This window comes from Miniopterus schreibersii, assembly GCF_964146895.1.
Source record: "Miniopterus schreibersii genome assembly, chromosome: 1".
NCBI classification, from domain to species: Eukaryota; Metazoa; Chordata; class Mammalia; order Chiroptera; family Miniopteridae; genus Miniopterus; species Miniopterus schreibersii.
Window position 1 is genome coordinate 60,138,279 of NC_138101.1, and position 72,089 is coordinate 60,210,367.

Genomic DNA, 72,089 nt, shown 5'->3' on the forward strand with positions numbered 1-72,089 from the left:
CAGAAAATAAGAAAGGCAAAATTCAGATAAATGTATATAACGTGAGCCTATTTTCTAAAACAGTGACTAACCCTCCACTCTACACATCTGTGCATATGTAAGAAGAGTGCAAGGTGAGGTAACAGATTTTTAATACTGTAATAGTTATGTGGGGTGTGGGTATGGTTAAGGAAAAAACAAATTATTTTGAAAATGTCCACATAAAACCCACACAAGACATGCCCCCCTTATGTACAAATATACATGTGACAGACACTGTACGTTGTCTAACAGCCATTCCCTATCATTCTTTATTGCTATCAAAGTCTACCTCTCAATATAGAAGCCAAAAATGCCAGAAGCACTCTTTGTCATCTTCCCTTGCAGTTGAGATGTGACCATGTAACCTGACCAATGTAAAAGTTTGCTGGGGTCTCCCAGGGAAGATTCATTTTCTCCTTGGAAAGAGAGACACAAAGAGTGCCAGTTTTTCCTTTGCTCCTGCTTTTGAACATAGTTATCTTGAGGAAGTTATGGCTGGAATTGTGAGAGCCACCTTGTAACTATAATAGGAAGGCTAAGAAAATCAAGGGAAGCCAGTCCAAAGCCCTGACCTCGCTAAGCTGCTATAAATCCTCTGTCAACATCTAGCCTTATTATACGCTATCTATTTAACTAATAAACCTCTGTTGTTGACATTACTTTTAGTCAAATATTTGGGTTCAACTGAGGCCCAACATATTGACTAGCCCTGTTTATGTGGATATTAGGAATGTATGAAAATGTGACTATCAAAATATTAACAGTAGTCCTCATACTTGTATAAATTAAATGTTTAATAACCAAGTATCATTTATATAGTCAGATCAAAATAATACAGCCGCTTTCATTATTAAAAAAAAAAAAAAAAAAAGACTTCAGGGTCAGGCAGTAAAAAGACGAGAGATAAATTAAAATGCTCTAAATGTGATTATAAAACAGTGAAAACTGTCAAAATTTCTACTCAATGAGAAAACAGGTATTGTAAAAAAAAAAAAAAAACTATTAAAAATAATCTAGCCTTTAAAAAAAGACAGAATTTTAAGAGTTGAAGCATTTTCTTAAACAGGAGGGGCTAAAAATATTACATGTCATGGAATGCTCAATACTGACAAAGAACAAAGAACACAAGTTTATGGATGTTTGAAAACTCAAGATACCCACTACAAGAATCAAAAATAAAATACACATTCTCTCCCGGCTGGTGTGGCTCAGTTGGTCGAGCTTCGTCCCATGCACCGAGAGACTGCAGGTTCGATTCCCAGTCAGGGCACATGCCCAGCTGTGGGCTTGATCTCCAGTAGGGGGCATGCAGGAGGCAGTCGGTCTATGTTTCTCTCTCCCTCTCCCTCTCTCTTTAAAATCAATAAAAACATATTTAAAAATAAAATACACATTCTAGAAAGACAAAAGCAAAGAGTTTAAAACAAAACACTGAAAAAGGTAGCAAGCAAACATTTAAACAAAACTAAAAAATGACTGTTACCAAAGATATAAACTATAATAAATTAATCTGCTGTATTCAAGATGAACAATCTCAGAAAGGATTAAAAATTACCAAAATCTGGTTTCCAATAGAAAATAATAGGATAAATTTACCTCCCTTTCTTCCCATAATCATAATGAAATAACAATGGCGAGGAATAAGGGCTTCTGATGTGAAATAGCTGCACTAATCAGCCTCTTTCCTTTTCTCCTCCTGGAAACTAGACAAAAGAAACAATATAGGTAGGAAAATTTTGTGACCCTTCTCACTGAAACATAGAAAAGGTAGAATCCATAGACACCAAAACATGATAAATTCTGCACCTGAGACCATACAGAAGAAATCAATAGAGGTCACCCAGTGGTGGCAGACCTGAGAGAGCACTAGACAAAATATACCTGCACCTTAAAATGCAGGTCCTTCTTTACAATAACCAGTGCAAGAACTGAAGTGAGGGCTGTCACAGGCAAAGGGAGCTTAGCAACAGAAAATGTGAGAAACACAAGAAAAATTCACTTATAATTCACTAAATAACTTTTTTAATGGGTACATCTAAGATACTATCAGTAATAAAATGAAGAAAAAAGACGAAAACACCCAGCAAAACTGACCAACAGATGAAGAATATTCCTTCAGAGAATATGAAAATTACAATAAAACAAGAAAAAAATAGTTATTTTGTTCAGGCTATTCTGCTAGCCATTGAAATAGAGCTAACTTAAGTAAAAGGGGAGGGAGGTGTTACTTGCTCACAGAAAGCAAAAATTATCAAATGAAAAGTAGGAAGAATGAAAATATGGGCTTCGGGAACAACTGCAAACGGGAAACCAAAAACACCAGGTTTCACATTCTCCTTGACTTGGAGGTGTGTGTGTGTGGCGCGCATAAGCAAGCGCACCACACACACACACACCTTAGGAAAGGACTATAAATGTGGCTGAAGTGGAGGTTTTATATAAATAGAGCAGCAATTTTCAATCCTTGCTGCACATTTGATTACTTGGTGACGACCTGAGGAGCTGTCAAAAATACAAGAATGAACTTTTATAATAAAATGAGTAAAAGACAAAATTTTTAAACACACATGTGCACACACATGTAGACACATCTAGACCTTAAAATATATTCACCACCACTCAAAATAAGAGAACACTAAAATAGCATTTCTCCTCTTTCCACTGGCAATTAAAAGTATTAACAACATACTCTGTTGATGAGGCCATGGGGAAACTAGACCTCTTACAGATTGCATGCAACAATGCACATCGGTGCAAAACTACATACTTACCTTTTAACCAAACGATCCCATTTCCAGTTAACCTGAAGATACATGAAAATTTAACTGTGCGAGATTATTCATGGCAGCAGTGTTTGTAATTGCACATATTGCAATGCATACGGTCACAGAAGAGGGGTTGAATAAACCACGGGACAGACAATGGAGTACTCTGTAGCTGTAAGATGTTAAGATCTCTGTGAACTGATGGAACAATTTCCAGGGTACACTGTCAGGTGAAATAAAGTGCCAAAGATATCTGTAGTATGTTATCCTTTGTATAAGAAAGAAAATAAAACATACATGTGTCTATTCCTTTGTACAAAAAGAAATAAAGATGCACAAGTTTGGTTCTTACAGAAAGTGGGTAGAAACAGGGTAAAAAGGACAGAAGGAATTAGGGGAGAGTAGAATGTCATTTTTCTTGGTATAATTTTATAAACCATACTGACTTTTGCAACCATGTTGTTTTACACATGCAAGGAAGAAGAAGGGGAAGAAGTGGGAGGAAAGAGAGAAGGGAAAGGGGGAAGGAGGGAGAAAAGGAAAAGAAAAAGGAGAGCAGGGGAGACAAGAGAGAAATGAAAAGAGGGAAAAAAGGGGGGAGGGAGAAGAGAAACAAGAAATGATGGAGGCAGGGGGACCTATTGGAAAAAAGGAAACAAATGAATGAAATGCTATCTCAAGTGATAGCAGCTACACCAAAGGAAGGGATGGGTGGAATGGAAAACTTAAGTTTTGAACAGAGTATCCAAACTAAATGCCCTACATCTAAAGATAAAAAGGAACTCTAAACATACCTTGAATTCTTAGGTTTCTAATTTGCAAAGGCATAGGCTGGCAATTATGGACTACTTTCTGTTTATTCTAGGATTGAGCAAGTAAATATGTTGGGGATATCCTGCTTTCACAACATACACACAAAAGAATTATACATACGGAGAACAGAAAGACCCGTGTTAATTGGCTGGAATTAGAGATATTAGTGTCAACTCATGGATTTAAGATATATACGTATAAAGAATTATAGAAAAATATTAACCTATAAACCTTAAAAATTTATAGAAATAGAGATGTGTGTAGGTATGTATACATGCATCTACTTCCCAGTTGTCTGCGGTGAGAACTTAAAAGCAATGACACCCTGGTAGCAATACCAACTGTCCAGATCTTGATTACTGAATTCCATTTTCCACTAAAGAAATCAGTGCTCCATGAAGAAATCACAAATTTCAGTGCTGAAGCAGAGAAGGATCAACATGTCAAGATATGCCTGGGACTTACTTTTGTACCCAAAAGTAAATTACATCAAAAAATCACGTGGACCTGTTCCTGATTAAACAAAAAGGACTGAGGACCTGTGTTCCAGATTAAAGAAGACTAATGGGATATGACAACTGAATGTGACACACAAACAGGTTTTCATTTGCTATCAAGGGAACTCCTGGGGCAGCTGATAAAATCTGAGTAAGATCCATAAATTACACTATTGTACTCATGCCAATTTCCTGATTTTGATCGTTGTATTAGTGTTATGTAAGAGAATATCCTTGCTTTTAGAAAGTATACACTAAATATTTTACAAAACACACACTGAAATATTTAGAGCAAAGGAGAATGCCAGCTTATTCTCAAATGGTTCAGAAAAATAATTTAGACAGAATAAAGATGGTAAAATGCTAACATTTGATGAATCTGGGTGAAGGGTATATAGAAATTCTTTGTATTATTCTTACTTTTCTATAACTTTGAAGTTGTGTCAAAGCAAAAGGTGAAAAAGAAAAAGCTTACCCAGAGTTCACACAAAGGTAACTCTAATTACTGGTCTGGAGTGAAATCTACCTACTTAAGATTCTAACCTACACTAAAGCCACACACACTTCAGGGAACAGGAAAAAACAATAGTTCCTGGAGGGAAGGGATTCAGGGCAGGTATTATCAGTGATGTCTACTGCAGTGAGAAATATCAGCAATTTCTCTGTATGATAAAGCATGCAATTAACATTGAAAATTGTCATCTTTTAGCATCAACTATGTGGAACTGCATAAGGCAAAAACTATTAGAAATACAAAGGGAAAGATAGACATATCCACACTGTATTAGAATAAGAGTTTCATTTGGTTAGATTTTTCTGCTTTGTCATTAGTATTAACTACCCTGGCATTATATAGTAACCATTAATAAATGTATTTTCACATTTACATTATATAAATTTACAGATTATAATCGTCCGGAGGGTGCAACCATGTCTATTTTGTTCTACACTTAGCAATGGCTAGCACATAACAGGTGCTCAATAAATATTTGTTAGAGGACTATTTACAAGTCTGCTCTTTAATACTTGTGGGAGATTGAGTAATAAGAAGTATCTTTAATACTGCAGAATTCCAGTGGAATGAAAATATTAATGTACATAATCCCTCTACCTTTTTAATTTGTAACTTAGTAAGTTGACACCACACTTGGATAAGATGAATATGGACTCACTATAAAGATAAGCATTCATATTATTACAGGTGATATGGGTTTACTGTCTTGAATTGTGTGGCCTTAAGTAGGCAACTAGTCTTGCATTGCCCCGCCCTGCAAGACATTGCAGAGCACCGATCTAAAACCAGCATTACTACTTTTAGCAATGTCCTAACTATTTAACTGGTTAAGAGTTAACAGTACCTTGTGGCAAGATAACTCATTCAATTATCTAGGAATATATTTAATATTTATATTAGAAGGTAATTAAAAGTTAAAATAATTACATATAAAAAAGCAATGGAGACTTTAAGAAGACTTTATGGACAACTGGTATAAACTGCTTTATAATTTTAATAGGCTCACATTACCAGGGCTACATTTTATATTATTTTTTCAAAATGAAGATGTGATTAGTCAACTAGATGAAGAAGATGGAGACCAGAATGAAAAAAATAGGCTAGCATAGTAAAATCTCAGAATGCACGTGGTATGATAAAGTTGAGTACACCTTCGTGAAACTTGTTTTGGTATATACATAAACTGAGCCACAATTTAAAGAGTATTTCTTATTGTAGGCTGTAGTAAGAGTATTTTGAAAAATGCTTTTTTATGCTTTAGAACTCATTCAGTAGAACCTACACCCATCCCTGCAGATTTGGTGACATTCCATTCAAGTACTTGTCTTTAACAAGCTCAACTTTCACCAAAAAAAGGCCAATCTTACTCTACACTCTGCTCCTAATGCATATGATTACATACAGAAGTAAAACTCAATCTAAAAATTAATCTGAACTCAAAAGTAAAAACCAACCTAAAGGACTGGTTCTTAATGGGCACAATACCATGGCATTATTAGGGATGAGCAACACACAGAACAGATGTACACTCCTAAGAGCTGGCATCCCAAATGACATTCAAATATCCTGACATTCATGTAAATTTTTAAAAATCTGTTTATAATGTTGAAATTTTAAAATCTAACTGTATTATCTAACATTACCTAAACCAAGTAACTTTTTGGAAAAATTTAGTATACTCTGAATTTTCCAGAAATACATGAAAATTGAGAAAATACTTTTTGTGCAGAACTTCACTAAATATTTTCACCATCTTAGAGTAACTTAATAGCTTTTATTTCAGAGTAACTTAATGGCTTCAACTTAATAGTTGTTACATTCACACTATACTACATGTAGATTCATTATACTTCATTATGTAGTTACACTTGGGCTACAGTAATTTTACTAAAAACTACTTCCTTCTAATTTCCGCTCTTATTATCCTATTATCATCTCTATTATTCACTAGTTAGGGAATTAATTTTTTTAAAAGTGGATAAGCAAGTTATATTATCCATGAATTGCACTTCAGGATAACAGTGTACAACGATACATTTGCTTTTACACATGGGGTGCTGTGCCTGAGAGATTGAAGAACCACTGCTTTAAGGATTTATGCACCCATTACCATCCCCCTAGGTCAGAGGCACTTGTTTTGGGAGCACAAGGACACTCAGCCTAAGGAACCCATGGAGTGGCTTCAGAGCAACAGAATTCCCAAAAAGTACATACAATTTGATATACATAGCCACCTGAGGGGATAACACCTAACTTTATTCCATAGAAAACTTGAAAATTAAGAACCATTACATTACGCCAAGGCTGTATATATTGGGCTGGATTATAAACTTAGATCTCGAAGTGGTTGGGCGCCCCACCCAATAACATTTACAGAATTGTAATTTGCATCACTTCATCAGCATACAATAACTTTAACTTGACTCAGTTTACACATCCAGTAGGTGGCAGAACTAGAACTTGAACTCAGCTTGTCTAACTCAAAATCATGTTTGTGCTTTTCTGGAGCAGGTGGCTGTTTTTTTGTGTGTTCCCCCCCCCCCTTTAATTTTACTGTGGAATATCACTGGATACTGTCTTCCTTTGGCCTTTAGGTTATACCAAAAACTGTGTCCCACAAATGGCAGTTGCCCAAGCATGACTGGCATCATACTTGCTTTCCCCTTTCATTTGGTCACTAGAAAGGGCTTTATGAAATGCATTATGCATACTACCCTTACTTTTGGCTTAATCTTTTCTCACATTTTCTTCCCTGTCTTCATATTTTTGCTTTCTGTAATCAAACTAGGAACAAATACATACCACATGCTAATTAGGTAACACAGGAAATATATTAGTAAGACAGGCCTACAAAGAAACAAGCTTTGTTGGATGATTCAGAAATCATTTTGCAATCATTTTTATAATCTAAAACACCATCACTTTGATAATAAGTATGTAAGGTCCAGTATTTCCCAGTTTGAGAGAACCCTGGTTATCTTGGCTGCTTTCTAAAGAGCAGTAAAAGATAACTTAGATAAACAATGAGCATTTGAGAACATGGGCAAAAACTAGGGAGGGTTCAGCATAAGAACTCAGACAGTAACAGGGACAATCAGGAAAAATTGCAGTGGTCTAAGTGGAAGGTAAGAGGAAGTAAATAATAATGCAAATCACATTTAGTTCACTGTACCAATAAAGCCATGAGGTGGAAATGGGGTTTCCTGGAAGTGAAAAGGAAATGGAAAAAGGGTAAGATATTTGGTTTTTGTCAATACCACCACTACAAAACATTTAGAGTAAGGGTCAGCAAACTTTTTCTACAAAGGGCCAGGTAGTAAATATCTTGGGCTCTGTAGGCCAGTCTCTGTCACAATTAGCCAACTCTGCTATTGCAGCACAAAAACAGCCATTCACATATGTAAACAAATGGGTGAGAATGTATTTTTTTTCAATACATATAGTTTTTAATCCCCACCCAACAATGTGTTTATTGATTTTAGAGAGGGAGAGGGAGACAGATATATCAATCAATTACCTCCCCTATGCACCCGGACGGGGGATTGAACCTGCAACCTGGGTATGTGCCCTGACAGGGAATTGAACCTGAGACCCTTTGGTGCACAGGATGATACTTCAACCAACTGAGTCATACCAGGCAAGGCATGAGGCCATAAACAAAACGCAGGCCAAATATGGCCCATGAGCTAGTTTGCTGACCCCTGACACAGAGGTCCAATAGGCAGGGAGAAACATGGATCTCCCTGCATAAGAGGAAGGTCATGACTAAGGACAGATATTTGGAAGTCACTGTCACAAATAAAGTGACAGGATAACCTAAAAGTGGTAGAGATGAAAGATACGAATATTTAAAGAAAGAACTCTTATAAATAGCAGCACTTTAAAAAATGCATGAGGAGGTAAATAACTAGTTGTTTCCTGAAAGCAGAAAAAGTATGTGAAATAAGAACTTACGATTCCCTTAAATATCATTCTGCCTCAATTACAAATCCCTTATACTTGGAGAAGTGCAGGACACTGCAATATTTAAAGCCCCAAATGTTTGTGTAATACATTATTACTGTGACATAACGAGACAACGCAAAGCAGGGCCAAGCTGGGACTAACCTTATGCCGCACCTACAGAGTACCCTGCACCAAAACAAAACGGTAGGCATCACACAGACCACTCACCCAAAACGGAGTTCAAAGGCTGAAGACAAAAATAAAGCAAGAGAATACCAGCCTTAAAAACAAAGGTAAATTGGTTATAATATAAAGATGTATCTGGAAAATGCTCTCATTTCAAAAATTGTAAAGTTAAATTCATTATAAGTCTTAAAAACAAACTAGGTCCAATATCACTCTATTTGATTCAGGTTTTTTTTAATGTTAAGGGACCTAAAATAGAATCGCTAAAAAGGGGAGACATCTGTAATACTCTTAATAAAGATAAATTTATTTAAATAAGTAATTACTAGCTTATTCTTATCTTTGGGAAAAGCACAATCTAAGCAAATAAACAATTTTACTCATATTTATAACAATGGTGGCTCATTAAAAAAAAATAAAGCAATTAAAACCCAATCAAAAAAATATCACAAGGACCAAAATTACAAACTTGCAACTTGGCACTGTAGAACACAATTATAAAACTGATGATGATCCACATATATGAATTAAAATGGTCTGGGTATGGAAGGGGTAGAGAATAAGTGACACTTAGTACTGCTGGTTTCTTTATATGTACCAAAAAAGTATGGTGCACGAAGATAAGACTACAACTTACGCTGGGGCAAAAGTGAAAAGGAAGGAAAAAAGGAAGGAAGGCAGGAAGGGAGGGAGAAAGGGAGGGAGGAAGACCGTCATCCAATAAGGCATAAATTTATATAATGAATCACTAATTAATAATGATGTTCTACATGTGCTATGATATGACATGTAAAAATGAGAAAACAATGCTAACAAAATTGTGTCCAAAGTTACACACATGCGCACACACACATGTATCTGGTGTATGCACAAAAAATTTATAGACATTTACAAGAAATCTGAGTGGTACCTTGAAAAAGAAGAGTAGGATTGAAGGAGACAGGAAATTTTCACCTTCTACTCTTCTGTAGTGAAAATAAAATAAGCATATATTATGTTTGGTCAAACATTAAAGAAAAAAACACAATCAGTATTTTGGGAAGATGGCTAGAGAGATGATTGCTATCTATAATGTCACACCAATGCAGACACAATCACATTTAAAATGTTTCATCAAGCTCAAAAAGCATGTTAAATGAAATGGTGATATTTTTAAAAAGTGCAATCACATAACCAAAAAAGAGCCACATAACTTTAGTTGGAAAATCATACGGAGTTCAGTAATATAAAGTAGAAATTAAGTCTCGCAAAAGCTGTAATTCGCATGTGAGGGTTTGGCTGAGTCCCCCTATAAATGTGACGATCTGTTTAGATTCAATATTAGAAGAGTCTTCAGAGTCTTCAGAGCAACCAACCTCATTTTATATTTACTCCTAGACTACTAATCTGCAGTAGGGCAAGCCCTAAAACTTCTATTTCTATGACAAAACTATTTGTAGAACCTTATGAAGAGACTTATTTTGAATATATGTCCACTTTTAAAAGTTTAGAGCGGAGGCCAGTCCATTTTGTTTTCTGCTCAGCACCTAGAGCACAGTAAATACTCAGTACATTTTTGAAGGAAAAGTGGTAACATAAAAGTGCATGGTAAGTGCAAAAACTATGAGGAATTATAAATTCTAAAGTAAAGGGGGCAAAATTAAAATGTGAAAATTGGTTCCTCTAAATTGGAAAAGACAGTCACGTGATTGCATGCCTACAATTTCATTTTTACTTCCAGCAATGGAAGAAAGTCACAAGAATATTAAAGTTTAAAAATACTTGGTACTAGGAAGGCAGCATAACATCTACTTTGCAATTCACAGTAAGCAGGATACCACAGAATATTATTGAAAGATGCTACAGATTGGCACTGAAGTTTTAACGCCAAGTCCATTAGTTGTGAGGGAAATGAGTGGAGAGATAACAAACCCAGTTGCTTTAGGGATTAATGGGCAAATGAGTTGGCTTTGACTACTGAGGAAACCAACCTAAGAGTATTATTTCTCAAACAAATCGCATTGTCAAAACCATACTTTTGTAGAATATATTTTTAAAAAATTATTAGAAAAATGATCACATACTTAAATATCACAGCAATATCAAATTGTTGTGTAAGTTTCGAGACACTTTCAATTTCTATATTAGTGCAGACACACTGGATGGCACTGACCTATAGTTTGTTTTTTAATGTCAATCTGACTTAAAACCTTGCATTTGTATAGAGGGTCTGACTCAGAAAATTCAGTTGTTTTCTTCCCCTACACAACAATGAAGACAATTCATGACAATTAGAGATAAAAAGTTGCAGACTTGTCATTAACTTAATTTTGAAACAAAGTTAAAATTATCCTTTTTAAATGCAAACTTTAGCATTTAAGAATCTCAATTGCTATCAACCTGAAAAATTTGCTTTATTTTGCCATTTATCTTAGAATAGGATATAGATAAGTAAAACTGTATAAAGACATTCACTGAACCTATAAACCCCTGTACCTGTCACCATGTTCTCAAAATTTCCCCAAATGATTAGTTGATTGCTAAGAGTAAGCCAGGGAGATTCTCCATCTATTGTAAATTTCATTACCAAAGGAAGTTGAAATGTGTATACACCTGGCCTATAAACTGAGTACAATTGGGTGCGATTTACTATTGCCTATTAGAATCTACACTGCTGAGAGTATAATGTGATTTATAGGGTCTCTGGAACCAAATTTCCAGACTCAAATCTATACTTTGCAATTTACAAGCAGTAGAGTAAGTTAAATCCTATATGGTCCTGTTTCATCTGCAAAATGGGTATAATAGCAGCTACAGTAAAGGATTATTATATAGGTTAAAATTCATGTAAAGTGCTTGGGACACTGCCTGGCAGATAGTACTATATAAATATTGTAATTATTTAATTCTTACATAGTATGCCTTAAATCCTTCTGTAGAATTTGGATTAACAATTAAGCTGGTTAAATATATCACATCCCTACAATGAATTCCTTACTATTCATCTGTTAAAGATTATTTCTCTATTATGAAAATATATTCATTTATAATGTCCTATTGGATAGGGAGGGAAAGGTTAGAAAATCATGTAGATTCAAATTTTATATTTAGAAAAGATGTTAATGAAGTTATGAAAAGTTGCACATCACTGTAATACTTTAAGTGGCATTTGCAAAAGTGACTCAGATAGTTTTTCATTCTTCCCCACTGGGGATAAAATAGTTAAAATAAAACTGATTGTGATTCTCAAATAGCAATGATAGGATAATCAAGTACTCTTAAGTCAGGGTTTTTAAAATTTAGAACCATGTACATTAAATGCATTATTCTTCCTCCACCCCTGAAAGCAGATGCTTCTTAAAATGGACTGCATCTTAGAATTAAGGAAACAGAGCATTCATATTTAATAAATACTAACTCCAATCCCACCCACTGACACACCACCATCACTTTTAAGCAAGCTCTTGAAGTGCTCACAACTACACATATCAACAGACAATAAATCACTTTAACCAATCACTCAAGATTAAGCAGCAGATATTAGGTACAATAAATTGAGATTATAAACAAAGAGTATTTCTAGAACACTGAACAAGAGTTGTTTGTGGTATCGAGAGGACTCAGATGGTAGCCTGTGGTACACTGTAAACTGCTTTAAAATTCTTCAATGAAATCAATACTATTAATTTCATGTTTATTTTACATAGGATTTTTATCAAGCTTTTCTATTTTGATTTAAAAATAAATTTTCTTCTCAACTAATGATTTTCATTCTACCTACAGTTCGGCTTACACTTTTATCTACGATAGCCATATTTCATTCTACGGAATCTGAAACATATACGTTCTTCAAATTTGTTTTAAAATGATGCCTACGAAGAACAGATCAAGTTTTCAAGTTTACGTAAAACCATACTACACCAATTTACCAATATAAATGTCTTATTCCATTCTATTTAGACAGCAACACTAACAAAATTCTTAATGCATATGCCCCCACCACCTGTACTTTTTCCCAGTGCTACCATTTTGACACTTACAAAAGAACATCTCAATTCAACAACCAAGTTTTACAACTATTATCCCTACCAATCAAATAGTGATGCACCAAGATCACAATTCTCAAGAGTTATAACATATTAAGAGTATATAATTTACCTAAGACTGAGGGACTGTGCCTTACTTTATAAAAAACAAAGATAGTCATATCGATTTAATTCCATATTATATGCTACCTATTCAATTTGTTAAAAATTGTAATAAGCATAATAATCAAACTAGTGCTCCAAACTTACGCTGTTCACGTGAAAGACACTACAAGACACAATAGAGACTGGCTTGCACTAAGAAGTACAAATTCCTTCTATAGAGATGAAGAAATAAAAGGACAAATCTAGTTGTCTAAAAGACAATTCACTGTACACATTTTATTTACAGTTTTGTACACTGTCTTAATATGAATGGGACTGCTTTTCTACTTGAGCCATTTTTTAACCAAAGAAAATAACCTAAGTAATACAAAGTGTTAAAATACAGCATAAAGATACAAAAACAGACATACTAATTCTAATTAGGAATGTAATTATGATGTTACATTTTTTATAATCCACAATTATGTTTAGGAAATCACACAAACATAGATCACTGATTTGAATGAAATGCATAAATTTGTAGCAAAGCTTTGTAGTTACAAAAAAACCAAAAAATTACCAAAGAATGCCCAAAATTAATGTTTATTCCACCTTTGTGTCATATTCCTGGATCCTTCACCAATATTACATGAGGAAAAAAAAACAAAAGCAAAACAAATGAAAAAGTGAAATCAGAATCACTAATGTCATCAAGTAGGGAAACAAATAAATTAAAATCTAGCAGCCACCAGCAAGAGTACAGCAAAGACAATGCTGTAAAAAGAAACAAAGAAAATTGCTAGAAAACTGTATGCATCATACTCTTTCAAACCAGCAAAATATGCTCCTGCATACAATGGAACATAAACAGAATTCTTTTCCTGTAAGGTATAGAAATGCAAGTTTTTTTTTAATATTGTGGATGGGTAAAATGTGTTTGTAATAGTATTTCTTCTAGCTATTACAGAATGGGCCAGAAACACATTTATGGATCCTGGGGATGGTGTGTACTGTCATTCTTTGATTGGGTAAGTGGACACTCTAGGGAGAAAAAAAAAAAAGAAAAAAAAAAGGATGAACACAGAAGTACAAGACAAAGGCGAATGAGACTTCTCTTATATCTTTGCAACATTTAGATGGAAATCAAATTTAAATGCAGTCCACTCTGCTTTTGAAGAGGCTTTGGTTCAGCTCCCAAATCTCGATTGCTTGACGCAGTCTCCTATGAGAATACTCAGAAGGTGTCTTCTTAAACAACAAACCTATTTTTAGTGGTGGAGCCGCTCTTAGTAGCTGTGTCTGCATGGGACTGATAACCAATCACTATCTTTGGAGGAAGTCCTAACCTTTCCTTGTATACCCTCCTAGAAGAAAAAGAAGAATAGTGGCCATTAATTTTTATTCATATACACACCAAATTCAGTATTATCATTCTTTATGCTAAAAGAAAAACACCTAGGCTAGAGAGTGAAAAAGGAAATCGCATACCCTTTTCCTTTTAGCAAAATTTATTCTTTGTTTTTGGTTAATATGTTTAACCAATATTTAACAGTCTACTGTGTATCAGGTACTGTGATAATTATTAATAAATCAGTAATAAGCAAAGCAGGGACAGTCCTTGGGCACTGTCTTTATAGTATTTGATTATTTACAAACAATCACAAATATACATGATGGAGCTGTAACACATTATAATTAAAATTAAAAAATAAAATCAATTACATGGACAAGTCTATTTAATTCTCTGGTCTAAAATGCTACAATTAGCCGACCTAGGCATGGCTCAGTGATTGAACATCGACCTAGGATCCAGGAGATCACAGTTTGATTCCCAGGGAGGGCACATGCCCAGGCTGCTGGCTCGATCCCCAGTAGAGGGCATGCAGGAGGCAGCTGATCAATGACTCTCTCATCATTGATGTTTCTATCTCTCTCTCCCTCTCTCCAAAAATCAATAAAGATATATTAAAAATAAATAAAATGCTACAATTATATTTTACATATAAAGATTAGTAAATAGTGTATATAAGTGCACAATTACATTTACCATACTTATTTACACAACCGCACACACAAAAAGTAAACACTTTGAAGGCAATTTATGATACTTTCTGGACAATTTAGAACATACATGATTTCTGCCTTATATAGGATATATACTAACTCTACAACCTAACTCAAGTAAGAAATGACACTATTTTAAGAACAAAATGTGTTAAGTGCCAAAGAGGGTAAGTATCGGTCGGAGCTGTGATACTAATAAGGAGCTAATCTCATCTGTGAAATTACAGAAATCTCCCTTTTAAAAGTCATGAGGTCAAAAGTACAATACCAAGAGAATGAAGCACATCTTGAAGCCTGAGCAACAAAAATAAGGCTGTGTGGCTACAACTAATAAGGAATATGAAAGATAAGACTGACAAGGAAACTGGATGTTAATTCTAAGAAAAAAATACTAAAATTTCAAAATTAAGCACCAAAATTAAATAAAAATAAATGGATATACATTTTCATGCAGCTAAATGCTCCAATATGACACTAAGACAGTTTTACTTATACTCCATCATCAAGATTTCAATACTTTCCCTCGATGAAGGCATCTAATAACAATTTTATGATAACTAAAATTATAACATTATCAAATTTACATTATGACACAATGTAGTCCTTTCAATTATACTAAATCATTTTAAAAAAGCCAGAAAGCAAGGGCACTGAGCCACACAACTTAGAAAGACAAAAAAGAAAAAGAAAAAGAAAAAAAAATCTGTCCTTGGAAGTCAAATGTTTTATAAAGATTTCAAAACTTTTGACACAAATAAAATTTTCTGAGGAACAAAATTCACGTAATTTCTTTAACTTGTTTTCAAAGAAATATAAACTTCTACATTAAGTTTTGATGCTGACAGAAAAATGAGAAATATGATGGCAAATCAACAACCATCTCCTCTCTTATAGAAACCTACAGAATGAGACCTGGAACATGCTCTTACCTTTGAATTCAGAAATAATTCATAGGACCCCAGCTGGGCATGGCTCAGCAGTTGAGCATCAACCTATGATCCAGGAGATCATGATTTGATTCCCGGTCAGGGCACATGCCCGGGTTGCGGGCTTGATCCCCAGTTGGGGGCGTGCAAGAGGCAGCCGATCAATGACTCTCTCTCATCATTGATGTTTCTATCTCTTTCTCCCTTCCTCTCTCTTAAATCAATAAAGATAAATTAAAAAAAAAAAAAATTCATAGGAGAATTGATGTTTGAAAAATCACAAAGGGCAAAGCAAACATTTTATGACCTATGACCAATACTTAATTTTAACACAAAATTTAAAATCAAATCTTACTAATTTAAATGTAGTAAGAAGAAAACCCTAGTTAACACTGACTGATGTTTGGAGAGAGAGGAAAAAAAAGGCAATTTTTGCAAAGAATAATATTTACCAAAAAAAAAAGTTTAAAGCTTAGACATGTGGGTTTTAAATATGGACAAAACCAAGATAGTGTCACTTAAACTTCAATTAAAACTTTATGTACATTGTACACACAGGCACAAAACACACGTATAATATTCACCAATACTCACTGCATTATGAGGATTACACACTTAGCACTACAATTTTAAAGCAGAAAAGGACTTATTTTCTCATTTGATAAAATAATATGCTACATGACAAAATAGACAAAAGTGTTCATGAAAACAATGCAAGGAAAATAATGATCTTCAAATCCAAGTATTTCTAAAGCTACAAATAAAAGTACTCTGCTTTTGGTTATCTTAATATTTTAAAGGAAATACACAAGGAACAAAACTTACCCTATATGTGTAACAGCTTCTCTGTTTTCACATTCAGTAGTCCATATTGCTATCTTATCACCTTTAGCTCTAACATTAACAACAGCTCCACATACATCATCACTGTAGTCATCAAAAGATTCTCCAATAAGGCACAGCAGCTTAAAAACAAAACCCAATCCCAATTACATCCGATAGATTATAAGCAGCTTATTCAAATGCAAATGTGTATATACATAAAACTAAGAAATAGGTTTAAATCAAGTTGACTTTCTGAACGTCTACATTATATTTATGTATCTAGTTCTTTGTCCTTTAAAAAATTTCACTTGCTCCTTTGTTTCTTTGGTTACTATCAAGAACATGAAGAGTTATTTTAACTTCCTCAGCAAATTGGGCAAATCATGTCAGGACCCATATAAATGTTGAATTATTTTATTAATATTCATTTGCTATGCTGCTGCTTAGTAATTAAATTACCTCTCCTTCTTGCTATTTTTCATGAATACCTTCTAATCTTTAATTGCAATAAACATACATAACATAAATCTTACCATTTTAACCATTTTTAAGTGTACAGTTCAGTGGCATTAAGTATACTCACAACATGGTGCAACCATTACCACCATCTATTACTAGAATTTTTGTCATCCCGCAAAACTGAAACAACTTTTTAACGTAGAACTTTAAAATGGTATTTATTGATAATCTCTCCCAAAAGCAAAATTAAGTCTCTTCTTAAAAAAAAAAAAAAAAAAAAAAAAATCAGTCACTCAAATATGTATTAATTGCTTCACTTAAGTGCTGACTATAAAACAGACTCTGTGCCAAGTGCTAGGGATACAAAAGAGACTATGATTCCTGCTCCTAATAGTTTGGGGTTTAGAGCCTCTAACTGTAGAAAATGCCTATTATCTCATATTTAATATATATGAGGCCAAAAGTTCCAGATTATATCACAACAAACAAGCTGAATGATCAAGCTACAACCTTATAGTTTGCTTCATTGATCTACAAAGTTTAGTACAAAAACAATACTCTAAGAGGGTTGCAAAGACTTATACAAAATGTGAGGTTCTATAATTTTGAAGTCAATGTAATGATTAGAATGAGCTTGTTGAGGAAGATCAGAGTCACTTGTCAATCACTTTGTATCTAATTTGTAATGTAGTAGGGGGTTTTTGCTGTACTAGTATGTAAAATATTCAAAACTCAGATGACAGAACAAAATTAATTGCTGGCTTAGATTTTCTACAGTGGGCATTCTTACCTCCTCTTTGATTAAGTAACTGATGTCAAATGTAATGTAAATTAGTTTTAGTATTCCAAAACTGTTTTATAATTCTAAAACCTTACTGTCTCTAGCCAAAAGCGATCGAGGTCACTTCGTCTCTGCTGTTTGTTCAATGTAATTAGCCATCGTCCTCCTCGTTTGTTTTTCTCATCTTCCCACATAGGCTTAATACCATCCTGTAATGTTAGAAAAAAACAATATTAAACAATATTGTTACTTTAAGAGATCATCACTAGAAACATCAAGCAATACCCTGTCAACTTTTCACTTCATTCTCACTGTTATTGATGTAGTAGAATAAAAGCATACAGGACTTAAAGCCAGAGGCATGCGACTGCAGAATTCGAGTCCTGACTTAGGCTATCAAACTTTGGGTTTCATTTAACTTGGAGGTTCTAAAACATTCTGAGTAATGTAGCTTCTCAAAGTTAGATGCATTTCTATATCTAGAAAATATATGTAAAATTTATGCACAACTTATATAATTTCAGAGAATTAATGAATGCCCTATCTCCTACTAACCTAATAAAACCCATTTATAAATATCTCAGGACCCACATACCCCATGTAAAGAAATCCAGACACGTGGGGATATAAAGTACACCATAGGAAATGTAGCTGATATTGTAATAATTATGTACAGTGTCAGGTGGGTACTTGAAAGGTTGAGGGGGTTCAGGTGGGGGAATATAACCACTCCTGTACACCTGAAACTAATACAGGATAATACTGAATGTAAACTATGATGGGGGGTGGCGGGGAAGAATTCCTGACAAACTCTGGACTTCAGTCTACTCAAATATATAAAGAGACTGGGTTGGATGATCAAAACGCTCTTTGAAATCAATCACAGTATGTGCCCACAAAGTAAGAAGACTTTCACTTAATTTCAATTACTTATACTAAAACAGGGAAAAATATATTTATGCCTGCAAAGCTATTTAATTTTTCTCCAGCCTTCAGAGCATTTCCCATTCCTAAGTTTTGTGGCAAGGTTTCTTAATGAATACCTAAATGGTCCAGTCTTATAATATATATATGAAATCACCAATGAAGCATACCTTAAAGAGTGAGTAGTCACAGCCAGGCATTAAATTACTAGACAACTGGATGTGGTTGTACAGACTAGGTAAAAGAAAAGGACAATTATAAACACAGAATAGTAATGCAGAGTGTAGGTACTTACATAACTTTTAGAAAATATGAACATGAAAGTTTATGCTGACTTGTTTTTATATACATTCAATTTCTGAAATGGACCAAAGAGATCTTAAAAATGGTCAGTTCAAGAATCAATGTCTGATGATTTAAGAAAATATTTTTAATAAATTTTATTCTGACAAAAATATATTTTGATGTATTAGTTAACTTAGTGCATACATATGTATATATAAGAAACTGAGAATAGAGATATGAGGTGGCTTTAAGTAAATGAAAAAATTTGAGGCTGAGCAGTTTTAAACACACAAAAGGACAAATCATGAGAAAGCAAGATGAACTTCTTGACCATCAGCATTATATGACTGAAGCCAACATTATCATCCTTGTAGGTATCCAAGAGAACAGACCAATGGTTCCCAAACACCACAGACTGTTACTGGTCAGTCAGCATAATAACCATTTGGAGAGCTTTAAAACACAAACAAACAAAAACACCAGTTCCAGGCACTGCTCCTTTGGATTTTAACCCCTTAATAATGGTGGGTGGAACCCTGTAATCTGTATTTTTAAACTATTCCCCAAATAACAATGTAACAGAATAACATTTCAATGACTTAGATATACACTAGGTTGATGGCAGAAGGCTAAATCATTTGATCTCCTAAAGTCTTTTACAGCAAAACTGTTATAAAATTGGCAACAAAATAAAAATGGTTTGCCAGTCTCCAATATAAGATGCAGAAATCATGACCTTACTATGTCAATAGACCACAGATGATGTAATTCATCCTTAGATTCTCTTGGTGCTATTTTAACTCAGTCTAGGAATATTTCAAGCACAGTTTTCAGAAAGAGTCTGGCATCCTTCAAATCACATTCCACAGGACAACATGTAAACACAATTCGGGTGAAACAGTGTAAGACCAAGTAAGGTTTCTTGAGTCATTGTACCTAATGATCACTCTTCCCGAACTAAGTTATCACTGATAGCTTCATTAGACAATAAAAGAGGCCTGGATACTAATAGTTTACTATAAAATTAGCCTCCACCATTTTTATAAAATTAATAGTGTGGCAGTGGCCTCTAATGGCATTCAAGGTAGAACAGGTATCCTTTCCTCTCCATGGTGCCCTAAGGTCCCTTAGTAACAAGTTTATAATGAGAACTCATAATGGATATTTAAACAGAATCCTAACACTATAGACAGATTAGATAAATCCGAAAGGACTCAATGGTTATTTACCACTAAATTTGCTAGAAAAAAGAAAGAAATTAAGAAGTGACTTAGGTATTTATAGAAAACTGAGCCCAGCCGGGAGTGGTTCAGCAGTTGAGCATTGACCTAGGATCCAGGTGATTGGGGTTCGATTCCCGGTCGGGGCACATGCCTGAGTTGCAGGCTCGATCATCATTGATGTTTCTATCTCTCTCCCCCCCTCTCCTTTCCTCTCTCTGAAATCAATAAAGATATATTTTAAAAAAAAAAGAAAGAAAACTGAAAGGTTCCTTCATATCTCTAAATTATGGTATAAAAATCTACTATGGCCCGGCCGGGCATGGCTCAGCAGCTGAGCATTGCCCTATGATCCAGGAAATGGCGGTTCAATTCCCGGTCAGGGCACACACCCAGGCTGTGGACTCAATCCCCAGTAGGGGACGTGCAGGAGGCAGCCAATCAACAACTCTCATCACTGATGTTTCTATCTCTCTCTCTCCCTTTCCCTTCCTCTCTCTGAAATCAATAAAGATATATTAAAAAAGAAAAGAGCTTTCCTTTAAAACAAACAAACTCTCCTATGCAGCCCTGGCTAGTGTGGCTCAGTAGGTTGGAGAGTCATCCCATGCACTGAAAGGTGATAGATTTGATTCCCAGTCAGGGCACTTACCCAGGTTGCAGGTTTGATCCCCAATTGGGCACGTACAGGAGACAACCGATCATTACACATAACTAAAGTGTGGGGCCATGTTCGAATCTGTTCACAATTATGTATAATGGTGAAAACCAAACAAACTAGATAAATTCAAATCTGATTCAGTGGGAGAAACTGTTCAAGACTCTTGCTCCTCCTCAGTAGACTGGAGCAGTCTTGAATAAATACAATCAGAGAAGAAAAACATGATGTTTTGACAAAGGGTAAAACAAAATAACCTCAGTTAAACTAGACACCTAGATACATGAATTACTGGGGCTTAAATGTAGTTCTATTACTTAAAAAACACACACAATGCTTTCAATAAAAAGTGAGCACTCAAAGTGGCTAGCCCACAATTTATAATTTTCTCTAATTATTCAATGCTTTGTTTTCTTCAGTGACTCAAATGCATACTGAATGCCTATGATGGGCAAAGCACTAAAAATATACAGAAGAATACAGTTTCTGCCCTGGAGGAAGTATACATAATAAACTTGCTCACCATAATCTATTCTTTTGTGCGGGGAGAATTAAAACACAAGAGTTACATTAAAAAACAAGAGTAGTATCAATTATTCAGTATATATGATCCAAAAATACACTAGATTTACAAATTAGATAATTGCTAGGTAATTTACAGCTCTTAAAAATGTTTTTAACAATTTTTATTTTTCATGTTCTCAAATATTTTCTCCATATACATTTTTCAAGTATGACATACTAAATTAATTTTGTTCTCACAGAATATTCCAAACCTTCTTGAAAAAAACTTTATATTTTATTTTGAAGTCATGCACAGGTTTATGAACCCAATCTTAACTTTTTGCTACATCTGAAACAAAATCTCAAGAGAAAGTTTTAACTATTTTTGAAGGTGATTACAAAGTATAATGAAATTTATAAATAATCTTCACAGATGTCATTGTTTGACAAACACTGAATGTTGACCACTTCGGTCTTTGAAATCTCAAAATTCTTTTTATTGACTGATTGATTGATTTTTAGAGAGGATGCAGGGGGAAGAGATTGATTTATTGTTCCACATATTTATGCATTCATTGGTTGCTGCTTATATGTGCCCTGGCTGGGAATTTAATCTGCAGCCTTGGCATATGGGAACAATGTTCTAACCAACTGAACTACCTGGCCAGGGCCTCAGAATTCTTATAGCAAGAAATCCTAGATGTTACACTGAAAATAATCTGCAGAAATGAAGATCTAACAAAGCACTGGAATACCAAAGTATGGGGCAAATGTATCCAGGCAACCAAGAAAGGGGAAAAGTTCCAACATTTTGTCAAAAGTTCTAGGGGTAATAAAGCAAAGGATCTCTCAGGACAAGGAATAGACAACATGCAGGGCTAAAAATGACAAGACTGAAGCTTTCTGAAACTGATGAGGATTAGGCACCAATTCAAATAGTTGTGAGGAGATAGACCAACAAAAAGGTAGTTCTACAGATGCATATTTATTAACTTTTCATTTTAACCTTCATTTTGTAAATGTGGCTTAAAATGAAAAATTACATACTAATGAAACAAACATCCTAAAATGAATGAGTTACTTACGCCCAAAAGTCTTCAACAGTATCAAACTCAGAGATCAGCCGAAGGTTTGCTTGCCAAGTTTTGCTTTTATCATTTTTAAAAAACCAGAGTGCCCATCTAAAAATAAAAAGTCAGTGTCAAAAAATGGCAGTTTTACATCCATGTTCACTGCAGCATTATTCACAATAACAGAAAAGGGGAAGCAATACAAGTGTCCACTGATATATTAATAACAAACAAAATGTGGTAAAAACATACAATGCAATATTAATCAGCCTTAAAAAGTAAAGATATTCTGACACTTGCTACAACATGGATAAACCATGAGGAAACTAGGCTAAGTGAAATAAAGACAGTCAAAAAACACAAATACTGTATGATTCTTATTTATATGAGATACCTAGAGTAGTCAAACTCACAGAGACAGAAAGAATGGTGGTTGCCAGGGGCCAAAGGGAAGGAAAACGGGGGATTGTTGCTTAATGGGGTAGAGTTTTAGTTTTGAAAAAATGAAGAGTTCCGTAGACTAGTTGTACAACATGGATGCACTTAAACTACTGAACTGTACATTTAAAAAATGGTTAAGTTTTATGTTATGTATATTTAACCAAAACTAAAAATAAATAGATAATTTTAAATGGTAGTTATTATAGTAGCAACGATGAGTAGCTTTCTCTTTCTCCCTTTTTTCCATTTAAAAGGTATGTATTTTGTGCCTAATACACAGCAGATTTTCTGATGACACAGAGACCCACTGAGGCTCATCCCTCAGGGTAATTCACAGAAATTTAGTAGAGTATTACAGTATGCTAAGTGCTATGATAATCAAGAATAGTTACTTAAGAAAAACAGAGCAGAAGCACTTAACCTGAAAGGAAATCAGGAAACAGGAAAGCAGAGTTTTCAGAGAAACAAAACAGCAAAAGCTAAGAGGAAGAAATGGGAGTGCTAGCAGGAGGGAAAATTATTAAATGTGACTGTTTACTAAAACACACAAATGGGAAAATAAAGGGATTTACTGAGTAATGCTACCACAGATATGTTCTGCAATAATGTGTAACAGCTTCTATATACGTATCTGTTTATACTTCAGTTAAAAAAGGTTTTACTCTAATACTTTGAAGATAAAACTCATGTTACATAAAAGTTACACTTAAATGTTATCATCCCAAGAAAATTCACCTTTGGAATTATATTCACTGAATTACTATACCAAATGTAACTCAAAGAGAAATCTCATTTTCTCATTGATAAATATGTTGTGCGAAGAAGAAAGGGCTTCCAAATGGACGGACGTATTTCATTAACTCTATGACTAATGCCTGATAATCTCAGACATAAGAGAGATACATTTTATCATCAACTTGATAATTTGTATTTGCCAACCCACTATCAAAAACACAAAAAGCAAAGGCAGAAAATCACAAGTTTGAGTACTGTACTCTGGATTTCTAAAAATAATTTAATCTTTCCTCAAATATTAGAAGTAGAACTGCCTGGCCGGGTGTGGCTCAGTGGTTAAGCATCGACATAGGATCCAGGAGATTGAGGTTTGATTCCTGGTAAGGGAACATGCCTGGGTTGTGAGCTCCATCCCCAGCTGGGGGCGTGCAGGAGGCAGCCAATCAATGACTCATCATTGATGTTTCTCTCTCTCTCCCTCTCCCTTCCTCTCTCTGAAATCAATAAAGATATATTTTAAAAAATAAATAAATAAAAGTAGAACTACCATATGATCCAGCAATTCTACTTCTGGGGATTTTAAAAAATTAAATACTAACTCAGAACGATATCTGTACCATGTTCATTGCAGCATTATTTACAATAGCCAAGACATGAAAACAATCTAATATCCATCAATAGATAAATGGATAAAGAAAATATGATATGTATACACACACACACAAATATTATTCAGCCATAAAATGAATAAGGAAATGTTGCCACTTATAACAACATAGATAGACCTAAGAGTATTATACTAAGTGAATTAAGTCAGGCAGAGAAAGACAAATACCATACAATCTCACTTATATATGGAGTCTTAAAAAAAACCTCACAGATGCAGAGAACAGATTAATGTTTTTTTTTTTGGGGGGGGGGATGGGTGAAGGGGTTTAAAAGGTAGAAAATTGCAGTTATAAAATAAATCATGGAGATGTAATATACAGCATGGTGACGATAGTTCATAATATTGTATTACATATTTAAGTTGCTAGGAGAGTAGATCCTGTAAGTTTCTATCACAAGAAAAAAAACTTGTGACTATATATGGTAACAGATGCTAGCTAGACTTATTGTTGTGATCATTTCACAATATATACAAAATACCAAATATACACAAAACTGTGTATTTTGTACCAATATATACAAAATATCATCATAGTGTGTAACCTGAAACTGATATACTAATGTTATGTCAATTACACCTCAATTTAAAAAACAATAATAAAATTACTTCCGTCTTTTTTTTTTACACTCCATTCATCCATTAAACATATAAAGATTTATCCTAACAAAATAACTGGTCACTAGGCAAAAATGTTTACACAAAAATGTTCCTAATTTTGGAAAATTTGGAAAAATCTTCAGTACCTATAAACAAGGAATCTTGAAATCAGCAGTTCTAAAAGTGTGCTTTGCAGGGTCCTGGGGGACTCCAAGGCTCTTTAACGAGCACTGGTGAGTAAAAGGCATTTTCATAACAATGTGAAGGCATTATTTTATTTTTCATTGTGTTGACATTTGCATTAATAGTGCAAAAGCAATGGTAGTAAATCAGCTGGTGTCTTAGCAAGAATAATACAGTGGCACCAAATTGTATTAGTAGACACTGTATCTTATTATCACCAACTCACAGCAACAACACTGTTAGTTTCAGTTAAGAATGCCACCAATGAAGCAGTAAAAATTACTGGCTTAGTTAAATTTCAATCTGTGTACGTTTTTCTCATATTCTGTACAAAAAACACATCTACTGCATACAGAAATACAATTCTTAGGCAACTGAATTGTGACGTGAACTAGCCACTTTGTTCATGAAACACCATTTTAACTTGAAAGAATGGCTGACAAACCATGGTTATTTCTTGAAAAATGAACAGAGTGAGCCTGTTGGTTAAAATTTGAGCTTTCAGAAGAAAATCAAAATTTTGGAAAGCTTGTGTGTGTCACTGTGAGCTTTACAACTTACTAAAACGTAAAGGCATTTCTGATGAATTTAGTAGTGATATTAATTATTTAGTGATATTAATTAATAATAATTATTATTGTTTTGATGTTGTATAATAAAAAGTGTCAATATCTGGGAGGTTGTGTAACTCATTAAAATCAGTATTTTCCAAATGACAAGTGTGCTGCAAAATCATGTATGGGTAAAAAAATCCATTCCAAATACAAGATAGACCAATGGATTTTAATGTAATAAAATATGAAAAGTTCTTGGATATGGCTTCAGATTCCACATTACAACTAGTCTATAAGAAATCTAGTATCAAAGGAGAATATTCATAATCATTTTAAAAGGTTATTAAAATTTTCTCCCTTTTGCAACCACATACCTGTATGAGGTCATATTTTTTAATACTTTCTTTGAAACAATTCCTCTCCACAGCCTGAATACACAAAAGCAGCTATGAAAATCTAGCTAACTTCTAAGTCAGGCACTTGAAAAGATTTACAAGAATGCAAAAATGCCATTCTTTCCACTATATTTTATTTTGGATAATATTTTTTCACAAAAAAATTAACATATAATGAAAAATGAATATATAATTTTACATTTTCTCAGATATATTTTCTAATAATAAGAAGTAAAACTAAACATACTATTCACAGTCAGTTTAAAAACAAATGATCAATACAATATGAAATTGTTTTGAAACTTCAATGAAAGAAATGCAACTTTAAAACAGTAAGACAATGTTTTTTCACATCAAAAATAGGACAATCTGACAATAATTATAAATTGATGGTTGGCAAGGATGTAAAAAACAAACTCTCAAACTACTAAAAGTCTAAGTTGGTAAAAGAGAGTAATTTCGCAATATCTATAAAGGTTGTTAAATGGTAGTCTTTAACCTCGAAAATCTGAAATTTTACCCTAAAAATATATTCACACAAGTGCACAAAAGTACATAAAGATGCATACACTATAGCACTATTTGTAAATAGAAAAAAATATATACGTGCCCATTAATGTAAACCTGATAAAATACATGATTTTATAGCCATTTACTATAAGGCAGTAGTTAAAAATAATAATGCAAAATCTGCAAATACAAACAAAAAATGTATAGCCACCTGTATAAGTAGTATACATGTGCACACTGGAAAGTTTTAGAAGAATATAAACCAAATTTAACACTGACTACTTCAGGGAGTGGAGAAAAGTAAAGTGAGGAAAAGATATCTGAAAAAAGCAGAAAACTGATTTATAGACTTGTACACTGTTGATCTGATCATAATTATTAGCGGTTATTTTCTAGAAAGCAAAATAAATTTGGCAGTATTTATAAAAAGTAATGAGAAAACTACCAAAATCTGAACCATGAAGCCTAACTGAGTATTTTTCTAAATGATATTTATAATTTTACACAAGAAGTAAAATTTATAGAGAAACTGAAATCCTCAAAGACTTCCATTTTAGGATTTAATTGGTCTGTTTACCAATGAGGCCACTTTTCAGAAATCTCTTCTTAGATTGCATTCAAGCTGTGAGGGATAAATATATGCCTTGATAACTTCCTGCCACAGTAATAGCAACACTGAGAACATACAGCTAGAAGGCACAGAGAACTAGCTAGCTTTTTAAAGATAACACTGAAAGATGAAAAAATATTTTAAAGGTTTTGGTGCTACTGTGAGGCTGAACTATATGACATTATTCCACTTAATACCTTTGATACAATGTTTTCCTGAGGAAGGATTTTACCCTTTACAGACTATTGACCTCTGATAGCTCACTCACTAGCTGACAATCCCCAATGTCTAAAGAATGGATATGTTCCTCACTGAAAGATATGTTAAACCACAGTACTCCTATAAAAAAACAAAATAAAACATGTTTAGACTATTATTTCAGTAGGTCAACCATAATGAAGAAATCATAAAAAATATTCAGGCCCAGCCAGGTGTGGCTCAGGGTTGAGCGTCAACCTAGGATCCAGGTGATCGGGGTTCAATTCCCGGTCAGGGCACATGCCTGGGTTGCGGGCTCGATCCCCAGTTGGGGACATGCAGAAGGCAGCCGATCAATGACTCTCTCATCGTTGATGTTTCTATCTCTCTATCCCTCTTCTTTCCTCTCTCTAAAATCAATAAAGATATATTTTTAAAAAAATTTTTAGATAAATGAAATGAAATTAAACTTACTTATGAGAACTTTAAAGTAAATAGAGTAAAAGGTGGGGGGAAATCAAAGAAACTGAAATATTTAAATATCTTCAAAAGTCAATTCCAATTTACTTTCCTACAGATTCTTACATTTATATGTTGCCATTTTCTTTCTACCATCAACTCTCAATGAATTCATGTTAATTTTCATTACATAAACCAGAAAGACAATTAAGTAAAAACACAAACATAATGGGAAGAGGTGGGGCAGTAATGGGAAAACCATACAATGAACTATACCACTCAGCTACTATGCTGTAACTATGAAAATTTTAACTCATCTTTTTTTAAATGTATTTATTGATTTCAGAGAGAGGAAGGGAGACGTAGAGAGAGAAAGAGAAAACACTGATGAGAGTCGTTGACTGGCTGCTTCCTGCATGCCCCCTGCTGGGGATCAAGCCCAAAACTCGGGGCATATGCCCGGACCGGGAATAGAACCACAATCTGCTGAATCATAGGTCAATGCTCAACTGCTGAGCCATGCCAGCCAGGTGAAAACTTTAATTCATCTTAACTTTTCCTAACCTGTCTTAAACACAAACCAACCACCTCCAGAATCCAAATCCCCTAGCCCTCTTTTGTCCTTCAGAGACAATTTCAAATTGCCTATTCTTGCTCTACACATTTTTGTATATTCTATTCACTCTTCAAACTACTCCTTTTTTCCATCATCTACACTCTACTAAACTTTCTCCTACGTTAGCGAGAACTCTTTTTTAAAAATGTTTTTTATTGATTTTTAGAGCGAGGAAGGGAGAATGGTAGGGAGAAACCTCAATGAGAGAGAAACATCATCGATCAGCTGCCCCCTGCATCCCCCCTACTAGGGAAAGTGCCCACAACCTGGGCATGTGCCCTGATCGGGAATCGAATCATCAACCTTTTGGTGCACAGGACTATGCCCAACTGAGCCACACCAGCCAGGGCAGCAAGTACTCTTATCATTCAAATCCAGAGGTCATTTTGAGACTTTTTTATTGTTCAATTCAATGGATATTTGACCTTTATATATGTATAATTTATACAGTTTCTATCTCTATGCCCTTCATGTCATGGGTGGTTTTAATTACCACCACCCATTACTGATGAATTTCAAACCAATCTCTCAACCAATTCTTCTTTCTGGGCTCAAGACTCATACTAAAAATGCTTATTAGACATGGGTCATCGAAGTGAAAATGGAATTCTCAACCTGACATACCTAAAACTAGTCTCATCTAACCTTTCTCTCCAAACCCACCCTATTCACCATTTACCTTGTTGTCTAAATCAGAAAACTATGTGTCAGAAAGCTTACCTGTTCTGTAAAGGATGTTTAATATAGTGTTCTGGGTTAGCAACCTCCTGGTTAGATTCTGTTTTCTCTTCTTCTACTGTAGGCGGGGGATTAGGAGTAGGGGTGGTTTCCTAATGGAAAATAATAAAATATTATTTAAAATTTCTTAACACGTCTGACAGCAAAACTCTAAATAAACTTGAACCAACAGTGCCAATATTATCTTTTAAAGAAGAAATTACAAACATTCATAAAATAGACCACAAACCAACCTCTAAGTAAAGCTCCAGACTCTCCATTCTAGCATATCTTCATTAAGAGAAAAGGGTTTCTCAAATTAAAAAACACAACAATAATACATATAGTTATCTTCCACTTACACATTTTATTTATTTTTAATTTTTTTAATCCTCACCAAAGGATATTTTTTTCATTGCTTTTCAGAGGGAGGGAGGGAGGGAGGGAGGGAGGGGGAGAGAGAGACATTGATTGGTTGCCTACTGCAGGTGACCTAACCGAGGCTGAGGATAGAGCCTGCAACCGAGGTACGTGCCCTAGGCCAGAATCAAACCCAGGACCCTTAAGTCCGCAGCCAACACTCTAACCACTGAGACAAACCAGCTAGGGCACTTTACATATTTTAATAACAGAAAACATGTTAGAGACCATGCAACAAAGCTGGGAAAATCAGCTACCTTCTTAACATAACATTAAAGTACTGTATAGAAAGTGCGGAGGGGGAAAAATCCAACTAAAGTGTGGAAAGTATAACTATACTACGATAACAAAAAAGTTTCATAAAGTGATCAAGCAATACTACACATGAAGGTTCTTGCCTTCATGTCATACTGTTATGACATATGGTAACTGAAAAGTTCTGCAATTTCTCATTTCCAATTGGCCCTATGCAAACAGCTGGACATTGGCTTGTACTTAAGTCTTTTTCTAGATTACACATAATTAATACTGTCATCTAATGTCAGAAAAGGAGCCTGGGGAAAAAGAGTGTTCACACTGCTCCACATAGCACTTCATCCTATTATAAACTGGTGTCAACAAAACAGAGCCAAAGAAAGTCACCAGAAGCTGATACAAAAAAAGGAGGGAGGGGGGCAAACTATACCAAGAGTTTGGGTATCAGATTTAAACTGAAAAGGCAAAATGATAGAATTCACAGTGAAAAGATTATGTAAAATCAGTGATATATCATCTAAAGGTTGTCAGAACACCCACTCGGGTGTGGCTCAGCAGTTGAGCATCAGCCTAGGATCCAGGAGATCGCAGTTCGATTCCGGTCAGGGCACATGCCCAGGTTGCGGGCTTGATCGCCAGTCGGGGGTGTGCAGGAGGCAGCCGATCAATGACGACCCTCATCATTGGTGTTTCAACTCTCTCTCTCCCTCTCTCTGAAACCAATAAAGATATATTAAGGAAAAAAAAAAGATCTGAGAGCAGATAGGTGATAAGTACTTATTTTACAAAATACATTTTTCAAATCAAAATGACATGTCTAGGAACTACTTTCTACTAGCCTAAAGTCACTCATAACAGGGGCTATACCTAGACTTTGTTCACAATTGTAATGCCAACGATCACAGTGCTATACCCAGGAACTTATTGGCTTGATTACTTAACCAAGTCAAAAATTTTTTTTAAATCCTCACCTGAGAATATGTTTACTGATTCCAGAGAGAGAGGGAGAGAAACATCTGTGAGCGATAAACATTAATAGGTTGCCTCCCATACATGTACATGCACCTAGCGGGGATTGAACCAGCAACCTGGGTATGTGCGTTGACCAGGAATCAAACCCGAAACCCTTCAGAGCATGGGAACATTGCTCAGCCAACTAAGACACAGGGCCCACCTGTTTCTTACCATCTATTCTTTCCCCCCCGTGTTTGTTTTAATATTTTCTTTTGGCCTGTCTTTGACTTCACCAATCCTACATTCTGCTGAGTTCAATGTTGTTACTCATTCGATAAACACCTAATTTCAGACTTTGTAGTTGGCAGTTCCATGTGTCTGATTTTTTTTTTTTAAATATATCTTTATTGATTTCAGAGAGAGGAAAGGAGACGGAGAGACAGAAACATCAATGATGAGAGAGTCATTGATCAAGCACACAACTGGGCATGTGCCCTGACCGGGAATCAAACCCTGATCGCCTGGATCCCAGGTCGACGCTCAACCGCTGAGCCACGCCCGGCCGGGCTGATTTTTTTTTTTTTTAAAGAGATTTATTTTAATCCTCACCTAAAGATATGTTTATTGATTTTAGAGAAAGAGGAAGGGGAGGAGAGAGGGAGAAAGAGGAACACCCATGTGAGAAACATCTATTGGTTGCATCCGGTATCCACCCAGATGGGGGACTGAACCTGCAGACTAGGTATGTGCCCCGAGAGGGCACTGAACCTGCAACCTTTTTGGTGTATGGGACAATGCTCCAACCAACTGAGCCACCCAGCCAGGCTCCATTTGATTTTTTTTTTTTTTAATAGATTTTAAGTCCCTTTTCAAAAACTTTTTTTTTTTCAACTCCTTTCCCCCATCTTCCAGTTTATCATAGTAATCATAGTTATTAAGTCTTTGCCAACTCCATTTTCTGGATTATACCTGAGTGTCTTTCTATGGACAATTTAATGTCTTGAACATTACTTTAAAAAAATTGTTTTGCATGTCTAGTTGCAGTGCATGCAGGAGGCAGCTGATCAATGTTTCTCTCTCAAATTGATGTTTCTCTCCCTCTCTCCCCCCCTTAAATCAATAAAAACATCTTTTTTTAAAAAAAGAGCGAGCTGGAAGATGGTTAATATATTCAAGGACAAGAGGCAAAAGAATGAGACAGAAACAGTACAGAAAGAACCAAAATTTACCAAATCTCATCAGAAACTCAAGTCACAGATTCAAAAAGCTCAGGGCACTCCAAGTAGTATAAATACAAACCAATCTACACCTGGGCACACCAGATTCAAACCACTGAAAACTAAAGATAAAGAGGTAACATTAAAGCAGTCAGTAGGTGGGGGAAAGAACACATACACATTACTTCCACATAACTTCTCAACAGAAACTATGAAAAACTAAGACAACAAATGTTATCTTAGAGTTCTAAGAAAAAACTATCAACCTAGAATTTAGTGGCTAGGAAAAAATATCCTTCAAAAACAAAGAAATACAGACTTACACAGACAGACAGACCCCTGACACACACCACCCACCAGGAGGTCCAAAGAAAGAGGAACACCAAAGGGTTATGATTAGGGTCAGGCTAAGGGAAAAATTCCAGATGAGAGCATGAGTACAAGAGAATGAAAACACTGGAAAGGGTAAATATATAAAAGACTACTAACAGTGTAAAGGAGCAATAATGATGTTTGTGGAGGTTAAAATAATAATGACGGTCCTGCCAAAGTGTTGGATATATATAAATTTTCGCCTAGCCGGGCATGGCTCAGCGGTTGAGAGTCGACCTAGGATCCAGGCAATCGGGGTTCCATTCCCGGTCAGGGCACATGCCTGGGTTGCAGGCTTGATCCCCAGTCGGGGGGGGGGGGGGGGCAGGAGGCAGCCTATCAACGACTCGCTCATCATTGATGTTTCTCTCTCCCCCTCTCCTTTCCTCTCTCTGAAATCAATATATGTTAAAAAAAAAAATTTTTTTCAATGTTGGGTGTGTGAGTAAAAGCTACTCTTCCTCCCAAAGTACTTTAACTTCTCTTACTAAATTAAAAGACAAATGATAAGAAAAAATTTACTCCTAAGTTCAAAATCCTCATTAGAAGCCATAATTTCACAACATTTACTTAAGCCTTTTATCTCAGCAGCACATAAGAAACAATTAACTACAGCATGAGTAATTCCAAGTTTCACGGGGCCCAAAATGTCCTTCTTTTCTGTTATTTGACTATTAGGAGAACGACGGAAGACTAAGATAGTACGAAAAGTCTCTGGATACATAGGAGCTAATAAACACAGGAAAAGAATGTATTCAGTTCCTAGAATTTAAAATGTGTTCTTTTTTAGTAAGAATATATAATTTTGAATTTTTCCTATTACTAAAATAAAAATAGCTACTCATCTTTAGATAAATGTGTGGATGTATGCATCAATAAGTATACCAATTTAAAACCTTTCAGTCTTCACTTTTAATGTATAAACATCTACATTTTAAGATGAATACTCTAAAAATGTTTATTAACTATAGACAACTACCTTTTCAGGACTTGAAACCTTTTATAATATAAACATAGTACTGATGTTTCTCTTTAAGTCTTTTATGTTCCTATCAACAGTTTAATAGTCTCATGTTCAAACTTTTAAACTTACATGAATTTCTCGATAGCTCTTACTAAAGCAAAAATGTTTTAATAGCCAACTGTTTCCAAGATAGGATACAAAATACCGAACTACTCTATGAAAATACTCATTCATATGGCACACACCAAATCTAATAAGATTTAGAAATCATGGCAGAAATTGCTTATGAAAAACACTAATATTAAAAACCATATAAAAGGCTATATTTTTTCAGTACAAATTTTCTCTTTTAGGTCATATTTTGCAATGACCAGATCTAGTTATTTCAACAATCCATTCTTAATCAGCAGAAATTTAAACCAAAAAGCTTATTATCAACCATTCACCCTGTAAGTTTCTTGATTTCACAATTACACTGTAAATTGTTGCAAAGGGAAAAAATTATTTGAGATTGTTGAGTGAGGCATGCCTTATTATAAAAATCATTTTCTGTTCATTTTTTAACTTATTATTTTGTCATTACAGAACGTCTTTAATTTAAATAATCAGGATGTTTTTCTTTCTTATTTTCAACTTATATAAAACAAAACAAAAAAACATTCAAATAGGTTGTGATTTAAAACTTTCAGGCTAATTCTATGGGGGTGTTCCATTCTGTGGGGCAAGTTCAATTCCTACACTTTTTGAATCTATGGCAAAATATACAATGAGAAATGATGTCCAGAATGATACCCATACTGTATTAAATTTTTTATCAAAACATGATCTATAATTACAGGTCAAATCAGAACAAAGAAATATTTTATTTTTAAAAAGATCATTAATAATACTTTCAGGTCACTCCTCAATCTCCAAATTTTTCATTATTTGTCTTAATTTGATAACTACATTAAGTATAAGTTGAATTTGACAAATTATTTTGAAATTGTATCTCCTCTTAAAATTCTCTGTAAGTCTATTAGCTACTGAGGTACTGAAACTGGACCACTGTTAAAAAGGTACAGGGGAACACTATAGGATAACTTATATCACCAACTTCACAAAACTCTCCCTGAAACCCCCAGGATAGGTATTTTCATGGGATATGCCTAAAATTGATTCAATCGGGTATTTTTCAATTATATAAGACTGCCAAAGAAATAAAGCAAATAAGATTATTATATGACTTTGGGAACTAAATGTATTGTACAAATATTTTTATGGTTGCTTTTTATAGAGCAGACAGTAAAAGTTTTTTTTGTTTGTTTGTTTTAAATATATCTTTATTGACTTCAGAGGGAGAAAAGGAGAGGGAGAGAGAGAGATAGAAAAATCAATGATAAGAGAGTCATTGATCGACTGCCTAGCCCGCAACCCAGGCGTGTGCCCTGACTGGGAATCAAACCCCGATCGCCTGGATCCTAGGCCGACGCTCAACTGCTAACCCGCGCTCGGCCAGGCAGTAAAATAGTTTTAAATTTACATTCAGTTGTAAACCAAATTTTTTACAAGTCCCGTAACATCCCTCTACCTATCCTCTCAGCTATGTGGTCTCCCACATAAGCAAATTTCACTGGAAATTACATTGAAATATTCAGGTTTTACAAATATTTCTAGGTTTAAAAATTACCCAGCGACAAGAAGAAATGTTAATTTAACAGATATGGCTACTCTCAAAGTAATCAAATAAATTCTAGACTCAAAACAGAATCTGCACTTGAAAAACCACTGTGTAATACATTTCAGATGGGTAAAGCCATAAGATGGTACTGTTAATCTAAATAGGGGTTGGGATCCTTTTTTCTACCAAGGGCCATATCAACTTAAAAATCAGCCTGCTACATTTGGTCAAACATTTAATTAACTCACCCCTAATGTGATGGCTGGAACAGTTTCTCTTTGGTGGGACCTTGGCAGGACCAGACCAAATGATTTCTCGGGCCACATGTAGCCCATGGGCTGGAAGTTCCCCACCCCTGCTGTATATGATACTATTAATGGTAAATACATGCCATTATATACTTGTCCAGACCTATAGAATGTACAAGAGAGAATCCTAATATAAACTACAGACTTGGGATAATAATGGTATGTCAATATAGGTTCACCCAGTGTAGCAAAGGTACCACTTTGGTGTAGGATATTGATAGTGGGGAGGCTGTACATGTGGGGAGCAAGAGGCATACTGGTAAACACCCTCTGCAACTCCTCTCAATTTTGTAGTGAACCTAAACCTGCTCCAAAAAATAAAGTCTATTTAAAAGGAAAAGGCACAAAGAGGGACAGTGAGAAAAAAAGAATTCACAAACAGGTAAACCAAAGTATTACCATAGGACACCTCAGTGTTGAAATTACTAATAATTTTTATTTTCCTCATATAGATCTAAATGTTTCCAATTTGTTTCAACAAAATTATACCGAAGCCCAAATATATATTTGAGTCTACTTCTGGACTGCTCACTGTTCCAGTGATCTGTCAGTCCCCACATGCATCAATACCACATTTTTAAAAGTTACTCTTGCCCGGCCAGGTGTGGCTCAGTGGTTGAGCATCGACCTAGGATCCAGTCGATCTGGGTTCGATTCCCGGTCAGGGCACATGCCCGGGTTGAGGGCTAGCTGATCAATGACTCTCTCATCATTGATGTTTCTATCTCTCTCTTTCCCTCTCCTTTCCTCTCTCTGAAATCAATAAAGATATATTTTAAAAAAATAAAAATAAAAATAAAAAATAAACGTTACTCTTGTTCAGTAATGTTTTTCTCTCATTGTAAAGCAAGTTCCCCACTGTCCCCTTTCTATTCCTTTTTATAAAGCAGGGGCTTGCCAACTGCTATAAAGGGCCAGAAAGCAATTTTTCTATCACTTATTCTTTTGTTTCACAACCCTTTGAAACATAAAAGCCATTCTTAGCAGGTTACACAAAAGTAGCCCTAAGGTCAGTTTGTGGAATCCAGCATCAAGTGCAGTTTCCTATCTACGTGAAAGGTTTTGGCATTTTGATTTAGTGTGTACTAAATTTAGGCATTCAGGAAAAATTAACATCTTTCCAATAATAAATCTTTTTCAAAAGCAAATTATGATTCTTCATTTATTAAAGTCCTCCGTTGTATTTCTCGGTTGAATTGTGTAGCTTTTATTTATGAATCCTGCAAAATTACTTGTTAGATATATAATTCCTGGGCACTTGAAGGCACTGGCACTTGGGTACATTAATGCGGCAAATTGTTTGCTAGGTTTACTATTCCTGGCACTTTTTGCCTTATTATAGAAAAGTGTAATACTGTATTCTATAGTCAGAATGCATAAGTTACTTCTAAAATGTCATGGTAAGAGTTATTTCTTTATTTCTTTTCTATTCAGTAATTCAGGTCCCGGGAGAGCTGGTGCGTGACAGGCACTCAAATGTGAATGATTCCAATTTTGTTCCCTCTCAAAATTCATTCCACTAAAACTATAGTAAAAATATATTTTTTAAGCCCACAACTATGGGGAGAGCAGGGGAAAAAAAGAGCTAGAATGTAGATGGAGGATAAGTGGTAACTGATCAATGTGCAGTCAGAAGTTGGCCGCACCTTTACAAGGGGGGTAGCAAAGGAAGGAAGGGGGTAATTACAGACAATTCTGAGAGCTGTTTGTGAAATAACTAGATCCCTCAATCCCCTCCCCCTACTCCAAGTCACTAGGATTGCAGCCATATGGATTCAAAAATAAAAAGAAAATAAGCAACTTGGAGGAAACAGACAGGCAGCAAAAAAGAAAATGCCTTTTAAAATACAGTATGTACCTATATATATCCCTCAAAAGGATGTTAAGATTTTGTATGCATACAATTACAAGAAACTATAAAAGTGAACATTCAGAAGACCAGAGAAAGAGAGAGAATATGTCTGAAAACTAAAACTACCAGGCAGAAAAGGTTGGAAAATAACTGAAATTTCCCAGAAAATAAGGAAAAAGAGAAAGAAATTGAGAGCAAGATTTACTTTTTTTTTTTAAAAGTCAGAGAACCTTTCCAGTAGACCCACTATCTGAATAACTGTTTCCAAGAGAAAAAAGAGAGAAAAATAATAAATATCAGAAGTGATGAATAATAATAAATGTCCAAAGTGATGAATGAGTTGTTGCCATACTGAAAAAGTCCAATGAGTACTCAGCACAATGAATAAAAGTGTGTTCTTTATTAAAGTGTCTCCAAAAAGCATGTCACTGCAAAACAGGAACAAGGAAAGAGTATACAAATTTCTGGGGAGGAGGAGAACTGGGAGCATTTAAAAACAAAAACAACTCTGGCCAGTTTGGCTCAGTGGTTAGAGTGTTAGCACACAGACAGAAGGTTCCTAGGTTCGATTCTGGTCAGGGGCACATACCTCAGTTGCAGGCTCCGTCCCTGGCCCTGGTTGGGGTGAGGGGTGGGAGGCAACCAATCAATGTGTTTCTGTTGCATCGATGTTTCTTTCTCTTTCTCTTTCTTTCTCTTTCTCTCTCTCTCTCCACCCCTTCCTTCACCTCCACTCTCTCGAAAAAAATCAATGGAAAAAATATCCTCAGGTGAGGATTGGAGGTAACAGAAAAATTTTTTTAATAAAAAAAATAATAAAAACAGCCATCAGAATAATTTCTGACTTATCGACAGGCACAACAGGAAATGGCCATGGAACAATGACTTCAAATTCTGAAGAAAAGAATTTTATACACAAACTACAGATATATTGCTTAACATGCAAGGTCTCAAAAATCTTTAACTCTCATGTAACTATTCTCAAAAAACTACTGGAGATGTGATCTAGCAAAGTGAACAAACCAAATAAAAGGGAATGGAGAGGTGCAACACAGAAGTTGATGAGGGAGAATAAGAACAGAAAAAGGAGATCCAAGAAAAACAGGTGTGTACCAGATAGAGAGCAGTGGTACAGATTGGAGCAACGTGATTTAAGGTATCTTCATGTGGTAAGGCTGCTATGAAAAAGATGCCTATTATTCTACCCTTTTAAAAAAATACACTGATTGCCCGGGCCAAACTTTTATCTATACTTAACCATGTGTTAACGAAGCTCCATTTCTCTCCTTGGTGCTCTGCTCTCTGCAACAGCTAAGAATTTCACACGAGAAGAGTTCAGCTTTAACCTAACTCTTAAAATATATAGAGCTCACTCCCACAGACCACTCTAACTGAAGGTTCTTTAGCCAGCCCATACCACAACCCCATCAGATAACTGTAGAGTCCTGTTTCTCAGAATATGTTCATGATCTTGCCCACTGGTTTTCCCAATAAGGGCTCTAGTAGAAATTCCAGGAAGTGAAAGCCAAACTATAACCCAGAAAAGGTGTTCAACTTATCTTCTCTTGGGAACTTCATTTAACAGTAGTAATACTATCCTTTCCTTACATATCTAAGTTTTTAGTTTTTCAAAACTAAAACACATAGCTAAAAGAGACATACACTGGAGATTAAATTCTAATTATACTATTTAAAAATACAAGGGAATGATTAACACAAAACTCAGGATGGGGGCAAAGAAATATATGATCATGAATACATGGGTTTTCAGTCTATTACTCATTTATGCACATATGTACTTTATATTTTTTCTACATATAAACATTTCACAACTTAAAAGGGGAGGAGTTGTAAAAAAAAGTAGTCGGATAGCCAATTATAATCACAGAAGTGTTTTTGACCAGTAAAGTTTTTAAATTTTCAATTTTGTTGTTAAAACATTTACCTTACAGATATACTAACTCAAGTATGAAATGATATAAAAAGGTTATTGATCAGAGCACTGAAATAGCAAATGGTTGGAAACAGCCTAAACGTCAATCAATATAGAAATAATTATGTTCAAGGCCAAACCATGTAACACCTATCATCAGAAAAAAGTGAAAGCTTTGTGTTGATATGCGATGCTCTAAAAGACATATTATTAGGCAAAAAACATAATGTGCCAGAACAGTAGAAATAGTTGGCTACCATTTTTTTTTTTTTTTTAAAGAATATGCAGCCCTGGCCATGTGGCTCAGTTGGTTGGAAAGTCACCCTGTACAGCAAAAGGTGCAGGTTCGATTCCCAGTCAGGGCATATACTTAGGTTGCAGGTTCGATCCCTTGTCAGGGAGCATACAGAAGGCAACCAATCGATGTTTCTCTCTCCTCTCTCCCTTCCTCTCTCCAAAAATCAATAAATATATCCTCAGGTGAGGATTAAACACACACACACACACACACTTGCTTGTATATATACAAATCTCTATGGAAAGATAAAAAATGACAATGCTAGTTACCTCTAGAGGTAATTCACCTGGACGGGATCAGCTGAGGAAACTTCACTTTGTATACTCTTTTGCACAAAATTTGAGTTTTGAACAATGTAAAGTACTGCCTATTCACATATTTTTTTAAATAGCAAATAAAAAGCCATTGGACAATTTTAATTCCATACAAGATCAAATAATTATCTTTGAGAGTTTAAAATATAAGAAGTTTTCCTAGGATAAAATTAAATAATTTACCCAACCAAATTGGCCTTATTCGTTGTACAAAATTAAGCCAAATACACTATGCATATGTTTATATACACTAGATTATATCTTTTTTAAAAAAAATATATATCTTTATTGATTTCAGAGAGAGGAAAGGAAGGGAATAGAGAGATAGAAACATCAATGATGAGAGAGTCATTGATCAGCTGCAGCCCACAACCCGGCCATGTGCCCTGACCAGGAATCGAACCCGGATCGCCTGGATCCTAGGTTGAAGCTCAACCGCTGAGCCACGCCCGGCCGAGCTAGATTATATCTTGATTCTGAAGCTATATTATCCAATTTGGTAGCCACTAGCTACAGATGGAATTAAATTTCAAGTAATTAAAATTATATTCAAATTAATTAAAGTTTCAAGTTCATTTCCTTGGTTAGACTAGTCACATTTCAAGTGCTCAATAGCCTGTGTGGCTAGTGTCTGCCATGTTGGATGGCATTATATATAGAACATTTCCATCATCACAGAAAGTTGTCTTGAACAGCCCTTTTCTAGAAGAATCCTCAAAAAACTGATTAACAGAGGATGCTCTGGAGAAATAGGTGGCTGATGACAGGTAGGAGATACGTTTTTCATAGTAAGACAGGAGTTAGCTTGTGCAAGGCAGCATCCTTAATGTTTTATGTTAACTCACTGAATCCTTAATGTACACTTAAATGTAACTGAATTATTTTATAATCCTAAGTATTTTACTTAAAATATTTTAAAACATTATTCTGAGAATAGGACCACAGGCTTCACCAGATTGCTAAAGGGATCCATTTAAATTTTAGACCATGAGCATGTACTAGTAATTCAAGAAAAAATTAACAAAAATAATTAAAAGCTAGCTACCATTAACTATAAACCAAAATCCAAGAGATTTCACAATCCTAAGCATTATTTTTAAAAATCAAGTTTACAAGCTCAAATGAAAAGAAAAAAAAAAGTATTACTTCTCTCCAATATGCCACGGCCCATAACCATCTGGTACATCCTTTTAGATGTGATTTTATATTTAATTTGTGTATAATAATGACCTATACACTAGTTTTATTCTTAAGGTAGGAGAAGTTTTACTAAAGATAAAGAATTAGACTTTTTAGTTGGGTTGAGAATTTGTTTTTTTTTAAATCCTCAACTGAGGATATTTTTTCCATTGCTTTTCAGAGAGGGAGGGAGGGAGGGAAACACTAGTTGCCTCCCCCACATGCAAGCTGACCAGGGCTGGGGATGGAGCCTGCAACCAAGGTACGAGGTATGTGCCCTTGACCAGAATTAAACCAAAGAAGCTTCAGTCCATGGGTCGACGCTCTAACCACTTCAGAATTTTTCGTTTTTGAACAGAATAGTAATAAAGATTGAGGCCAGAACCTAGTTTTGATTTCTAGCTGTCTCACTTAAGAAATATGGGGCATTTGGGAAATTTTTTAAAAAAATCATCTGAAATATGAATTTCCTCACCTATACAAAGTATCCTAAAATATTAGGAGGATCAGGGAAAAAACTACAAGAAAGTAGTTTTATCTTTTCAATTAAAACATCAAATTTTCACCCAGCCAGCGTGGCTCAGTGGTTGAGCATCAATCTATGACATAGGAGATCTCGGTTCGATTCTGGTCAGGGTACATGCCCAGGCTGTGGTCTCGATGCCCAGTGGGGGGCATGCAGGAGGCAGCTGATCAATGACTCTATCACTGATGTTTCTATCTCTCTGTCTCCCTTCCCCTCTCTGAAATCAATAAAGATATATTAAAAAATAATAATACCTACCTCACAAGGCTGCTTGCAAGGATTAAATTAATATATGTAAAGCATTTAGTGTGGTACCTGCCATACAAAGTGCTACATTTTAGCTATTATTAAGAAATAAAGATCCGTCTACATTAAAAATAGATGTAACAGACTGTGTTTGAAAGGTCATTTTTATTAAGTCAGTTGCTGGAAATCCAATGCTGGTTAGATTTGTCATAATTCCACAGAAACTTACTGAACACAGTGTGACTAAAGTACAGCTTCCCATTGTTTCTATGGAATAATGTATCACAAGTTCCAACTGGGCAAAAAAATCTTATTTTTCTGACCACATTCTCAGGTTCTAGAAGTGACTATTCGGTTCATAAGAGACTAAAGTGGTCCTTTCTTTTTTTCCAGGCACAAATAGGAGCTTTTGAAGAAACATTAGTGATTTTTATGGTAGAAGTGGAAAGCGTATCTAAGGTTTGTGGATCAGATGCTTCTTGCTAATGGCCAAAGACTGATAATCAAAAGGAAGCTTTGTGAATTTCCTAGCAAAGAGAGGAAAAGGTGTATATACTATATATGCATGGATATACCTGCATGCGACACATTCCTGGAGTACTATAAACTTTATCTAGTTCTGCATAAATAACAAACTGTCATCTCAAAATACTCATTAAAACCTCAAAATCAGCCCTCACCAGGTAGCTCAATTGGTTAGAGCATGGTCCTGGATACGCCAATGTTGTGGGTTGGATCCCCAGTCAGGGAACATACAAGACTCAACTAATGAGTGGATAAATAAGTGGAACAACAAATTGATGTTTCTCTCTCTCCCTCCTTCCTTTCTCTCTCTAAAATCAATCAATAAAAATTTTTAAACACACACACAAAAACATCAAAATCACTGTAAGATATCTTATTTCCAACTATTTCACAGGTTCCTTGTTATGTCCAGGACTGTTGATAATTCTATATTCTTAACTGTAAATTAAACAGAATATTTTATTTAAAAAATTTGCCTAAAATTTTGTCCAAATTGGATTAAGTTTACATAATTGATTTTAGGTTATTCTCTACAACTTCAGTGTGTAAACTGTGTCTAATTTCTAAAATGAATTTTTCCTGCTGTAAACTGTATTTTTAAACTGAATTTTCTCCATGTCAAACAATTATGCATACTAGTAATTCAAAGTATAAAATGAAGTGTAACTTGAAATATAAACATGATTCACTTAGTTGCTTTATGAATGAATTTTGATATACTGAGTTCTTTCATTAAAGCAAGAATATGCATATTAATTTGCAAGCTCTGCTTGTCAATCAATAGTCTTTGGTTAAAAAAACACTGAATTGTATAACAACGTATTTGTCAATGTGCATTTAAGCCTTATTTACTTTATTAATAAACTCTTTGCAATACAAAGCATGTTTCTAAAGGAAACAAATCAGCTGACCATCCAAGTGGATTCCACTTCTGAAATTAATGTACAGCTTTAAAGATTGGGACACGGTGTAAAAACAAGGAAAATTATATACCTAGTTTAACTAAAAAAACAAAAAACTTTAATCTCTTACTTTAAAAAGAACTACAAGTAAAAAAAACAAAAAACCCACAGCCCAATAATAAAGAATACGGAATGAAGATAAAGCTAAACAAACGACCCACTAGACAAGAGGGCCTGAAGAAACTGCCTTGCCATCTTTTCATCAACTAATACTGTCTGATTTGATCCAGCCATAATTCAAATACCAAAAGAATAAAAGAAGAGTACTGTTTACCTCAATGTTCAAAATTCTGCCATATTACCTGTAAAAAGGGAAAATGCTTCTTTTCATTTACCCTATCAAGCTTCTCAAAAAATTTAATTTACTGAACTCACAAACGCACTCGAGAAAAAACACACAATATAAAACTGAAATGACTGACATTTTATGTAATTTACATACATTAAAAAAGTCCTCAAATGCCTATGAAAGGTGGGACAAGCAGGAAAAAAAAACATGCCTCTTTAAGTGCTTATTATACCCAGCAGAAAAGCAGTAAGGAAACTCACAAGCTAGCTAAAATAGTAATGAACAAACATGTTTTTTTGGTAAACTTCAGCAGGGATACCTCAATTGCAACCAATACTAATCAGTTGCTTAAAAAAAAAAATCCCACTATTTAAAGTTGTCAGAAATAAATCTAAATAACTTCCAGACAAGGTGCATTAAAAGTACTAAAAATACGCATTTTCACTAAAAATGAACATTTCAATACCATTTTATATACATTCTCAAACTACTATAGTTTCAATCTGGCTTTCCACTTTCACACACTTTAGGTTTTTAGGTTCCCTACTCCCCAAATTTAAATGTATAGTATCCAAATCATCCTGGGACAGCACTAGAACAACTACTATACTGTATCACTGACTGAGAATTAAGCTCACCAAGCATTTACATTAAACAAGATATAGAATCACATCTTGTATAACTTTGTTGGTACAACGTCCTAAACATATCAGGGTCTATAAATATTTACTGACTCAAAGTAGTCCTTCAACACTTTGTAGTTCTGTTCTGTTGAAACAAAACTGCATCACTTTGCAAAATCTAAAGGACCTAAATGTTACTGAAATTTCATGGAATTCATTACTGTTTAGAGGTTTTAGCTGTGCCACTATTACCAACTGTAATGTTTTTTAATGACACTGGTACAGTGGATACGACAGCAAATCCAGTCAAAAGTGAACATCAGAACCCATTAAAAAGGGTTTTAAGTTAAAATCTTACATACTTCTCCTGTCTTTACCTATGTAGTCGATCTAATTTCCAGGAATATAAATGAAAGATGATACCAATAAAAGAACAAGTAATCGAGCAGAAAAGCTCCCTTAAATTCTGGCAACAAGGTAATAGTTTACATCAATGTAATGAAAAAACTTTTTTTCCCTATTCTAGAGGCCTTTCCATGACTAGTTTTTGAAATATACGGTGTCCCAAAAAAATCTATACACTTTTTAACAGCTGGTAGCTCAATTTGTTTCCCTCTTCTCAGATTTAACCCACTGGAATTAATAATTATTCACAGTGTGTATACATTTTGGGGGGACACCTTGTAGTGATAAAAGACAAAGCAAATTGGTAGACCATTACCAAAAACACAAACTAGCATTAAAGATAACAAAAATATCTGGCAGCCCAAGTCTAAAACTGGTTCCAGAGCGTCAAAGGTTTTCTAGTTAATAAATTCCATCATGCCTCTAAAACAATGTCACTTTAGATGTGACATTCCTACAACAGCAACAGAGGACTAGAAGTTTCAGTGAGCCAGTGCTGGCAAACCCAAACTATGACCAAGATACCCTCTCTTCTGGGCAGTAACTACAAACTTTCTGTTCTGGGATCAGCTTGCTTTAACTAAGTTTAAAATGGTGCCTAATTTGAGAGGAAAGCCTGTAGAACAGATAGAGAGAAAATAAGTGGAAAATTAATTTTCACTTCCAGTGAAGTGCGTCTTTAAAATGTTCTGGACAGTAAAAACTCCTAAGAACAGGACCTAGACTCCTTAGCATTCTCTGAGGCGTGCGCACTGCGCGGAAAGGATGAATGAATGGAAGACAGGCGTGTGTGAAATGCAGCAGGTCCGGCCGGCAACCAGACCCGCCGCAGCGATCAGCAGGCCTCGCTCCTCCCTCTTCCCTCCTCCATGACAGCCCAGTCTCAAGCATGGAGGGGCGAGAACAAAGTGATCCCCCTTCTCACCACCACCACCACCCGTCATCCTACTCTGAGAGCTTTACCGCGAGACACGGGGTTCTCCTCCCCACCCCAAACCTTTCTCGCCTCCCCTGCCGCCAAACCCGCCAACTCGCGGGCGCGCTGGAGTAACATGCGCTTGCCCCGGTCGGCTCCCCTCGGCGAGGTCGAAGCTTCTCCGCGCGTGCCGCCGCACCACTCCCGCCCAACCCACGCTCCGGCAACGCGCGCCCACCGGCTCTCTGGCCCACCGGTCTAATGAGGACCGGCGCGCGCCCCGCGCCCGAGCCCCTGGGCTGAAGGGAGGAAGAGAGGGAAAGACAGCCCCAGGGCTCCCTCCTCCATCTCATTCCAGGCCAGCACGCCGCCCACCCTCTCTGGGGCTCCCGGCGCCCGCTCGAGCCAGGCTGCGCCCTCCTATCCCGAAGACAATCCCCACACACGTATCGCAGGGTTCGGATCACCCTCCACCCATGCGGGCCACCTCCCGGCTCCGCTGGAGGCGCCGCGACGCCCCTCCCCCACTCCTCTCCCCCAGCTCTCGGGCCCCCACCAGAACGTGTGCGCTACACGCTGCCACGGCCAGCCTCCCGGGCGTCCCCAGTTGCCCACCGGGAGGTCAGGCCCAAGAAGAGGGGGAGGGGGCGGCAAGGGGCAGCGTGCGCGCCGGGAACGCCGTCCCGCGGAGTCCCGCAGTCCGAAGGGAGACGGAGCGCGGGGACCGGTGGGGGTGGGGGCCAAAGGCAATACTCACCGGTTCCACAGTCGCCATCTTAGATCGATGTGATCGCACAACCGCTCCTGAAGGGGGGGGTGAGAGGAAAAAAATGAGATTCAAACCGGGTTGGCTGGTTAATGTCCACGTGACGGACGTATCCGTTTGGCCTTGGCGGCGCCTGCGCAAGACTGCGGCTGCGTGGGTAACGAGAGGCTTCTGGGAAGTGGAGTCTCTCGCTCTCTTTCGCTCTCTTTTAAGGGCAAAGAAATTTTTTTTTAAGAAGGACTGGTCACGTGGTCGATGGGTAAGGTGCGCGGTTCAGCGCGCGGCGGACACCCGCGTGCTGGTGGGTGGTGTTCAGTCCTCTGGTCTACCGCCTGGGTGGCTGCTGTCGCACTTACTGCCAGGCATGCCTACTGTGCCCTTTGTTGCCCTGTCGTCCCATCTTCCCCGGAAGGTTGGGCGCTGCGGGCTCAGTGCGCACACTAAATCTTCATGTGTTCAGTTGCGGTCCTAGGACAAGTTGCTTGTGTGTTTTATTTAATTTTCTTTTGACTTCCCACCATTTTTTCTCAGTTTCAAAAAGCGGCGGCGGCGGCGATGGAGCGTCAACCCTTCCCCGTCCCCTGGCCCCGCTAACGCCGGTGGTCACTCGCCATCGCTGCGAAAGGGGTGGCGGAAGCGCCCACCGTACCCACTTGCCACAGGTTGGCGGAGTGCACCTGACAGCTTTTCCTGTCCCAGATCCTAAGATTAAGACCTCAGGGCTAAATCTTGAGTGGAAGTAAAAATTATTTGGAAGTTCTGTCCTCTCGATTCCACTGTTCTGCTGTATAATGTGAACGGAAATAGCCTAAGTCCAGGTGCCAGCCAGGGAAGCCACTCCGGGCCCCGCTGACTGAGCCCTGGCCTGGTCGTAGGGAGTCGTTAGGCCGGGTCAACTATGACTCCACGTTGACTCACCCTCCTTAGGCGAGTGACTTAATCATTCAGTCCTTCAGCTTTTTCATTTATGAACCACAGCTGATAATACACTTACCTCACATGGGTGTGCAGGGGTAATGATTGTAAACCGGCTTTGAAAATGCATCAGACTCTGTAAATGCTTTATAATAAGCAACCTCGTGCCTGCCCAAGGATCAGCTACTTCCCCTCCTGTTTTTTAAAATAAGGCTTTAAAGTTTTTTTACTTTGTTTCATGATCATGTACACAAGTGCAATTTTAATGTTTCAGGACTTTTTTTTTTGGTGGGGAGGGGGATGGGTGGAGGTGGAAGAGGGTATAGGGGGGATAAATGGTGATGGAAAATATTAATTTTTTAAATAAAAGACAATTTGTTTCTTTATAACTGTAGCTACCCTCAGTAGGAGCTTTAATCTTCAGGAAAATATTGTTATATTTACAACAATCACCGGCAATTAGTAATTTATCCCCAAGCTGGCATCCTTTATTTCCTTTCCCTGTAAGATCTCAAGACAGTGTTATTCTGCACAGCCTGATTATTAATACAACAAACAGAAAGAGAAATCTAGTAGAGCATTACTATAAGGTTCTAATGAGAAAGACATTGTATATTACTATTTTCCATGCTTCTTAGGAACATTAACACCAAAACAGCATAAGCAGGCTGCCTGTGCCCGCCTGCTTATAGTGTTACTGATGCCCAGAGCTGTGTCATACCTATTATTGAGTACATAATGGTTGCTTGAGTTGACTAACACATAATTGAGGCTGTATAAGATCTCAAAACCATTGCCTGTTCATGTTTTGATTTACCTGGATTGTCAGGCGTGATTGCTGAAAGCTATTATCTAGTCCACTTAGCTCTAGTAGGTGTAAAGTAGACGGAATTCTAAAAAATTAACTGATGAATGGACTTCTACTTACAGAGACTATCTGTAACTAGTAACTAGTAACTATTATAGTTACTTAAACTATCCAAAGTAATTACAATTGACCTCAGTGGTATTTTCTGTTGGTTAAAAGTAGTATCTGGTTACCTTCTTTGAGGGGATACTATAGATGTACTATTTTCACGATGCTGCTAGGTAACAGAGCAAAGAATTAAGGAGATTTCAGTACCTATATGGGACTGAAAGCCAGTGATTTTCTTAAAACCTTTTTAAATGATAACTTCCATTTTATTAACTTTTCTCTTGATGAAAAATTCCCACTTTTGTCAATCATCCTCATATTTTTACAATACTTATAAAATGTGCCCACTCTTTATAATTTCATTTCTCTCCTTTTTGTATACATTTGGTTGCATGTGTTTTATGGCACATTCATGTGTCTACCTAATATCACCATTAGATTCTACCATGACAAAGATTTGTGATTAGATATTTATCTATGTATGTATGTAGCTGTTTTGTTTTTGCCAATCGGAAATATACACAGCAGAAATTTTATACTTTTTCTCTATTATTCTGCAAAAAATTACATTTGTTACCTTTCTACCATATTTGTGCTTATACTTAAAGAAAAGAGCAATAAAAAAACATATGAAATAGGACATGGTATTGAAATACTATTCTACTTGATCAAGTTATCTAGTTTAATACATAACTACTTATAGCTCAGCACCATATCATGGTAACTATTATTTATAAGCCTGGAATAATTGGTTATCATTTAGCATCTGTAAATAGTCATAACCTTTTCTGTACCTAATATAATCAAGCTGCTATATTATTAGTCTTTATAGATTTAACATGGTAAAATACTTTAATTTGATAGAACATAAGTTGCTTTTATCATGTATTTTCTTCTTTGTCATTGGATTATTTGTTTTTTCTAAATAACCAAAGTCATTGTTTTCTGGACATTGTTCAGTTATTTCATATTGATTATATCTGTTGTGATCAATCCCTCAAAAATATTACTGCTGCACTGTCTACAGTTTAAAAAAAACAACAGGCCTCAGAATTTTAGACATTCTGTTTAGATTAGATACCTTTCTTAGTCTCTGATCAGTATTAAGCAGCCATTTTTATTTAAGAGAGTAGATTTTGAGACAGAAGATATGAAATTGCATAATAAATCATCCTTAATATTGCAGTATTGGGTCTTAACTTTAGATATAATGTAAAGCAACCTCTAATTAGCATGAATATTGGTGTTATTTTTTTAACCTTGTTCACTCTCTTTTTAAACTTGGTTATTTTTGTTGTTATTGTCACTTTCTACAGTGATATTTCCTTAGGAAAGACCAAAGATGATGGCTTCTAACAGGATAATTTTGAATTACAATTGTATAATTTAATATTTAAGAACATGAGCTCTGATGTCAAACTATCTTGGTTATAATCCCAACTGTATTGCTTACTGTGTGACCATAGGCGGTCTCTTTATGCCCCATATTTGTCACAAGTTAGAAGAGCATAGTAATAGTGTTATCTTGTATAGTTAGTGTAAGAATAAATTAGTTAATCCATGTAACATGTTTAGAATAGTTCTTGTAAGTACTCAATGTTAACTATAATTCACATGATACAATATTATGACATAAATTTCTTATTTCTACTTTTTAGTATAGTATAATATGCTTAAGAATTCTTTTAGGCAGAGAAACAACCCCAAACCATTATCTTTAAGGATATTCCAAGCTTTCAAAGTAAACTAATATTTATTGATTTCCTATAATATACCAAGTATTTTTCATATTGATTACTTCATTTGACCTTGATAACAATTACGTGAATTAAACATTATCATCCCCATTTTATAGATAAAGAAACAGGCTCAATAAAGTTAGGGGGACACATGCAAGCCTACACAGCCAGTGGTGAGCTGGAATTAAATCTAGTTCTCTTGACTCCAAACTGCTTTCCTCTGATAGGTTCTTCCAAATGCCTTTCTCTTTAAAGGACTTCTAATACTATACTAAGTTCATTTACAAAACTGACAAACCATTCGAGAAGTACTAAGTTAGTAATGGGAAATGTGTAATTGCTGACGGCTATTTAAAGGACATGGGAAGCCCAGGCACTTCCTTCCTGGGCTGTAAGATCTGTTTGGCATCCTAAGTCATACAAATATAAATAGTTCAGTACCCATACATAGGCATGTGACTAAGAACCAAAAGGATGCAGCTAACAAGCACTCCTTCACCTAATGAATGAGCTAGTCACATAGTTCCTTCCCGCCTTTCATTCTGATCTCTGTTCCAATGCTATAGCATACCCATTACTCTTTATCCCATTATCCTGCTTTATTTTTCTTCGGACCACTTCATAACCCTAGCTCTAAACCCAATATTATATTGAACATTATTTAATTAATTGCCTGTGTCTCCACTAGTAAAATATTAGCTTCATGATGATTTGTAGGTAGATTGCTAACAAATATTTGGGAAAAGTCAAAATATAATTTTAAAAACTGCACAAAAGTCTGGCCTCAAGACTAATAATGCAAGTAATAGAATTACTATGTGTAGAGCACCATGTTAATCAGTTCACATGGATTGATAATACCTCATTTTATCTTTAACATTCTGAGATAGATAAAGAAACTGAGGTTAAAAGGCTTTCCCAAGAAGACGGTTTTGTCTTCAGGGCTCTTTTTTGTTTGTTCTGTTTTATTTTATTTTTCTTGCTTTGTTTTTTTGTCTTCAGGGCTCTTAACACTATATAATATTGACTAGATTGTAATTAGACTGCCTAATCAGAAAGACTATTGTCTGAAATAATGAGAAAGAAATACTCTGTGAAAAGTATGTGAAAAAATCATGTAAGTAGTATACTGGGCCAACAATAAGGCACTTACCAAAATGAACTCAATTTACCTTTAAAAATTGAAATTAGGAAAAATTAAAATGTTTGGGACAATATAAGTAGTCTTTAGTAATAACCCACAAAATTGTAAACATCCAAAATTCAGAGATTTGGCTGGAACTCCTGGGAGACACACTGGATTTTCACTGCTACATGCTTAAGTGCTTGCATTAAACTTGTCTAAAGAAAGGAATGTGTTAATGGGTAGGAATTGGCCTGCCTGCCATGTATAAAAGAGGACTCTAGAACAACAGTATTTGATGATCTGTCTCTAGGATTGTGCCTGGGACAGGGTACCCTGGCACAAAAATATGGATCTCTGGCCCTAGCTGGTTTGGCTCAGTGGTTAAAGCATCAGCCCAAGGACAGAAGGGTCAGGGTTCAATACCTGCGAAGGGCACGGACCTCTGTTGCAGGCTCAATCCGGGGTGCCTGCAGGAGACAACCAATTGATGTGTCTCTCTTACATCGATGTTTCTCTTTCTCTCCCTTTCTCTCTCTCTCTGAAAAGCAATGGAAAAAATATCCTTGGGTGAGGTTTTAAAACATACACACACACACACACACACACACACACACACACACGGATCTCTGCTCCTTTGGCCCTCATTGGGAATGGTTTGACACCAACTATACAACTAATTCACTTTGTTTTGATTCCCAGTTCACCAAGTAACCATGTGATAAACATATCTTCCTGTATTGATTTGTATGTATGTAAGACTGATATGGAAACATGAATATCCAGACTACAATAGTTATATTGCTCAGATTCTTTTTTTTAAGATTTTTTTTAAATTTTTTTTAGAGAGACAGGGAGAGGAAGAGAGAGAAAAACATCAATGTGAGAGCAAGCATTGATTGACAGCCTCCTGCACACCCCCTACCGGGGATCAAGCCCCCAAGCAACCCAGGCATGTGCCCTGACTTGGAATCGAACCAGCAACCTTTCGGTACAGGGGACGATGCCCAACCAACTGAGCCACACCAGCCAAGGCTTAGATTCTGTTCTTTTAAATGGTACTAAGTTTTTCAGTTTGTTTGTGTGTGTGTGTGTGTGTGTGTGTGTGTGTGTGTGTGTGTGTAATGCTCTATGAGTTTGACTGAGGGAACGCTACCCCACCTCTGTGGACTGGATTTAATCTGTTTTCTAGGATTGTGATGATGCTCTGAGGAAATACCAATCTATAGGAATTGTCTGGGTAGCTAATCAGCCTTTCCCAGGACTTGCCATGTGCTTTTCTACTATTCCAACTGCATGTTTAAAGACCTGTGAATTAGGAATTTTTTGTTCACCTGCCTCTAAATTCTCATTTTAATTTTAGAGTTTGGGAGATACCAATCCTCATTTAGCATATTGCTTAAAAACAGGGATGCACTGAAAATTCTCAGATATGGTTCTATGTGTTTCAAATAGTTAATGGGAAACCATGATTATTGTTTTATAAAAGTAAATGAGCCCAGCCAGCGTGGTTCAGTGGTTGAACGTTGACCTAGGAACCAAGAGGTAACTTTTTGATTCCAGGTCAGGGCACATGCCCACGTTGCAGGCTCTATCCCTGGTTGGGGGCCTACAGGAGGGCATCCCATGGATGATGTTTCCCTTCTATGTTTCTACCTCTATCCCTCTCCCTTCCTTCCCTCTCTCTTCCCCTCTCTCTAAAAATCAATAAAACATATTTTTTTAAAAGTAAATGACAAAATAATAGTAATAATACCTCAAGAGAGCCATTTTTATCTTTTGAAAAAAAGGAGAATTCTTTATTAAAGACTTGCTATTTGGGGAGTACTTTTGTCAGTTCTATGGATGCATTTAGTACAAATGGATCAACAGCATTCAGAGCTATGAATTGGAAAGTTAGGAAACAAAGATTTATAGTTATATCAGTACCTGAGATTAGAGATAATCAGCTTTTAAGAAGGGGAAAGGTTTTGATCCACATATGTGTATTAGCGACTAGAGTATTTAGCTCCTAAAAACTAACTTCTGAGAAATGACAAAATACCATTCTGGGCAAACTTATGAAACCAAGTTTATTTATTTTTTAATTGAATCTATTGGGGTGCCATTGGTTAATAAAATTATACAGGTTTTAGGTGTACAGTTCTATAATACATCATCTGTATAACATATTGTGTGTTCACAACTCCAAGTCAAGTGAAACAGTTTAATTGTCAGGAAATTTAAGGAAATGACACCTTAAAAAAAAATAATCTGAACTTGCTTAAAAGGTTTTTTTTTATATTCTTATGTGCTTCCCTCCACCAAGGTTGAGAGAATTTATTCAGATGAGAGTTAAATGTGATTAATATTTTGTTCAGGTTAAGGAAATATGGATCACAATTGAAATTTTAAAAATTATTGTTAATTTATTCCCTTTGGTGATTTTTTAATGTATTTAATTTTATGTAATGGTTTCATTTTAAACACAACATAACAAAGAACATTAAAGAAAACGTGTAGGGTTTTTTAAAAAGATAAATCTTTTCTACTATTCTAATATATCTACATACCAACATTTTGTGCTTTTATCATTATAGGGCACATTAAATTTTGAACTCTGCATATTTTCATATATCTTACTGCAAATATTTTGGATGTTGGTTATAGACTGGATAACAATTTTTAAACATTTTGCTTTGAAAAGTTTATCAAACTTACAGAAGAGTTGCAATAGTAACTCCCATAAACCCTCCTACAATATAACAAACATGTTGCCTTGTTTCTCTCAATCTCTTATTATGTCTGAGCCATTTGAGAGCAAGCTGCAGACAAAATGACTTCTAAATACTTCAGCATGTTCCTCTTAAGTATAAAGACATTTTCTTAGAGCCATAACATAGTTCATGAAATCAGAAAATGTAATATTGATTCAAAATATGATCATATAACCAATATTCAAGTTTTTCCAATTGTTCCAATGATTACTTTCATATAATTTTCCAAGTCAAGATCATGCATTTCATTAGTTGTCACGTCTCTTCCATTTCTTTTAGTTTGGAACAATTGCTCAGTTTGTCTTTTGAGACATTGACACTCTGAGGAGTAAAGGACAGTTGTTTTAAAGAATATCCTTTAATTTGATCAGATTCCTTTCCTGTGTCAGTTCAAAACTTAGTGCTGATAAGGTTATTGTGATCTTGTGTTGATGCAACACTTTTGGATTTGCCCATTTTGGGCAGAAAAATACTGCATAAGTAATATTGTGTCCTTCCTAGTGCATCATGCCAACATTGATAACATCAATGGCTTCAGAAAATTCCAAGCTAATGGGGCCTGTCTCTCAGAATTATGGAAATAGTTAATAGGACATGGAGTTTCCAGGTGCAAAATAGATGGGCAGCCAACAAGGGTACTACTATTCAATTTGTACCATCAATGGTGGAAAATAGGGAGGCTGAAGGCAGCTGCACCAATAAAACATCACAATCTTTTGCCGAATTTCTAGACCTGACCCAGTTTTCAGACCCAAAATCCATTGACTAAATCCAGTTGGGTGCCCAGGAGAAAGGAACTATGGACAGTAATGGGGAAATTATTTCCTCAGTCCTTCCCCAAATGGGTAAATAGCTATTTGAATCATTGTACACTTTGGAAAAGGGAACACTCAAACATTTCTAATATTTTTGAATTTAGATATGGCTTTACATTGATACCCAGAGCCCTGAAGTGTCATCCTGGCTCCCCTCTCAGAATGAGGACATATGGTGTTCTGGTAATAAATGGAATCCTGCTCAGGGTCGAGGTCACCATGAATCTACTGTACCCACAAATCCACACGATGGTTATTTTACCATTCACCAAAATGTGTAACCAGAATAGACATACGTAGTAGTTGGAACTTTGGCTTTTGGAAGAAGAGTTACTATAGTGGGGAAGGTCAAGTGCAAACCTTTGAAACTGCCCCCCAGTTAAGACAATAAGGCAAAAGCAATATATTTCTGGGAAAGATAGTAATAAATATTATCAATTTTAAACTCAAAAGAATGCAGGTTGGTGGTTCCCATAATATTTTTATTTAATTTACAAGGTTAGCCCAGGCAAAAACTGGATAGATCCCTCAAAATGACATTAGACAATTGAAATTCAACCAAGTAGAAACCCCAATTGCTGTTACTATACCATACATAGTATTTTTGCTATAGCAGATTAACATGGCCTCAGGCCTGGACAGCATAGCTCAGCAGTTGAGCATTGACCTATGATCCAGGAGATCCTGGTTTGATTCCTGGTCAGGGCACTTGCCCAGGTTTCAGCCTCAGTCCCCAGTAGGGGGCTTGAAGAAGGAAGCTGATCAATGACTCTCATCATTGATATTTCTCTCTCTCCCTCTCCCTTCCTCTCTGAAATCAATAAAGATACACTTAAAAAAAAAGTATTAAAAAAACAAACATGACCTCAGTACATGGTAGACATTCATTAATTTGGTGAAATTTCTTTTCTATCCCTATCCAAAATGGGGATTAGAATGCTTTGCATTTGCATGGACAAGGTAGTATACATTTATAATTTTGCCCTTAGGCCATATTATAATACAGTAGATACTTCTATCATAGTCTAATGAGGTTTTGAATGTCTGGACATCCTGTAGAATATCACATTGACCCACTATATCAATGACATTCTAATCAAACTGGATGGACAAAAATGGGCTAGCACTTTGGAGACCTTGGTAAGACATATGTGCACCAGAGGGTGGAAGATAAGCCCTACTCAGATTCAGAAGCCTGACACATCAACAGAATTTTTAGGGGTCCAATGGTCAGAGGCATGCCAGGATATGCCACCCGAACTAAAGACCTCACACCTCTCAAATTGAAAAAGGAAACACAACATTAAATATTCTTCAGGCTCTGGAGGCAGCATATTCTATATCTGGGATCAAGTGATAAGAAAGGCTGCTATCTTTGAGTAGAGCCCAGAGGATAAAGGGCTTTAAAGCAGGACCGGACTGTGGTGCAAACAGCCCTGCCCCTTGGGCCGTATGGCTCAGAAGACCTATGATGTGAGAGGTATCAATGGTAGAAAAAAATGCCATGTGAAATTTTTGGCAAGCCCCAGTGGCACAGTCACAATGCAGGCCTCTGTGGTTCTAGAGCAAGGCCATGCCATTTGCAGTAGAGAATTTTACTCCCTTTGAAGAACAATTTGTGGTATGCTGTTAGACCCTGGCAGAAGGAAAGTACTTAACCGTGGGATACCATGTGACCATATGGTTGCAACTGTCCACAATGAGTTGGGTTCTATCAAACCTATCCCACCAAGTCACAACATTAGGCAGCCTAGCAATAATTCAGGATGAGATGAAAGTAGTACACCTGTGATCCAGCATAAGCAGAACCGGAGGGCAAAAGCAGGTTGCATCAGTACCTCTCCTTCAACTTGCACTGTGGTTGTATGGGAAATTCCTCATGATCAGCTGATGAAGGAGGAAAAGCTCAAGCTGAATCATGGCTAGGTCAAATCAATATGTGGTTGCAGGCTGAAAATAGAAGCATCACCACAGTCCACAGGACTATGGCCTTAAAAAACACTGGTGAGTGAAATTCCTCCCAATGGGTACATTGTACACTGGGTCTTTCACTTTGTGTGGAAAGATAAGTGCCCCACATATAAACTAATGGTGGTGGTGAACAGCTTGACCAGCTGAACAGAGGTTTGAAAGAAGAAATATTAGATTAGAGTCAAGTACATCTGGGGTAGAGCATGTGGATAAATGTGAGAATGAACATAAAGTATAAGGATCTTTATGTCACATGTTAATGTCCACTAGAGAGCATCCACCATGGAAGAAACACTAAATAACCAAGAAAACAAAATGACCTGGCCACTTGATATTAGCCACCTTCTGTCATTAACTACCTCAGTGCTTGCAGAATGGGTACATGAACAGCATGCCCCTGGTGGCAGGGAATGGGAGGCTGTGTATGGATCCAAAAAGATGAACTTTACTTACCAAGGCTGATCCAACTACTGCCATTGGAAAATTCCAAGTTAGCAGACAAAAAAAGGAGTGATCACCCCGTTAGAAATAATTGACCCTGATGATCAGGAAGAGAGAGAACTGCTGCTATTGAGCTGGGGGGGGGGGCAGGGAGGATAAGCTTGGGGCCCAGGACGTCCACCTGAGTGCCTCTTGGTACTTCATTGCCCAGTTTTGATGGCAAATGAACAAATACAGAAACTCTGGCCAAAGAAGGACATGACATCCTGAGAATCAGACCCCCAGGATAAGGACCCTGGGCCAAACCATGGGAAAACTACCAAGACCAGCAAAGGTGCTCTCTGAGGGGGAGGAGAATCTTGAGTGGATAGCGGAGGAGGGAGATGATGAGGTTCAGCTGCAGTCCTGGCATCGGCTGCTGTGGTGGTGGCTGTAATTGCTCCCATTCACCTTCCACTTCTAAATTTCCCTGAAAAAATGGTTCTACTGGGATCCAGGAGGAGGTGTTCCAGAATGTACTTGAAGTGGATCTGAGCAGCATAAGAGTTAAGCTGTCAATACTCTGATAAGCCACTGAGATTCCCCTTTAATGAATGGCTTATTGCCCCAAGCTTTGAGTCAGAGTCTACTTTCCATGAAATCCAACCAGCAACAGATAACAGTTTAAAATTTTGAATAGCTGTAATTTGAGATATAGGTGCGGAGGAACAACTATACTTAGTATATTTTAGAGAAATATTTTTTTAAAGTCATTGATCCTAGAGAGAGAGAGAGGAAGGGAGAAAGAGAGAGACACAAACATTGATTTGTTGTCCCACTTATTTTTGCATTCATTGGTTGATTCTTTTTTTAATCCTCACCTATGGATATTTTTTCCATTGCTTTTCAGAGAGAATGGGAGGGAGAGGGAGAGGGGAGAGGGGAGAGGGGAGAGGGGAGAGGGAGAGGGAGAGGGAGAGGGAGAGGGAGAGGGAGAGGGAGAGGGAGAGGGAGAGGGAGAGGGAGAGGGAGAGGGAGAGGGAGAGGGAGAGGGAGAGGGAGAGGGAGAGGGAGAGGGAGAGGGAGAGGGAGAGGGAGAGGGAGAGGGAGAGGGAGAGGAGGGAGAAACGTTGATGTGTGAGAGAGACATCAATTGGTGCCTCCTGCACATGCCCTGACCAGGGCCAGGGATCAAGCCTACAACTGAGGTACAAGCCCTTGGCTGGAGTCAAACCCAAGACCCCTCAGTCCTCCAGCCAATGCTCTAATCACTGAGCCAAACTGGCTAGGGCCATTGGTTGATTCTTGTATGTACCGAGACGGGATCAAACCCTCAACCTTGGTGTATCAGGACAACGTCCTAACCAACTGAGCTACTGGGCCAGGGGCTTAAAGAAACATTATATACCAGCATTTTAATTGACCTGGAAAAGTTTATGATTAAATTGTAATTGTGAATAAACAGGAAAATGTATAATGACATAATTTTTCATAAAACCCTGAGTACATATATTAAGCTGAATATGTAAATCAAAGAGTGAAAAATACTAAGTTGCAATGTAACACATCTGACAACTTAAGTTGTGATTTCCATATTTTTTTCTAAATTGTTATATGAAGAATTCATATGTCCTGATCTAAAGGATTATTATTGCTATTTGGGATAATACAGCTTCAGAATGTGGCTGAATGTTATATTTAGATGGAAAGCTTACTCATTTCCACATTTGGAAGTGCTAAAATCCTAAAATTATACTTATGTGTTATTTATAATGTTCCTGCTACTTTTGCTTGGACTGAGAACAGGTAAAAATTCAGCTTTCAGACAAACTTACACTACAATCTCCAATCCCCACCATCAGATTGTAGCCCTTGGCTGCTAGGGCAAGACTTTCCCCATTAAGTGACATTATTAGTTCAGAGTTCTTCAGAGAAACAGAACCAGTCATATATATATACATACATACATACTATATATATATATATATATATATATATATATATATATATATATATAATTGACTTACAGGAATTGGCTCATGCAATTATAAAGGCGAAAAAGACTCACAATCTTTCATTTGCAAGCTGGAGAACCAGGAAAGCCAGTGGTATAATTCAGTTTGAGTACAAAGTCCTGAACGGGGGCCAATGGTTTAAGTTCCAAAGCCAGTTCTAAGACTTAAGAATCAGCAGGCTGATGGTAAAAGTCCAGGACCTAGAACAAAGGCCAGAGAACTGGGAACACTGATGTTCTAGGGCAGGAAAAAAAATGGATGTTCCAGTTCAAGTAAAGAGCAAATTCACCCTTTCTCTGTCTTTGCTCTGTTCAGACCCTCAACTGGTTGAGTGATGCCCACTCACTCTAGTGAGGGTGATCTTATTTGGTATACCACTCAAATGCTAATCTCTTCCAGAAATACCCTTGCAGACACAGCCAGAAATACAAGTTTTAAGGATCTTATGAATGGGGGAAAAAAGTTCAGAACAGCCTGTGTAATCTCAATGACATTCCTCAAAATGTCATGTTATCACCTAAACAAAGTAATGTTTCCGAGATGAGAGGAATGAAATGGGAGTCTCCTTAAACTAAAGAGGAGGCGCACTCTCCCTCTTGGGAGCAAGCCCACGCCTTTCTTCCCTTTCAGGCATGCATCCCCATGAGACTTGTAACCAGAGGAGCAATGGGCACCACAGCTCATCCCAGGCTAACCCTCTGAACCTGTCTCCAGGAGGCCCCTTTCTCTGGCTTCCCAGTGAGCTGAGCAGCCCCACCTTGGCTCATTTCTTCCCTACAACTTTTCTAGGGAGCCAAAGCAGCCCCGCCTAGGCTCTCTCCTGGTGCTTCTTCTATTCTAAGCCCTTCCTTGTTGTTTCATGTCCCCAGCTTTACTACACATACTCTCAAAATAAAAAACTAAAAATAAAAGCTTAAAGAGGATATGTTATTTAGGAACCTAGCATAAGCAAAAAGAGGGAAGTTACTTGTGAGTCTCTTTTAATTGGAGGGATTTGGAAAAGACAAGAATGCAACCTAGGTGTGAGGAGCAGGGAGCTTTAATGACTTCAAAACTTCCTCTGTCTCTTTTTGTGCTCTCCATGTCTGCTTCTCTCACTGCAGACTGACTTTCTTCAAATTATAGGGAACACGGCTGCCAAAAACTCTAAATCTCACCAGCGTCCTACAGGATTTGCCATCATAAAGGTACCGATTCCCATGGTCCTATGCTAATGTAATCCCAAGGAAGGAAGGGTTCTAAGTCAGGTGTCCGTGCCTGGACCACCAGGGAAGTCTAGCAGGGGAGGGGTGTTATGATTGGCCTGACTTGGGTTATATGCTTAGTCTTGGACCAGTTGACTCTGCAAGTGAAACAAAGAGTAGCTTCCTTGTGAGTCAGAAAATTGGAGGAAAGTAAGAAGAGCAGGTTGCAGAAAGGGGGTGGGATGTACTGCCAAGAAAGGGGGGTTTAATACAGAAGAAAACCCAGAACAAGAGCTTAAGATCATATACAGATGAGTAATTAGTAAGATTAACCAACAAATAAGCTCTAACAATGACAGAGTAAATACTAAAGCGTATTTTGAAAGAACAGTAGTATGGCCCGGCCAGGCGTGGCTCAGTGGTTAAAGCATCGACCTAGGATCCAGGCGATCAGGGTTCGATTCCCGGTCAGGGCACATGCCTGGGTTGCGGGCTGCAGCCGATCAATGACTCATCATTGATGTTTCTATCTCTCTCTCTCTCCCTCTCCCTTCCTCTCTCTGAAATCAATAAAGATATATTTAAAAAAAAAAAAGAACAGTAGTATGAAAATATCCAGAAGGATACATATCAATGTATTAGCAATGATAATCTCTGGGGAGTGTACAGTGGGGAGGGAGCATAGGGAAACGTTCACTCTTTACACTTCCATAGTGTTTGAAATTGTTATGAATAGATGTAAGTTTATAGTGTGTCAAAGCTAGTGAAGAAATAGCAAACAAAGAAAGAAGACCCAAGACTCCTTTAAAGTCTTTTAAGCAACAGTGATGGTGGTCATTGTAATTAGCTAGTTTATTAATATTAATAATAGGAAGAAAGCAAAGAGAAGGCCAGATATTATAAGTAGAGTCACCTGGAAAGCTTCATTAGGAAGCTACAACTCCACACTCCGCTCTCAGGATACTAGACTGGATTGTGCTTTAATATGGAGTGGAGACTCTGGGCAGTGGCCTTAATTCTTGCCCTTCTGAAGACAAAATTTGACTTTTTCCATGATGGGACAGAGAGAAATGCAACACTGGAAACCCGGGGGTTTAATTCCATGGAAATAAAGACCACTCATCCTCCTGTGCAAGTCTCAAGAAATTTCTTTCCTTGCAACATCGCAAGAACTCCACTTCCACTGATAACAGGAGGTGATGCAGAAGGTGCCCCACTGATAACAGAAGGGAAATATTATATACTGGGAAATTAACAGAGGTATCATGTGTGTTGAAAAACACACCAGAATCTATAGAATGAAACAGCCTTTGATTCTGTAGATTTGAAATGAAGAGAAAATAGCTGTTCTACTCTCTGAGAGAAGAGTACAGTAAGTCTTCACTTAACAACATAGGTTCTTGGAAACTGTGACTTTAAGTGAAACAACGTATAATGAAACCAGTTTTACTATATATAGGCTGATTGATATAAACAAGAGTTAAGTTCCTTCCACATATTTCTGGTCATAGAAACATTACCGAACTTCTAAATAAAGACCCAAAATACTTCTGATATTAAACATTGAAATAAATGTGAGCTACATATATATTTAAGAAAGATGAATAAAAACAAGTAAAATAATGATTTTCCAACCCACTTCAGGGTTGAGGGTGGCCAGATCCTGTCCAGGTAGTTCAGGGCAAAGGTGGAACTCGCCCTGGACAGGAGGCCCTTCCATCCAGGGTCACTCACACCCACATCCACACTCATCAGACTGGTACAGTTGACCTCAGGTGCATGTCTTTGGGATGGGGAGGAAACCAAAGTCCCCAGAGAAAACCCACACGGACATGGAGAGAACATGCCGACTCTACACAGTGACCCCCAACCAGGAATCAATTTTTTTTCCTCATCAAAGTTATAACAAAACTACATTGACTGAACTGACCTTATTCAAGACCTGCTGTATCTGCAAGAGAACACCCAAGTTGATGAAATTAGTAAGGCACTGATATGAGGTTACGAAGTGCATTGGAATCTAGATAAGAGAGAAAAATAAGTGATTAGAGAAATCTGAGGCAAGAGAAAGTCGGCTAGGGATAGTTCACATATCTCTGAGGCCTAGATTGTTGATGCTCCTGTAACCAATAATTTAAAAAATTTAAAAAATGGGGCGAGGGTAAAATTAGGTGATTTAAGGAGATAAAAGCAAGGCATAATACAAAGTGATGAACTGTCTTCCTCAATGAGAACAGAATGAGGATGTGTAATATTTCCTGGTTAGGCAGAATTCGACAAAGTTTTTGGGGCTTTTTTTTGGTTTGTTTATTTTATTTTTCTTTATTTTTATTGTTGACACTATTACAGATGTCCCCATTTCCCTCCCCCTCCTTTGCCCACCTCCACCCAGTCCCCTCCCCCGTTCCCTCTGGCCATCACCCACACCATTGTCTATGTCTATCGGTTCTGCATATATTTTTTGGCTAATTCTTCACCTTCTTTTATCCAGTTCCCTTCTCACCCCTCCCCTCTGACAGCTGTCAGTTGCTTATATATATATATATTTTTTGTTTTGTTTTGTTTTGCTTTGTTTTTAAATTTATTGTTGCCAGTGTTACAGATGTCCCCCATTTTCCCTTCCTTTGCCTCCCTCCACCCAGTCCCTGCCCCACCCCAGGCCTTCCCCACACTATTGCTTGCGTCCACGGGCTATGCCTATATGCATATATGTTCTGTGGTTAATCTTTTCCGGTTCCCTCCACCTTCTGAGATCTGTCATTCTGTTCCATGCATCCATGTATCTGGACCCATTTTGTTTGTCAGTTTATTTTGTTCATTAGATTCCACATATAAGGGAGATCATGTGACATTTGTCTTTCTCTAACTGGCTTATTTCACTTAGTATAATAGTCTCCAGGCCCATCCATGCTGTCTGAAAGGGTAAGAGCTCCTTTTTTACAGCTGCATAGTATTCCATGGTGTAAATGTACTACAGCTTTTTTATCCACTAACCGACTGATGGGCACTTGAGCTGTTTCCAGAGCTTAGCTATGAACATCAGGGTGCATATATTCTTTTTGATTGGTGTTTTGGGATTCTTAGGATATATTCCCAGAAGTGGAATTGCTGGGTCAAATGGCAGTTTCATTTTTAATATTTTGAGGAAACTCCATACTGTTTCCACAGTGGCTGCACCACTGTGTATTCCCATCAATGGTGCACTAGGATTCCCTTTTCTCCACATTCTTGCCAGCACTTGTTTATTGATTTATTGATGGTAGCCATTCTGGCAGGTATGAGGTGATACCTCATTGTAGTTTTAATTTGCATCTCTTTGATGTCTCTTGGCTATCTGTATGTCCTCTTTGGAGAAGTGTCTATTCAGGGTCCTCTGCCCATTTTTTAATTGGATTGCTTGTCCTCCTGGTGTTGAGTTGTATGAGTTCTTTATATATTTTGATAATTAACCCCTTATCAGATGTATCATTGGCGAATATGTTCTCCCATTCAGTGGGTTCCCTCTTCATTTTGTTGGTGGTTTCTTTTGCTAGGCAGGAGCTTTTTAGTTAGATTTGGTCACATTTGTTTATATTTTCCTTTGTTTCTCTTGCCCTAGGAAATGTATCAGTGAAAATCCTGCTACGTGAGATGTCTGAGATTTTATTGCCTATATTTTTTTCTAGGATTTTTATGGTTTCACTACTTACATTTAAGTCTTCTATCCATTTTGAGTTTATTCTTGTGTATGGTGTAAGCTGGTGGTCTAGTTTCATTTTTTTGCATGTACTTGTCCAATTTTCCCAATACCATTTAGTGAAGAGACCATCTTTATTGTATGCTCGACATCTAACAAATTTTAAAATTGTCAGCTGCTATTCTAAGCAAAGACGGAATTTGACTTTAGAGCAGATCTTCTTTTTCTGAGGAGACTCACTGGAGTGGCTGCTTTTAGTTATATAAATGAAGAACATAAATTACCGTTTATTTTGTGGTTTGACAAAGGCTGCCCTTCCTAATGCCTCTTGATATGCAAATTTTCATAGAAAACAAGGAGCCTCCTGGGAGGAAAGGAACCAAGACCTTGACCTCTTGTCTTTTGATATTCTAATTTATGAGAATCCATTTAATAGATTGATATGATCCCAACTGATATCTTCTAGCTGTAAAGAACATAAAATGCACCAGGAATTCACCATGAAAAAAGGGGGCTTCTAAGGAGAGGGACCAAGCCCTATGTGGCACAGCATATAGCTCACAAAGAAGCTCACATCTTATTTGTCTTAGAAAGTGTGCATCCAAAATGCAAGTTAAAATGTTCTCTTTGGGGGCCCAAACCTAGAGAGACCTGTGTTCCATTAGGACCAAAAAGGCTATCATTGGTTGTATTAATAGATAAAATTGTAATGCCAGCCAGGGCTGTTAGTAAACTGGTCCACTTCCCTAATTCTCTCATCAGCAGCTAAACAAGAAATTAGGACAGGCCTCTTTGGACTGAGTGTTTCTAGGCTTTTTAATAGTTCAGGGAGGAATGCCAAAACAAAGCAAACTCCTCAATAATGAATAGAAATTACAAAATTCAAAATTTAGGGTAGTCCAATTGGATTGTGATTTTAACCAAGAAACTTAAAACTAAGTGGTTGCTGTATACTCTGCCTGATCAACAGTTGTCCTTTAAGAAGGGAGGTGGGTGGTTTCTGTGTCATATTTACAAGGAAATTTCAGAAAGATAAATTTGGCTGTGCGTTGCTTACAAATTCAGGGCCCTGGCACACAAATATGGTAGAACTGTGGGCCAAGAATCTCCTTATCCCAGATTAACAAAGTGGGTGACACTTATTCAGTATGCTATAAAACTCAAAGACAACCTAATAAAATGAATCCCCAAAGTGGTTTCCAGACAAATGCTGATCTTAAACAAGTGCTAATCTCCCTTCTACCTCACCAAACACGATTTTTTTCCTGAATTCTTTATCCTGGTTAATGATAAAATCATCCTTCAATGATTCTTTTTTTACAAATCTTGCCATCATCCTTCCAATGGCTCTTTCCTCTCTCATAGATCTCTTTATTCCAGCTGCAGGAGGAGGCACATGACCCAGGGAAGGGAGTTAGAAGGGGAGGCATTACTGAAAGGATGTGCTCAGAAATTTAACCTTCTTTGAGCCAAGGCTATTATAGTGGTCATGGTAGATGACTCTCCAACATTGGTCCCTCCCCAAACGATTAGTCTAAGTCAATAAATCTTCATACCATTGACACTTGGGGTCAGATAATTTTTTTCAGTTTTATTGATAAAATTGACATACGGTTTTGTATAAATTTAAGATGTACAGCATATAATGGCACATGTATATTGTGAAATGATTACCAGATAAGTTTAGACAACATCCATCACCTCATATAGTTACAAAAAGATTTTTTTTCCCCCTTGTGATGAGAACTTTTAGGATGTACTGTCTTAGCAACTTTCAAATACACCACATGGCAGTGTTAATTATAGTCATCATATTGTACATTATGTCCCAGGTACTTATTTATCTTATAACTGGAAGCTTGTACCCTTTAACCATCTTCATCCAATCCCTTCTCCCACCCCATGCCTCTGGTAGCCACAAATCTGACCTTTTTATATGAGTTTGGTGTGTTTTTTTAGATTCCTCATATAAGTGAGATCATACATTATCTTTTCCCTATCTTTTATTTCACGTAGCATAATGACCTCAGACCTCATCCATGTTTTCACAAATGGCAGGATTTCCTTCTTTTTTGTGGCTAAATTTTATTTATATTTAATATCAAATTATATTTATATTACATATATAATATAATATATTATCTTTATCCACTCATCTGTCAGTGGACACTTATCTGGACTGTTGAAAATAATGCTGCAGTGAATGGGGGGGGGGTAGGTATCCCTTTGGCACAGTGACTTTGTTTCCTTTTGTTTCTTTTGGGCATATACCCAGAAGTAAAATTGCTGGACCCTGTGGTATTTCTATTTTTAATTTTTTGAGGCAGTTCCATAGTGTTTCCCATAGTGACCTTTCAATTTATATTCCCATCAACAGCGCACAAGGCTTGGGGTTAGATAATTCTTGGTTGTGGGAGCGCTGTTCAGTACATTCTAAGATGTTTAGTAGTCCCTGGTTTCTACCCATTAGATGCCAGTAGTAGTAGCCTCACCCCAACTTGTGACCAAAATGTCTCTGGAATTGCCAAATGCCCCTGAAGTACAAAATGTCTCTAGGTTGAGAACCACTGGCCTAAGCTATTCATTTTCCAGTGTTAGGTTAAGGACTGGGCAGGCCTCCCAGTCCTTCCAAATTCCCAAGCCTGGCTAATGTGGCGTTAAGGAGCTGTCCACTAGAGGGCTTCTAAAAAGTTTTCCTAATTCTTAGGAAAGTGAACCCAAAAAGAGAGTCTTTTTCTTGCTAGTTGTGTCTGCATGTAAGTACTTAAATTGCTGCAGCCCCCTCATAACCATAGGGAACAACTTTTAGGATGAAGCTAATTTAGAGGGAGAAATATAGAAATGTAGGGATGTAGAGAAATGCAAGAAATTTGTATACTTTAGTATTGAGTTGCTGCTCTCCGTCTGTGCACTTACAGAAATCTTATCTCTGGACTACTCTTTATTTTTTAATGTATATATTTATTTGGGTATATATATATAAATATATGCATATTATAAACAGCAATATATAGAATATGCTAATATACTCTCAATTGTGTATATGTAAATTTTAATATATTTTTATGAACTTAGATGGAGGCATCTCCTACAAATATTTTTTAATGTAATAATTTTTCACATAGTATTTGTAGGAGATGCCTCCATCTAAGTTTATGTGGAACTGCTTCATTCTTTTTATTTACCACAAATTATTCAATTTTATAGATGAAGCATAATTTATTTAACCAGTATTCTGAAGGCTTTTATGTGTTTTTTAAAAAGTCATTTCTCTAATGCAAAGAATAGTTCAATAAATTTCCATATACATGTGAGTATGTATCTGGAATAGATTTCAGATCAGGAATTGTTAGGTAGAAGTGCATGTGCATCTGTGACATTGTGGGTAATGTGAAATGTCCTGGGCAGAGGGTAAACTGAGTAACACTCATTAACAACATATGCCAGCACCTGCTGCCCCATACCCTCACGAATAAAATCAGTTTTCGAAGTTCTTGTGCTTTAGTAATTTCATGAAATACAATATTGCCATTTTAGTTTGTATGTCTCTTCTAATGACTGAAGATTTTTATTTAAGAAGGAAATACAGGAATTGCTTCTTCCTATATTTGAGAACCATGTGTAATTTCTAGTTTTATGAAATGTCTGTTCATATCTTTGTCCATTTTTCATTGGATATTTAGGTCATTTTATTATTGACTTTAGGAGCTCTTTATGTATTAAAGGAATTGTCCCTTTGTGACATGAATTGCAAATATTTTCCCCAGCATATGGTTTGTTGTTTCTTTTAACTTATGGTGGCTTTCTTTATTCAAGAATTAAACATTTTTTTATGTGATTCATTATATCAGTCTTATCTTTTATGGCTTCTGGGTTTATTTCATACTTAAGAAGGCTCTACTGTACTCTGAGGAAGGTTTTTTAAAATTTTCTCTTTTATGTAGTTTTTATGTGTTTATACCTTAAGTTTAAATCTTTGAACTATTTAGAAATTTTTTAGTGTAATGTCTTATTAAAGAATCAAACAGTTTTTTCTGAACAATTGTCCAATTGTACTGTGTTGTTTTCTTTCTTTTAGTTTGTATTTATTTATTATTGTATTTTTCCCCCTAGTTGCACCTATAAGCAATTCTATCCATGTCTGTTTTTGCTCCCTGCCCCAAATTGCTGATGAATTCTCCTTGGCTGCTCACTTTCTCTCTACCTGTCCCATAATATTAGGGATGGGTTACGACTTCTTTGTTATAACAACCATTATGGCTTATTGTGATATATAATATGTATGAACCCAGCTTCTGGAGCCAGAATGTCCGGTTGTGTCTGTTGCATACTGGTTGTGTGTCCATGGCTTCTTAACTTCTCTTTGATTCAGTTACCTTACCTATTGTGAGGATTAAGTGAGCTCATGCTTATAACATGTTCTAAGGATTTTTTTACATGTGAAATCTCATCTAATCCTCACCACAACCCTATGCCATAGGCACTATTATTATCCCCATTTTCCGACGAGGAAACTGAGACCCAGAGATGGTAAATGCATTGTACAAGTTCACACTACTAAGAGATGCAGAGTCGAATGCGAACCCAGACTGTTTGGCTCTAGCCTGCGCTCCTAGCCCCTTTGCCATGCTTCAAGAACATAGGTCAAAATGCTGAAGGGAAACATTCCTTCTTTTACACATGCCAATCGCTCCTTTGCTTCTTTGTTATCGTACTTTTTGGAATGCTTACTATGAAAAAGATGTTCTTCTGGGAATGGTATAAACAAAAAGCAAACAAAGAAATAACCTACAAGTGCTATGGTAACCAAAGAAATATGTAAACTCAGTATGAGATAAAATAGTCTAATTAGTGATTTTTTATAATCAGATTTACAGTTAACTTTTATATAGGTCATGGTAAATTGTTCTTGAATCCTTAATAAATGCTTTTGGCATTTCTCAACAAAACTACTTCAAAACTTCATTTTATTTTCTCTGTTTAATTCTGTTTAATCTGGATAAAAAAATTGCTTTAAGCAAATCTGATGTAGTCACTACTTTCTATGAGTTAGCATGATAGATTCAGTTTTTATTTTCTTTGTGCTATGAATTACTGACGGCTTTCTAAATTATTCTAAGATTCTGGATTTCAATGATTTATTATTTGTACAATAATTTCTGCAAAGTTGCTGAAACTTGACAAGTCTATAATTAATTACACATATTAGTCTAAGCAGTTGGCTCTGACATGAAGTAGGTTTTGTTTTTCTCATCCCTACAGTATTTTCTGTCATTATGTCATCACTTGCCACTGTATATAAGGATGCCTCAGTTCTATTTTAGTGATGGAAACAGCATTCATATTTGTGCAACACTACTTGAAAATCTCCTTTTATTCTGGCATACAGCACTGGGAAAGAACAATAGACACACCAAATAGTATTGAAGCCTAGCAGGGAGTCCCAATTTGAAATTAGGCAAGTTTCAGGCCTGAGCAGGGATGTCTGACAGACTGGTAGGGTGGGCCTTGAAGAAAGACCAAATCAGAAGCAATGCACTTGAGTTTGTAAGAGAGCTCTAATAGGAGAATAGTGCTCTGTGGGTAGCTTGGTGACTGTCATTTAGCTCGTGCTCGCTCTTAAGTCTCCTGAATGCGTGTCTGGGATCTAAGGAGAGAGAGGACTGCAAGTAAAAGTCAAAAGTGCTATTCCACATGAGCTACCACTGAAGGCTGTAAAACATCAACACCGCTGGTTTGAATTCCCCCAATCAGAACTGAAGCCAAGAGAAGCAGCACCCTCCTTCACTGCCTCTGTGGTGTGCTTGGTGAGAGGCACCGGCAGGCAGAGCAGTGGCCGAGACTAGTAAGAAATGCCATGCCTGTGGTAGCAGAGCAGAAGCTGAGTGGCCCCATGGAACAGAAGCAATGTCTTTTGGGAACTTGGTGGCTGCAGTGCCCATCAAATGATCCAGAAGCCTCCTAAACATCAACAGAACCCAGTAGAAGGAACCATGCCAGCAGAACAGGGCCAGATCCTGCTAGGGAAACACAATGCTGGTGGACAAGCTCCAGGTTCCAGTGAGTGACTGTGGTACCTGATGGGTGTTTGTGAGCATATGTGAGACACCCACTGAAGATGCCTAAACACCTCACTAAAGTGATATTTCAAAAGAGGGCTGAAGTCCTGCATTATGTAGGTGATGCCATGAATGGATGACTACTGGTTTATGCCTCTTAATGTGACCTTATTTGTATCTACAAGGTAGTGGAAGCTGGGCAAATGGATATATAAAATAATCTAGAGATCAAAAGTCATCATTAGAACTGTTGGGGAATATCTGAAGGGGGGCACACAGGAACTAGTATCATAATAATTTAGAGACAAGTAGAAAGTGTAACATCACTTTGTAGTCATGGGCTACCACGTTGCATAAGGTTTATTTAAAACTAAATAACCTAGACTTTGAGAAATGTACCAGTTTGGACTCTGGTCATTGCCTCATAGAGGTCATGGAGCCAAACCATGCCTGCATGAGTCAGTGTGGGATTTTATCCTCAAAGGGAAAGGATATATTTATACTCTGAGAGCAATATTTGCCTTATTTACCCTACCTTTAACAGCAATAGCAGACAAGTTAAACCTCAGGAGACCTATCTGCCCACAGCCCCTTCTAAGAGGTTCTTCCCCGTAGGCCTCTTCTCTAGTTTTACTTCTGCATAGAGTCTTCTTCTCGTATAAAATGTCCCTGTCAACTTAACCACAATTGATAGGTACAAGGGCAGTTCTCTGATCCAAGCAAAACCAATCACCTATTTAGTCAATAACCTATGAGTTAATCTATCATGAAAACTCTGTCAAATGGGAATAACTGTAGCTAATTAGTCTGATGAATGTCATCTTTCTTTGGGAGGTGTTCAACCGATAGCAAAGGCAAAAACCAAAAGTCAGAGATTGAGAAAAGTGATTAGTAGAAGTCTATGAGCAGAAGGAAGAACAGGAGAAGCTAACATGAGCTAAGGTAAGCTTCTCCTTATGGCGAGAGAGAGAAGAGGGTCAGTTTATTGGTGACATCTGACTCAGAGCAGGGCGATCTGATAAGAGAGTAGCTGAGTCTCCATTCTGAAGCTTGGAATGTGGAGCACACAAGGAGGGGTCATTTGAAGCTCATACAGCTACTAGAACTGCTGGACATCATGAAATATCTTCCAGTTCTCAAGCTGTGTTCTGTTTCCTTGAGTCCTAATAGCCTGAGGACGTCTTTATTCCTATAACCTAGATCTTAGCTACTACCCCTGCCACACTGTGACAATAAATCTTACAGTTTAAAAAGTTAATACCAATTAAAAGAGGTAGGAAAATGTATTTGTTTATAAGGCTTACCTAATAAAGTTAATAAAATAAGAATGACAATCAGAAATCAGAATTTAAGAAGATAAGCTAGTCAATACAGGGTGGGGCAAAAGTAGATTTACAGTTGTTCATGTAGAAAACAATACACTACTTAATAAATAATAATATAAGAATAAACCGTTTCCTGTACTCAAAACTGTAAACCTACTTTTGTCCCACCCTGCATTCTAATTCCAAGGATCTATAATTGCTATGTGTACTTACAATAAAATTTGAAGCTGAGCTTCCAGGTATCTAAGGCAAAAAGAAAACAAAGAAGAACAAAAAATATTTGAAATATTTACCTCTCTTAATTTTTCCCTTTCCTCTCATTTTTGTAGATGACCAGTTCTGTGCTTTCTTCAAGATGAAGTATGTGTAGTAAGGATGGGTAGTGAAGTTGCTTGGAAAATTTTCTGGCTTTTATTTCAAAAGGCTAACAACCCTCAGTACAGATGAGAAATTGCAGGTAGAGACAAAGTGACGTGGAGAAAGCTGAAGTAAAAGGACCTCCCTCAGTTTAGGAAAAATAATTCTACAGGTTTATTGGAGGCCAAGGGACTTGGGAACCTGGATCATACTTTCAGGCAATATTTCAAGGGAGGGAGCAAGATTGACTCCAGGAAGGAATTGCTGCAGGTTGCATGGGACTCAAGACATGGAATTCTCAGCCTTGGTAAAAATATCCATGCTGCAAATCTGGTGCAGAAGCAGTTAAGAGCTGCTAGGCCTGAAGGGATGCTGCAGACAGAGTGTGGTCAGGACTGTGAGCAGATAACCAATGACCGGTGAGACTTTCTCTTACCTGCTCGATGCCTTGGCCCTGCATAAGATTTTAGAACCATGAATAACTCTGGGAAGATGGAAATCAAGCTCCAAGAATAAACCAACTTAAATTTCTACATATCTGGTGGGATGGTGGGAATAGGGCTCAGAATGAGAAAGTATCTTG

The 72,089-nt window shown here is 36.7% G+C and overlaps 1 protein-coding gene across 1 annotated transcript; it reads right to left on the reverse strand.

The window, feature by feature from the left end:
- Positions 1 to 13,117: 13,117 nt before the first annotated feature.
- Positions 13,118 to 46,294, reverse strand: EIF4E (eukaryotic translation initiation factor 4E). The gene is made up of 7 exons (XM_081117175.1): positions 46,227 to 46,294; positions 29,255 to 29,364; positions 22,582 to 22,677; positions 19,000 to 19,063; positions 18,001 to 18,114; positions 16,666 to 16,805; positions 13,118 to 14,214 (listed from the first exon to the last, which is right to left on the reverse strand). The coding sequence occupies exons 1-7, from the start codon at positions 46,242 to 46,244 to the stop codon at positions 14,100 to 14,102; spliced, it is 657 nt and encodes a 218-aa protein (XP_080973301.1). The 5' UTR covers positions 46,245 to 46,294; the 3' UTR covers positions 13,118 to 14,099.
- Positions 46,295 to 72,089: the final 25,795 nt, after the last annotated feature.

Coding starts and splice junctions, on each gene's coding strand:
- EIF4E (XM_081117175.1), bottom strand. Junction 19,064..22,581: donor ACTGTTGAAGACTTTTGGGC/GTAAGTAACTCA, acceptor TCTTTTACCTAG/TCTGTACAACCACATCCAGT. Junction 16,806..18,000: donor ATCGCTTTTGGCTAGAGACA/GTAAGGTTTTAG, acceptor TTTGTTTTTAAG/CTGCTGTGCCTTATTGGAGA.